Here is a 72,089-nt window from a genome sequence, read left to right as displayed (position 1 = left end):
AACTGATCCATCTTTCTTTCTTTCTAACTAATCTTTCTTTCATTCTTTCTAACCAATCTTTCTTTCTAATTAATCTTTCTTTCATTCTTTCTAACTAATCTTTCTTTCATTATTTCTAATTAATCTTTCTTTCATTCTTTCTAACTAATCTTTCTTTCATTCTTTCTAACTAATCTTTCTTTCTTTCTTTCTAACGAATCTTTCTTTCTTTCTTTTTAACTAATCTTTCTTTCTAACTAATCTATCTATTTTTCTCTCTTTCTTTCTAACTAATCTTTCTTTCTTTCTAACAAATCTCTCTTTCTTTCTTTCTTTCTTTCTTTCTTTCTAACCAATCTTTCTTTCTTTCTTTCTAACTAATCTTTCTTTCATTCTTTCTAACTAATCTTTCTTTCTTTCTAACTAATCCATCTTTCTTTCTTTCTAACTAATCTTTCTTTCTTTCTAACTAATCTATCTTTCTTTCTTTTTAACTAATCTTTCTTTCTTTCTAACCAATCTATCTTTCTTTCTAACAAATCACTCTTTCTTTCTTTCTTTCTTTCTAACTAATCTATCTTTCTTTCTTTCTAACTAATCTATCTTTTATTCTTTCTAACTAATCTATCTTTCTTTCTAACTAATCTCTCTTTCTTTCTTTCTAACTAATCTATCTTTCTTTCTAACCAATCTATCTATCTATCTGTCTTTCTTTCTTTCTAACAAATCACTCTTTCTTTCTTTCTTTCTTTCTTTCTTTCTAACTAATCTATCTTTCTTTCTTTCTAACAAATCACTCTTTCTTTCTTTCTTTCTTTCTTTCTTTCTAACTAATCTATCTTTCTTTCTTTCTAACTAATCTATCTTTCTTTCTGACCAATCTATCTATCTTTCTTTCTTTCTTTCTAACAAATCACTCTTTCTTTCTAACTAATCTATCTTTCTTTCTAACTAATCTATCTTTTTTTCTTTCTAACTAATCTATCTTTCTTTCTAACTAATCTCTTTCTTTCTTTCTTTCTTTCTTTCTTTCTTTCTTTCTAACTAATCCATCTTTCTTTCTTTCTAACTAATCCATCTTTCTTTTTCTTTCTTTCTTTCTTTCTTTCTTTCTTTCTTTCTTTCTTTCTAACTAATCTATCTTTTTTTCTTTCTAACTAATCTATCGTTCTTTCTAACTAATCTCTTTCTTTCTTTCTTTCTAACTAATCCATCTTTCTTTTTCTTTCTTTCATTCTGTCTTTCTTTCTAACTAATCTATCTTTCTTTCTTTCTAACTAATCTATCTTTCTTTCTAACCAATCTATCTATCTTTCTTTCTTTCTAACAAATCACTCTTTCTTTCTTTCTTTCTTTCTTTCTTTCTTTCTTTCTAAAGTAGATAATCTAAAGTATGGCCTACCATCTGGCCGAGTTTCAAGTCTCTAGGCCTTATGGTTTGGGCTGCACGATGCGTTTTAGGGCAAATTTTTTTTTCAAATAGCAAATACAATAGGTTTTCAGCACTAAAGTGCTTGAACACCTAATAAGAGTGAGACCTTTTTGACAGTTATAGCGCCACCTATGGTCCGATCTCCATGAAACTTTGCATGCTTCTTCACCATGTTATGACACATATGCTCATCAATTTTTGTGAAGTTCTGAGTTTTTATTTATGATTTATAGGCTTTTGAGTGTATTTTGCCCCGCGCCTTTTTCTAAATGACCCTGTTACAGCCACCCAATTGCAAAATTTCAACTTTTTTTTCGATAATTATTGATCTAGAGAGTCCAGAGAATTGTCCTAGACTGGTCTGGTTCCGATCGGGCGAAAAACCAGGGACTAGTTCGCAAAAGTAGGTTTTGGACAAAATTGGACGTAAACATTTATTGAAAATCTAAATTGAAATCTGAGACATACATCTTGTTCGTCTTGAGCCAAGGATCACAGTGGTGTAAAAAGCATGAGGCCAGGGCCAACGGTCTAGGAGTTATTAGCAATTTAGTACTTTTGGTTGCTGTAGCGCCACCTATGGGCCAATCGAGGTCATACTCTGATAGGTTCTCCCCAAAAGTATGGCCTACCATCTGGCCGAGTTTCAAGTTTCTAGGCCTTACGGTTTGGGCTGCACGATGCGTTTTAGGGCATTTTTTTTTTTCAAATAGCAAATACAATAGGTTTTCAGCACTAAAGTTCTTGAACACCTAATAAAAACAGGGTGCATGTCCAATCTCAGATTTGGATATCTGGATCAGTAAAGACCAGATGAATCTACCAAGCTCACTCAAGCTTCGTTTCGTCCGCGCTTCACGAAAATTATCCTATAGCGGTTCCTTTAACCTTAGGGATTTGACGTGGTCACAAAACATATTATATTTTTGTGCTAACGAAGCATGGTTGTCATCATTAAGGAAGATCTTATTGTCAGGCCATCATGCCATTCCTGAGACGTTAAGGGACAGAACCAAACCATGTGGGAATATGTACCCAAATTCTCTTTTACATTTAAGGCAAAATGGCAAATATTTTGAGTCATTCTTAAAAAGTACATAAAGAGTAAAATGTATCTGTGCAGTATTTTACAGACTGTATTTTGTGCCTTATTACACAGCAGTACACACTTTATTTTTCGCATAACATTCAACCATCTCTCATCCTCCTGTACCTGTACATTTTTTGCTGAATTTGAAACTGGCGGAGTATAAACCTTAGAAATAAAATTCCTTGTATTGGGAGAACGCTTCAAAAATAAATCTAACTCTGTACACATATCTTTATCCCGGGGCAAAGGAAGATTTTTCTCAATAAAATTTATAATTTGAAGAAAACAAACTTATTGGAAGGCAACCCAAACTTTTTTTGTAACTGTTGAAATCACAACAAAGAATTCCTATTATATAAGTCTGATATTGAACTGATTCCTGCCTTGGCCCATTGATGAAAAACACTATTTTGAAGACCAGAGAAAAGGCTTTCTGCATAATAATAAAAAATAAACACCAAAACCGATGAATATCCCACCAGATCATTAAAGTACTCTTTAAAAGTGGATTACAGCATATTTTCCGCCAATGGACTTCCTTACAGAAGTTACCTCAGAGTATAATGCAAAAAAATGAACAAACCAACAAATTTTTTAACTGGTGGTGGCGCTATAGAGTTTGTCCTGGACACTCCAAAGTTGGTTAAATTACTTTTCTTAAATACTGGCTCCTCTTGCCATTAATGAGGAGTAGCTGGTATAGGTCCCATGATCTAGATTAGGACAGGGAGGAGCACAGGAAAATGGACAGAACATACATCAACATATTACAAAAACTACAACTCCCAGCAGGTCGTTGGGTTCATTGGCAGCACACACAGTAAATCAATGAATGACACATACACCATAATTGTTAAACACAAATCCATAGGTCCTGGGACGTAACACTTGTCAGCCTTTTATTCTCTGTCTCTGGTTCTTCATATCAACTCGATTGTTGTTTGTTAATGCAGAAACTTCCCTTATTTTTAGGCCCAATTCTCCTTAGTCCCTTATAATTATTTCTCTTGCCAAGGCAAGAGTGCCCATTTTGTCCATACAATAAAAATAATGAAGGAGGTAGTTTACCAGTTAAAATAATGTATTCGGAGCACAATTAGTCGATGTAGCCTTTCCTTGTAAACCCACTAGACAAAAAGTAATATTTCTGAGTTTTAATTACAGAATATTAAATATTATTTTGGCTCCCCTCATTTGGCTCAGTTGTTTTTTTTTCTCTTTGTGAGCATCACACAAGTAGAGTTGTATACTTTTATCTGCCTGAATCAACTTCATTAAAAGGTATTTAGTGCTTCGACACTTTTATATCAGCTATTTTAATTATTGTGGTCTCGAAAGGAGTAAAAAAAGAGGACAGAATTAAGACAGCTGTTTATCATTTAGTATATATATATATTTTCAAGCAATATATTTCTTCATGTTTTCCTACTTACTGAAGTAAGGATAAGGAGGTTTGGGACTGGACAAATGCAAAACAAAGCGTATTGCATTTGTTTTTCTGTCAGTCACCTTAATTGCTTGTATTATTGGCCAGCAATGGTAAACATGCACTAGGTAAGCCTAATCCTAACGTTGCATGCTTTGGCAATATATCTATATATAAACCAATGATTTACTCAACACACAACCTTCATTTCAAAAAGGCATTGACATATTGCCGAGTCATGGTGTTGGTTGCAACCATTTTTATGATTATCACCTGTACTGTGAGTGCTGCACAACCTAAATGTAAAGCTTATGGGACAGATAAACTCCTTCATTTCTCAAAAGAAGGTAATGTCTCTATTGGGGGCATTTTTTCATTCCACCAAAATCCAGTTGGTGTAAATCCAACACTCACAACCAATCCTGGAAACGTCAGGTGTAATGGGTAAGATAGTGACAATATTAATTTCATATTACTCAAAAAAATACTTTTTTACAAAGATTTGTAATTCAATTTAATTTAATGATGGAGTAACACGTAATTACTATGGATTACTTCACTGAAGAAAACCAAGCTATCTTCCCTTTTCAGTCTTGATCCTGGAGAGCTACAGTATGCAATGACTATGATTTTTGCCATTGAGGAAATAAACAACAGCACAGATCTTCTTCCTGGCTTTTTGCTTGGCTACCGTGTCTATGGCTCTTGCCCAAGTATCCCTCTCTCTATGGGAGCATCGTTAGGTCTGATCAACGGACAAATGGAAGCAGAAGAGAGCTGTGTAAGTCCCTCTACTGTGCTAGCTGTGATTGGAGAAACAACATCAACATCCACAATAGACATTGCAAGGACTATGGGTCCATTTAACATCCCTGTGGTAAGTCATAAATATGTGTGTGTGTGTGTATATATATATATATATATATATATATATATATATATATATATATATATAATTATTATTTTTATTGGATTTAGTATAGATTTCTTGAGAGAGATTTCTTGAAATTTGATCAAATTACTGTTCATTTGTTTAAATTTGTGTTTTATTTATTTTATTCTGTTATAATGATGGAATTGTTATTATTGGTCTCCAGGATACAATTACGCGAATCTTTATCCTCGTTTAAACATCGCAAATTGTCCTTTTTACAAGAATGAGTTCATCTAAGCTTTTACATGTGCAAAAAGCACAGTTTTGGGTCTACTGCTTATCTAGTGTCAGACAGTAATCCCTCTAATAATATAAATGTCAATTGTAAACCTTTTTTTTTCTCATTTCAGCTTAGCCATTCGGCAACCTGTGCATGTCTTAGTAACAGACAGCAGTTTCCATCTTTCTTCAGGACTATTCCTAGTGATTATTACCAGAGCAGAGCACTGGCTAAACTAATCAAGTATTTTGGCTGGACCTGGATTGGGGCTGTGAGGAGCAGGGGAGATTACGGCAACAATGGAATGACCACTTTTTTAGAAGCAGCTGAGAAAGAAGGCATTTGTGTCGAATACTCTTTGGCCATTTACAGAACCGATTCAAGAGAGAAGTTTTTGGAAGTCACAAACATAATTATACAATCAACATCTAAAGTCATTGTAGCTTTCGCAGATGGCAATGATTTGGACATCCTCTTAAAAGAGCTTTACTACCAAAATGTAACTGGCTATCAGTGGGTTGGAAGTGAGGGTTGGATCACTTACAGATATGTAGCAACCCCAGTGAACTATGCTGTGGTAGGGGGAGCATTAGGCTTTTCTGTGCCAAAAGCGTACATTCCTGGATTGAGGGAGTTTATTGTGAGTAGCCATCCCTCCTTGAGGTTAGGTAACACAGGATTGGTTGAGCTGTGGGAAAGCGTGTTTGACTGCATTTTAAATCCAAACACACACAAAGCCTCTAAGATATGCAGTGGAGAGGAGTCCCTAGCTAATACAAACACACGTTTCACAGATGTGTCTGATGCTAGTCTTCTAAACAATGTCTACAAGGCAGTGTATGCTATCGCTCATGCAATAGAAGCACTGTTGACTTGCGAGAAAGGGAAGGGGCCATTCCTCAACAAGACATGTGCAGAGAATGGGAAAATACAGCCTTGGCAGGTTTGTTCTTTTGAATTTCTGCTCTGTAATTTTCTGTAATTCAAAACTCATGTTCAAAGACCATGGGTATTATTATACCACTTCTTAACAGGTGCTGCATTATCTGACCCAAGTGAACTTTACAACTAAAAATGGAGAAAAAGTTTACTTTGATGCTCGTGGTGACCCAGTTGCACGTTATACTCTGGTTAACTGGCAGATGAACTATGAAGGAATAATAACATTTGAATCGATTGGCTTATATGACATATCCAAGCCAGAGGGACAACAGATTCAAGTGAAAGATGACACTGATGCAATCTGGGCAGGAAACCAGAAAAATGTAAATAATAGTAATAGTAATCTGTCATAAGCTTTATGCTAAATTTTTTATTAGATTAGTGCACAGTGATTTTATATAGTGCAGACTGTAATTATATATATTTGTGCTTGTGTGTATGTTTTAGGTCCCTAGGTCTGTGTGTAGTGAGACCTGTCTTGCAGGCTCTCGCAGAGCCTTCATGAAAGGAAAACCCATCTGCTGCTTTGACTGCATCAACTGTGCGGACGGAGAGTTTAGCAACACCACAAGTGAGATGAACAAGCCTCTCTCATTAACAGTAATGCTCATCATGTTTCTGTGTGGTCAACCCAAAGACTGAATGGGTTACTTTAAATTATGCTTTACTCTCTTTAATTTGTCTTTGTTTTCAGATGCAGTAACATGCATTCCATGCCCTCTTGAGTACAAATCAAATGGGAACAGAACACGATGTGAACTCAAAAACATTGAATTCCTAACATTTAAAGAAGTAATGGGTAATATTCTAGTGACGTTCTCTCTGTGTGGTGGATGTCTCACAATCACAATTGGGTTGATTTTCTTCTACCACAGACATACACCAATAGTAAGAGCCAACAACTCAGAGCTGAGCTTCCTGCTGCTCATCTCACTAACTTTGTGTTTTCTCTGTTCTCTTACTTTCATTGCGCAGCCCACTGAATGGTCCTGTATGTTGCGTCACACAGTGTTTGGGATCACTTTTGTCCTCTGTATCTCCTGTGTTCTGGGGAAAACAATTGTTGTGTTAATGGCCTTCAAGGCTACACTTCCAGGAAGTAATGTCATGAAATGTTTTGGGCCTCCTCAACAGAGACTCAGTGTTCTTGCCTTTACTCTTATACAAGTGCTTATTTGTGTCCTTTGGTTAACAATATCACCCCCCTTTCCCTACAAAAACACAAGTAATTACAATGACAAAATCATTCTTGAGTGTGATTCAGGTTCAGTTGTTGCTTTCTGGGCTGTACTGGGTTATATTGGCATACTGGCTGTCTTGTGCTTTATTCTGGCTTTTCTGGCTCGCAAGCTGCCTGATAACTTCAATGAAGCCAAATTCATCACATTTAGTATGCTCATATTCTGTGCTGTATGGATCATTTTTATCCCAGCTTATGTTAGTTCTCCTGGAAAATTCACTGTAGCAGTGGAGATATTTGCTATTTTAGCGTCAAGTTATGGCATGTTGTTTTGTATATTCATTCCTAAGTGCTACATCATTTTACTAAAACCAGACATGAACACCAAAAAAATTTTGATGGGTAAAGCTTCTTCAAGGTTTCTCTAATTAAAATTGCTAATTAAAATCTCATAATTATGACTTAGTATCTCATTAAATTTTTGAAGGTTTTTCATAGTAATGACTTAATATGTAAAAGCTGAACTTTTCAACTGAGCGCTGCATTTTTAAAACGCCGTGTCATGCGCGAGACTCTGCTAAAAACACGAGCTTAACGTCCGTCTAATGCGTGTTTGCCTAGAAAAGCAATAAAAAAGCAGCGCAGTGGAATGAAAAAGCGCGTTCTTATGCAAAAACAAAACTGCTTGAAAATATGCTTGTACACAGACTTCCAGATGAAGCGTTCTTTAACAGATTTGGATATAGCCGCTAGGGTGTGCTGTCATTCCTCTATCTATTTGAAATCCATGGATCACCCTTCTGTGTTGCTGCTTGTTAATACACAAAAAAACAAATTAATGTTACAAATAAATAAAAGACTATCTAGTATGGAAGCCCGTCTCATAATTTATCATTAATATTATTCAATTCAAAGCGTGGCGTGTTTGCTGTGTTGCATTTAAACGGCTTTGACCAGCGAATGTCGCTAGTGTGGCACTTGCTTTGCGCATGCGTAGAAGCACGAGAAAATAAGTCATTATTACGAGAACGTTTCTCATTGTTATGAGAAAGTTTCTTACTATTATGAGATGTTATGTCATTATTACGAGGAAGCTTGTTATTATTATGAGAAACTTTCTCAATATAATGAGATACTAAGTCATAATTCTGAGAATTTTTCTCATTATTATGACTTAAAGAATCATATTTTTTTTACTCTCGGTGATATGTGTTGGGTCCCCGCTATGATAACAGTAACTTTCTCAAATGTTTACAGAACAAGCGGGAAACCAGTGTTCATGTATCTTTCTCGATTTCTGTTATATTACATGCTAGAAAGTCTAAGGTCTTTCCAAGCCGTACAGCAAACCAATCTAATCTACTGCCTGTTACATGTCAAACTAAGATTGCTGTGGGTGAAAAATTAATACTGTCAAGTTAGCACTTTAAAACATCCGATCACTTAAATATAAATCACTTTTAGTCAACGACCACAAACAACCTGGATTTTATGCTTCTAAATCAAACTTGGCTAGAAGACAGCTGCAGTACAACAGTCCTCAATGAAACAGCCCCTCCTAGCTTTACTTTTATGAGTGTTTGCCAAGTGGGTAGGAGAGGTGGGGGTGGAGCTGCACTATTTAAAGATGTTTATCAATGTAAGCAAGTATAATTTGTGAATTACACATCTTTCGAGTATCTGGGTATTGTGTTCCTCACATTGTACTTATCATTATTTACAGGCCTCCAAAAACTCTCCAGCTTTTGCTGAGGACTTTACAGAGCTGTTATCAACAATTTCCTCAGAGTCAGAGTTTGACCAATATGGCAAAAAAAAAAATCATAACTGTTTTAAATACTTTTGATCTGACTCAACATGTACACGGACCAGTTTTTTTGTTTTGTTTGTTGAGGAAATACAATTGGAGACAAGACTCGATTGCTCCTGACTGCCTTGCTGCTGCTGAGTTGGTTTGCGTCTGTAAGGCTCGTATATTTTTCTGTTTTGAATCATTATTTACTAGCATTTCCTGTTGTTTATACTGCTAAATATAACTTACTCAACATCACATATTAACTTTACATCGCTAGCTTCAATCTAAATAGTTGCTAGCACAACACGCTGGTAATTCGCTAGCCTGTTAGCGAGCCATCAGTGCGCTCATTTATTTATTTATTTTGCTCGCACCTTTTACCAATCCATCAAACAACTGAGGTGAGTATCAGTCAGTCAAACAAACACTGTGAGTCATGTCATCTTCTCCTCTTATTGTCACTTGCACTTCATGTAAAATGTATAGCATAGCCTTCTCCCGACAGCACAGGATTTACATGTGGTAAATGCAGGGTGATAGTTAGGCTGACGGAGAATATTTCAGAACTAGAGACACGCATCCAAAGTTTAATTGAGGTTATTTGTAAGATTGCAAGGGCTTTAGAGACTACTTTGGATTCGATTAGCTTAGAGAACACTGAACGGTTCTGGCTGTAGTAGAGCCTGTGCAGCAGGGGAATTTGGTGACGGTGAGACAGTGTAGTCGCGGGAAAAAACACCGCTCTTCCGTTCCGATTACAACATCAAACAGATTCTCCCTACTCAGTGAAACACCCACTGAGAATCCTGTTGAATGTGCCCTAGTTATTAGCGATTCTATTACAAGAAACGTGAAAATAGAGACACCAGCCACCATAGTCACATGTGTGCTGGCTAATGCTAATCGGATATTCTCTAAGATTATTATTCATGTCAGCACTAATGATGTTCGACTTCGTCAGTCGGAGATCACTAAAATTAAAATTAAAGAGGTGTGTGAACTCGCAAGCACAATGTCAGTAACTGTAATTTGCTTGGGCCCCCTTCCTGTTCGAAGGAGTGATGAGATAGTTAGTAGACTGTCCCTCACTCAATGACTGGCTGTCTAAGTGATGTCCACAAAATAATATAGAATTCATAGACAATTGGAAAAGTTTTTGGGGCAGACCTGACCTGTTGAAAAGAGAAGGTATTCATCCCTCCTGGGATGGTGCTGTTCTTCTCTCTAGTAATATGGCACATAGTCTTAGAGTTCAAACATGACAATCTGGGGCTCAGGTCAGGAAGCAGACAAACTGGCTAAACCGACCGTCTGCTAGCTGTTTCACTTCACTGAGGTCAGATAAATCCCATCATATAGAGATTCTTTCACCTAGATATCATCACATAGAGACTGTGTCTGTTCCCCGAATTAGGAAATACAAAAAAAATTCAAACCCATCTAAGGGTACAAATTTAATTGATGTTCAACAAATAAAAAACAGAAATAATACAAATGAACAAATTATAAAGCTAGGGTTGCTGAATCTTCAATCCCTCACTTCAAAAGCACTTATCGTTAATGATATGATCACAGACTATAACCTAGATGTGCTGTGTTTGACAGAAACCTGGCTAAAACCCAAACAATTACATTACTTTAAATGAGTCCACCCCCCAAGATTACGGTTATAAATATGAACCTCATATGAAAGGCAAAGGGGGAGGTGTTTCTGTAATTTATAGTAATATTTTCAGAATTACTAGTCAAGTCTAGTTTCAAATATAATTAGTTTGAAGTGTTGGTGCTGTAACACTATCTAGTGTAAATGATAAATCACATTTGAGATTAGTGCTGGCTACTGTATACACCAGGGCACCACACAGAGTTTATCAAATAATTTGCTGAGTTTCTATCAGAGTTAGTACTGGCTGCAGATAAAGTCCTAATTGTTTGTGATTTTAATATACATGTAGATAACGAAAAAGATGCATTTGGATTGGCATTTAAAAACATTCTTAACTCTATTGGAGTTATACAACACATGTCAGGACCAACTCATTGTCGTAATCATACTCTAGATTTAAGATTATCACATGGAATCAATGTTGATGCCTTTGAAATTCTGCAGCAGAGCGAAGATATCTCAGATCACTATCTAGTCTTGTGTAAACTTCATTCAGCCAAGGCTGCAATGCCGACTCCATGTTACAAATATGTTAGACCTATCACTTCTGCCACTAAAGATTGCTTTATAAATAATCTTCCTGATCAGTTTCATCATCTCAGCATCCCAGATAGCTCAGAAGAACTCGATATTGCGACAGAAACTTTTAACTCTCTCTTTTCCAGCACTTTAGACACCGTTGCTCCTTTGCTCTTAAAGAAGATTAAATAAAATATTCCAACGCCATGGTACAATGAGCAAACTCAGGCCCTTAAGAGAGCAGCCAGAAAAATGGAGCAAAACTGGAAGAAAACAGAAGTAGAGGGATTTCGCATTTCATGGAAAGAGAGCACGACTGCATACAGAGAGGCCTTAAACTGCTATATCTGCTTATTTTTCAACCCTATTAGAAGAAAATAAACAAAAACCTAGGCATTTATTTGAAACAGTGGCTAAACTAATGAAAAATAAAGCTTCAAGTCCAGCTGTTTCCAAGCAGCACAGCAGTAATGATTTTATGAACTTCTTACTTACAAGATTGATAATATCAGGGAGAAAATTATAACTATGCAACCGTCTACTACAGTATCGCATCAGACAGTGCAGTGTAGTTTCACCGGTGAAAAATTAGATTCATTCATTGCTATAGGAGAGGGTGAATTTTATAAACTTGTTAAATCATCTAAATCGACAACATGTATGTTAAACCCTATACCGACTTAACTAATTAAAGAGATGCTTCCAGAGGTCATAGATCCTCTTCTTAAAATCATTAATTCATCTTTGTCATTAGGATACGTACCAAAAATTTTTAAGCTGGCTATGATTAAACCACTTGTTAAAAAAACGCAACTTGATCCTACAGAATTAGTCAATTACAGGCCGATCTTGAATCTACCTTTTCTGTCAAAGATACTAGAAAGGGCAGTATCTTCACAACTATGTTCCTGTTGAGAAAGAAATGGTATCTGTGAGAATTTTCTATCAGGATTTAGACCGTATCATAGTACTGAGACAGCTCTCATTAGAGTCACAAATGATTTGCTCTTATCATCCGATCATGGTTGTATCTCTCTATTAGTGCTACTCGATCTTAGTGCTGCATTTGACACTATCGACCACAACATTCTTTTAAATAGACTCGAAAATTATGTTGACATACTTATCTGACAGTTATCAGTTTGTGGAAGTAAATGAAGAGATGTCTTGTCGGTCAAAGGTTCAGTATGGTGTACCACAAGGCTCAGTACTAGGACCGTTGCTGTTCACTCTGTACATTCTACCCTTAGGAGATATCATTAGGAAGCATGGGATTAGTTTTCACTGTTATGCTGATGATACTCAGCTCTATAGTTCTTCACGCCCTGACGAAACTTACCAATCCAAAAAACTGGATGACTAGTAATTTCCTATTACTTAATTCTGAAAAAATGGAGATTCTAATTATTGCACTTTTATCCCTCTGGGGTCTAAGGTGTTTTTGAGGTCCTTGAGATGTTTTGACATGCCCTGACATTTGTGTTTTTTTCAGTTGCTTATGATCTGATGATCAAATGATCTGAAAATCATCCTGCCTAATCATTCACATAAAACAATACATTGATTGAAATTTTGTAAGACACTTTTTGTTTGGAAAGGCGATATGCGTGGGGGCGTGATTCACACCTGAGAAGACAATGCCTGCATAATGAGCTGCATAATGAGCCTTTCACACAGGTGTATCACTGAGCCACAAGAAAGAATCCAAGGACAAAAAAAAAAATATCTATATATATATCTATCACAAAATGCGATATCCACCAGCCCAGTTTCTTTACAGAGTGCGATATAATGGTTAGGCTATAGAACGTTCAGGATGTCATGCGAGCTCAGGATGTCACGCAAGGAGAGAGTCACCGCCGGTGAAGTGCTCCTAGTTTGCTCAGTGATTTAACGATAATATCAAAACAAAAAAACATATTTTTAAAAAGAGGATTCAATAGGCTAACAAAAAAACGTTTACCATTTAATTGTTTATACTGTAGGCGAGCTGTCAGTCACGTAGGCTACGTTACTGATCAACAGCTGTCTGTCAGTCAGAGAATCAAAGCTTCAGAGTCAAGCTAACGTTATGGATTTCGATGACGGATTGGAGCCGGTCATTCCAGCTGCTGTTGGGAGAAAGAGGAAGGCATCTAAAGAAAATCATCAAAGGGACAAGACCAAACGGGCAAGGCATTCAGGGGAGGGAAAACATCCAAAGATGAATCAGTCCCTCCAGGATTTTGCGAGGTCGTGATCGCAACTATTAACGCACCTTCAACAAATCCCCGTGAATTCAGTGCGCCTTGCAATTTTGACCAATCACCGCAACTTTTCTGCAACTTTGACCAATCATCGCGGTCTCCTGCAAAGCGTCATCATACGTCATCAAACTCACTTCTTTGTTTTGTTAAGAAGAATCAGCAGACATGTGTGCTGCCAACGTCTCACATTTACCTACAAAAATAACAGCAAGAGAGAGTGAGAGAGAGAGAGGGAGAGAGAGAGAGGCGCGGGCGCGATCGGACTGTGTGTGTGAGAGAGAGACGGATCGAATTGTGTGTGTGTGTGTGTGTGTGAGAGAGAGAAGGGGGGGGCGCGATCGAACTGTGTGTGTGTGTGTGTTGTGTGTGTGAGAGAGAGAGAGAAAGAGAAAGAGAGAGAGAGACGGATCGAACTGTGTGTGTGAGTGTGTGTGTGTGTGTGTGTAGGTGCAGGCGCGATCGAACAGTAGAAACATAAAAACATACTCCGTCATTTTGTTCATACAGGACATCATTCAAACTGCAAAGTGTTTACTTATATTTGTGTACACTCGCAATAAAACACAGCATTGTGCTTTTGTCACACTCTAAACTCTTGTCAAACTGTAACCTACAACTGTCTACCCCCCCCCCCCCCCCACACACACACACACACAAACAAAACATTGATTCACTAAGGTGGATATATAGCGTTTTGCAAAATAAAATAAAAAATAAAAAATGTTATGTTGTGTATGTTCTGGCCAAAACTAACTCAGAATCGTATTATTATTAATCAATCTTTGTATATACTATTCCATATATTTATGGTGTATTGTTTTTTTAACCAATTTAAGATGTTTGACAATGTTAAGATAAATATGTTGCATTTTGGCATGGTTTTTGACTTATTTATGAACTATTTATGGACATAAAATTAAATAAAAAATATCCTGGATTTTAAGAATATTGTGTCCCTGGCCTTCACTGAGCTCAAGTAATAGTTTAATGTACAAAAAATGTGAATGAACTTGACTGTTGATGTCTTAAATAATAATGTCAAATAACTAAAATTTCTCAAAATGGATATATCTCCTTTTGCAACGAAACTCTTCATACATTAGGGCCGGGACTCGATTAAAAAAATGTATCTAATTAATTAGAGGCTTTGTAATTAATTAATCGAAATTAATCGCATTTTAATTGCATAAATATTTGACCTGAGAACAGTGAGAAGTAATTTTTTTCTCATTGATTTTTAGTACACCATTGAATAATGACTGAATAAATAAGCTTAAGCAACAAAATATTGTTTATTTTTGTTCAACCAAGTCCAGCAGACCAGTGCAATTTTTGCCATTAAGTGTAGCAATAGCATATTTAGAAATATAGTACATTTCAGAAATTCAGGTAGCCTATAGGTCCACGCTAGCTGCTCTATGTTTTGCATTGAGGTATCGATACTTGAGGCCCGATGTGCTGCGGTGATATGCGAATTCCTTGTTGCATAACTTGCACACAACCATGATCTTATCGACGCTTCCAACCACGGGGCCAACCAAAGCGGTCTCGTCAGCTTTTTCGTTCATGTTCACTGTGGTTTGTTGTTGTCTGAAGTCATGAACGCTAGTTGGTGCTCCAGTATAATCGGTCCGCCAAAACTCATCCAGTGGGAAACGTTCAGCGGTGCGGAAAAATTGTGAAAATTTTTTAACGCGTTTAATCTTAATTAACGCGTTAAAGTCCCGGCCCTAATATATACATATATACGTAGGCGTAATTTGCGGGTGGGACGGGTGGGACATGTCCCCACCACTTTTTGCCGGGGTCGATTGTGTCCCCACCACTTTTGAAACATCTCGCGGCATGGATGTACCAATACGAATAAATAAAAAATCTCCAGTTAACTCTAGTAGAACATTCATTTCCTTCGTTTGTTAAATAAGAGGCAAGAAATGTGTTGTTTTTGAAATCAAGTGACCAAAGTGTTCGTTGCCGCTGCTATCAGTGGCGCGGATACAGTGTTCTGTTGTGACTCGCGCACAGTCTTCACACGGACACGCGCTTCAATCCGTTGCGGAGAGACTCTTTATTCGTTATGGGGAAATCACAAAACATAATGCACAAAAAACGTGTCCCTGCTTGATATACAACCACTAATAAACAATCGGTTTTGATGAGAAAAAAAACGATACTACTTAGTGCGGATTAGAACCCAGAACCTCTGACACGCTTGGCAAAAGTTCTGCCACTGGACCATTAAAGTACATAAAGATAACATTTGGATCTATGTATTTATTCACGTAAAAATACTCGCCACTTACAACATATATTAGATATCATTAAATGACAAATTCAACACAATGTACTATCGTATACTATACATACCCCCCCAACACCACACACACACACACACATCTGTCTCACCCACTTTTTAAAACAAAGTTACGCCACACACACATATATATATATATATACATGCTACAAAATGGGTTCACAGTTGGAAACATCTCGAAATTTTTTTTTATTTTTGCTTGCAAATTGTATACTATCCAAGGTAAACATTTCTAGTAATTGTGTAGTTAATTCTCATACTGTATTTTCAGAAAGTTTTGGATATGTATCCTCTCCCCAAATTTGTCATTAATAAAACACAAAAATAGTTTGAAGAGAAGGCTTATATTGACATTTTAAGATTTTGTTTACATCTACCTTGTAAATATATTCTTTGCTATTTTATTAAAAAGGTTACAATTACAACAACAATTAAAATTGTAACAATATTTCAAGTGTAATCTTTCTGTGTAAAAACTAAAGTATACATTTTATCATATGGATTTCAAAGTTAAGGATTCATTAGTTTGAATAAAGCCTACATTGGAACAAACACTAACATCTTATGCTTTCTGTACACCTAAAGACTTTGAAAAGATTTAGAAAAGACTTTATAAGATTATCAGCTCACATCTAAAGACTTGGGTTCACAGTTTTTAGTCTCAGACTAAAGACTTGCGATAATATCAAACATGTTTGATATGAAAGACTAGAGAAAGACTGGCATAAATCGGGTCGCCGACTGCAGATTATCACCTCACATTTAACGATCGAGACGAAGGGAGCGCGCCGAGACTCCAGTAAGATTCCTAAAGACTGCCTGTCTTTAGTCTGGGACTGTGAAAATCCTTTGGTGTACGCCCGGCAGACAAATCATAATATATTTAACATATGAGCAGAAAATTGGTGAACAAAAGCTTATTTGTTTAACAGGCTGTACAAGACGAGAGACATGCGGATCCATATGCAGGGCTTTATGCCAAAACATGGTCGTTATACAGGCAAGGTCAATAAACAGCAAACTGGAATGGCAGAGGTATGACACAGAGTGATCCTTAAGGCAAGCGTGGGTTGACGATCGGCGAACAGTATCCAACAGGGGCAAGGCAAAGAGAGATAATCCAGGGAAGCAGCAATAGTTCAAACGAGGCACAAACGAGTCCAAAGGGCTAGGCGAAGGGTAATCCAGGAACCACGGCCGAGAATCAGAACACAGGAAAACACAATAGGCAAGACTAAGAACACTGGATGGGCTCTGTAGAGTAGCAAAAACTAGGGCAGCGCTAAACGCAATACAATACTCAGCAACAGGGAGAAAAACTCCAAGGCTAATGAAGAGTGTAAGATAGTTCATAGGCGTGAGCATGATTAGTGGAATCAGCTGTGTGTGTCGTCAATGCAATGAATGATGGGGATTGTAGTGAAGTGCAAGAATCCATGCTGTGAGTGGGTGGCCTCTGGTGGTGACCAACCGGAAGTGCAAGAACAAGATTCGTGGCAATTTGATGTGGCAGTAGTCTATTTTACAGTAAAAAGTTTATAGTCTATCCAAACCTAGTCAACGAAATGTTGTCTTTCATATTTCGTCTGTAAAATAGGCATATCATTTGTTGTTTTTATGATAGGCTATACTAGGGCATATAAATGTTAATTTGTAGTTTAATACGTTGCTAATACAAAGACATTTTATTTATACATATTTCAGTCGATTTTTACTCATCCCAGTATAGCAATATAGTTTGGTAAAAGCTGTTCATTCATTCACACACAGACGCGATTCATATTTAAACAGTCTTTTTGCGAGCTGTAGTAAACAACAGCGCGCATCTGTGCCATTCATTCACACACATACACGCGATTCATATTTAAACAGTTTTTTGCGGTTTACAAACACTATCCATGTCGCGACTAGAACAAAGTAAATGTAATTCGTTACTGTACTTAAGTAGCTTTTTTGTATTCAAGTATTTAAATTTGGGGAGACTTTTACTTTAACTCCACTACATTTCAAAGTCAAATATCTTACGTTTTACTCTACTACATTTTCAAAATCAGTCGTAACTTTTTAGTTACTAGTGGATAAAAACGTAACTGGTCAAACGAGCCAGCAATCACAGTACAGCGCACGCGTTTTTTTTTTTTTTACTTGAATTGGCGCTATCTACTAAGTGCGAACCAGAGCCGTTATAATGAGAGTTGCGAACATAGACGGTTGCGACACAGTAGCTGTGTCCGAAACCGCTCACTCGTTCACTCATTCACTAATCCCTATATAGTGTATGGCATTTGAGTGCACTATATCTGCAAGGAGTGAACAAAATGAAGTGAGTGAATTCGGACGCTGACGTTTACACTGTGCGTCGGAGAGCTGGAGCTGTCGAAGAAAATGCTTCGTCACACGTAAGTTACTCCTTTTATCTTACGTTACATACTTTATAAAACAATATTAACAACAATAACAACCATAGTAATCTCACCGCCGCGCGATCACGGGATTCGTGTAGCTCTCAATAGTTCCAAACAAATCGCGTTGCCAATGATTTTAAGCGGGGCAGAGAGCAGAATGTAGCCTATTTGTGTGTGTTTGTGTGTGTGCGCGTGTATATATATATATATATATATATATATATATATGCCGTTGTGCAGGTTTATGTGAACGTATCATAACTAGGATGTTAATAATTATGACCATAGACGCTCGAGAAAAATATATACAGTAAATACTGTAAATGCAGTATACCTTATGGGAACAGTCCCCTTCCCTCCAAAATGAAACACACAAAATATGTATTCAATTCAAATATATAGGCCTATATATATATATATGGCTGTTCAGCAATGTATCTGTGCAACCTCCTCATTAAACTAGGAGTTCCCTTTCAAGGGAACTCAACACTGCGTCGAGAATCAACACTTTGGGGACGCTCCCTTAGCGTGCGCCTCTGACGTAAGAATGAAACTAATCCAATCCTGATTGGTGTTGCGTCGTGACGTAACATGTGACGGCATAACCGGATGCATAAAAGTGATGCTGACACACACACACATCAGCTTTCGCTCTTCAGCAAGTGCTCTCTGTGAAACTGTCTGTCTTATTTGGTTTTGTTTGTCTGTGCAAAGCTCTATATTATGGCGAGTGAACAATACACTAAGTGTGTGCACCCCTGCCCAACACTATATGCAGTGTTGGGAAGGATACTTTCAAAATGTATTCCGTTACAGAATACAGAATACATGCCCAAAAATTTATTTTGTAACGTATTCCGTTACATTACTCAATCTGAGTATTGTATTCTGAATACTTGGATTACTTCTACATTGAATTGCATTATATAAGTGTAGGAATGCGGCCATCAAATCCTGCTTACTAAACAGGCCTAATTTGGTGTGTTTTTCTGTTCCAAATGGCTGAATGTGCTAGGCCCAAGTCTCCCTGAAAGTTTAATATATTATAATTTGCTGTAGAGGAACAAAGACTATAAGGGTATGTTTATGCAAAATATGTTTTGCTTGGTTAAAAAAAAGAGAAGAATTGTCCAAATTTACCTTTTTAGTTTCTTTATTTACTGTGAAAATAGACAAATAAAATATTCTGTGTCTGTACAGAATTTGCCATTATATAAAAAAAAGAAAAGAAAAAAAAAACACTGAGCAACTAAGCACATAGGTGTTGCAACTTATCACCTTTAAACAAAAGCACCAGAAATATTTTTTCTTTTTTTAAACTACGCCACCAAATATAATTTTACCCACATGACACCATGTTATATTGAAAAACCAACATTACCTCTTGGTAATGTACCAACAAAGGCTAGCAGCAAAAACCTAGCCAAAATGTCAAAGTTGAACATAACATAGGGTGAAAAACTTTTTTGGCTAACATTTGCATGTAAGGTGTTGATTTTATATGAATGTCAGGTGAAAAAAAGACATTTTGTTAAGAATCATGACACTGTCAATTTACATGCATTGCCTGTTAATACCTGTGAACCTAAAGACCAATATGTTTTGAGCCATCTACCTACATGTCAACACTCCAGTAGGGTCGGTTGTATCGCAGCAGGAGAGCCTGCTCAAAGTTCTTATCTGTCATTTTGTTACGATGTGGAGTGAAAATAAGTCCTCCCTGGCTAAAAAGCCGCTCGACAGGAGCACTTGATGGCAGAGTAGTATTGTACTTTAAGAAGAGGGATCTGATCAGTGGATACATCTTCAATGAAGCCAATGACTTGTCTGGATCCTGGAGATACCTCTGCACCTCTTCCTCCGCTGATGAACTTGTCACCTGTGTTGTCTCAAAAGTGAAGAAGTTGTCATCTTCTGGATTACCTCCAACTGCAGCATTTACAGTGCTGCCGGCATCCTCAGAAGGCTCTGTATGAAGAAGACGAGTCTCTTGGACCATTGCTGTTTTCATGGCTCCCCTCTCTTCATCAGCAAGCCACCACAGTCGAAACTTTGGGATGGTGGAAGCTGCCATCCTTGCCTCATGGGAGGCCAACACCTGCCCAAATCGAGTGTCAATGGCTTTTATAACAGCTGAGAGGATGTGGGTTGAGAACTGCACTTGGGTCAACTTTTCAGCTAACTTGGCTTTTAGGCTGACAATGGTGGGAACTATGTATCCAAAGTAACAGTTCTTTTCTCCCTGATTGAGTAGGCAAGAGGTTTCAGAATGGCTATGTACTCTTTTAGAAACATTGTCTCTTGAGGATGCAGTTTGGCCACTTTCAGCTGGTCACAGATTCCATTGAGCTGACTCTCAGTGAGACTCATCAACTTCTCGATTGCATGATACTCTGAGCTCCACCTAGTCACTGAAGGTACCAAACATCTCATTTGGGCAATTTCTTCAATTGCTTCAGCAGCACCTGATGAGCGATGAGCCTTATTCCAGATTGCCGCACATTTAGACATTGCACTTCTGTATAATTTTCGAGAAACACCCTGTGAGGCAGCTTTGTCAAGATCAGTCGTGGCAACAAGATTCAAAGTATGCGCGGCACATCGATGGTGAGGTGGCAAAAAAAAGTTTAGCTCTTCTTCCTCTTGCTCCTCCTGAAGGACTGCAGAGACATCAGCAAACTGCACATCATCTGTGCTATCCATCTCATCATCCATTTCACACCCTCCATATTCAGTGAACGCCTTAACGAAATTGCTACCATTGTCAGTGACTGTGGCACTGACTTTGCCTTGGATCTGGAATTCTGCATGAATCTGACTAACTTTGGCAGCAATGACATCATAGGTGTGGCGGCCCCTTATCCTTTCACATGCCAAAGCAACAGACTTTCGATCTAATGTCTCTGGCTCAATCCAATGACAGGTGATTCCCATGAAACTCCTATGATGAGCCGTCCATATATCTGCTGTTGTGCACACGGTTTGAACATCCTGAAGTGTTTCAGTAAGTGCCTCCTTCATATTTTGAGATCCCCTTTCAATGCGCTGCATCAATGTTTTTCTGCACATTGGTGTCCTACCCCCACTAATTCCTGCAATCATCTCACGGAATGAGGCATTCTCCACTAATGAAAAGGGCTGCACATCTGCAATTATGAACTCAAGAACCAAGGAGTTTACTTTCCTTTGTGTGATTGCTGAGGTGCTGAGTGTTGCTTGTTTGAGAGGAGGTGGGGTGGGCATGGCACTTTGTTCACCACCATCATCTGATGCCATTTCTGCTCTTTGCAAGACACTGGAATGCTTCCTCTGAAATAAAGAAAGACAGAAAGAGCACAAATTAATAACACTGTAATTATTTTAGCATTATCCTGAACCCATTTTGCTAGCCAAGTGATATGAGTATGCTATAACAACAGAAGCATGTATATTACATGCATGCAACTAAAACCATGTGGAAGCATTTAAACACGTTAAGTATATCTTGACAAATGCATTAACGACCTTGCAACTAGGCTATATTATAATTTCCATTCACCTTTTTGCCCGCAACAATAGAATAATGACAGACAAATTATAAATTAAAAAAAGTTTAGCTTTTAACACCTTTTACATGACACAGTTTCTTTTCTTGGCCATTGGTTAAAAGAAAAGAAAAAAATGTACAGAAAAAACTGTTTCAGTAAAAAAAGAAAAAAGAATTCAGTGCTTCTGATGTTCTCTTGTATAGGCCTACTTTCCTTATTTGGGCTTCTAGGTCTCTATCAAACCAATCACTTGTTTAGCGTTCATGTAAACACTACATTCAGTTTCATCGATCTGAATGAATTCAGTCCGATTGAAACAAAAGGTGTGCATAAACATAATGAATGGCGACTGTAGAAAGCAAAAGCCGAATCCCCGACATTTTGGGCGATCTAGAAATGGGCGGCCGGACGCATTTATTTAGGTCCAAAAAGAAGACATATCCGGGAAAAAGAGGACATATGGTCACACTAATGTTAGCTTCAAACGGGGCTAGTCAGTCTTTCAACGGCTCTGGGGCTAGTAAATCAGCACATAGGAGAATATGTGAAGTAAGTGAAGTCGCACGTCAACTAAGCAGGTAGCTACCGGATATAACTATAAAATAGCAAGGTGACCAGTAAAACTACAGCAGACGACTAACGTTAATTAAAATAATTTAAAAAAATAATTAAATAAACTTACTTTAAGATGTTTCGTCAGGTTGGAGGTGGAGTCTTTGGATGCTGAAAGGAGGTTAGTTGCTGGCAAGCAGAGGTTGCACTGCACAGTTATATTTCGTCCCCCTCCCTTCTCTTTCTTTAACGTGAAGTGCTGTTTAAATTTCCAAGATAGAAATGCATTCTTGCTCTGCTGTTGTTCCGCCTCCATCTCTACCTCTAGCTCCCGCTGCTCCTCTTCCAACTCCATTGAATGATCACGCACGCAAGCGGCAAACCGCGCATTTTTATTGTTTTCATGTTGGGGCTTCTGGGAAAGAGTTGCCTTAATTTATTTAGAGAGTGAATAAACTTGTGAAACAGAGAAGTATCGTCATGTAATCCATTGATTTCAACAATGTAACTGTATTCTAAATACCAACTATTTAAATTGTAACTGTAACGGAATACAGTTACTCATAATTCGTATTCTGAATACGTAACGCCGGTACATGTATTCCGTTACTCCCCAACACTGATTATATGCCACGGGTGGGGACACGCATCAGCTATGTGTGTGTGTATTGTTTAGGGGCGCAGCACGCACTGTCAGCTCTCGAGAGGGCTGCCTGTGCACACTGTGAAGCACTTCCTATTAGAGTGCTGCGCTCCCGCTTGGCTATATTATTTCCTGATGATGGCCAGGCTCGCGATCCCCGCGATTCGGGTCCCGCGTCCATTGAGGCGGCGCGACGGCTTAGATCGTGGAGATCGCAGAAGGATCTCGCGGATGAGAACGAGACTGCTGAGGCACCTTTTATCTCATCATCCGCAGATTCTATGACAATCGTTCACGACGCAGAAGCCCACGATGCGGCTTCTTCTGCCCGTGACGAGTGCCCAGTGCTCGAGCTATCTGTTTATAAGGAAGTAGATGTGCTCAGCATCGGGAACGAGCAACATGAGTCACTATCGCCGGCTTATGTTTCTGCTTATGTAGAGCTCTTGGAGGTTGTGATGCGTGCTGTGGCCAGACTAAATAAATAAATAAATAAATATATATATATATATATATATATAATATATCAGCTGGCCACAAAATAAGCAGGATGATCCCCGTCAAAATGAACTAGACGAGAGATTCCTGAAGCACCGTTCATAACCTCAGAGCCCGGGGCTTACTGTTTTTCCCAGATCTTTATAAAATACATATATATATATATATGTAGATCCTGGGAAAAACCCCACTCTTTACGTATCTCACCACACTCGCATGTTTATGTTTCTGCTTATGTAGAGCTCGTGGAGGTTGTGATGCGTTCTGTGGCCAGACTAAATAAATAAATAAATATATATATATATATAAAATATATCAGCTGGCCACAAAATAAGCAGGATGGTCCCCGTCAAAATGAACTAGACGAGAGATTCCTGCAGCACCGTTCGCAACCTAAGAGCCGGGGCTTACTGTTTTTCCCAGATCTTTATAAAAAATATATATGTAGATCCTGGGAAACAACCCACTCTTTACATATCTCACCACATTCATTATATGTTTATTCGAATGTGGTGGCTGCGAGAGAGGCGGGTTATGGCAAGATGCCGCAGATTGTGGAAGCTTTAGCGAGCTATCGTTCTCCTGATGCGGCATCTTCGCTTTAAGCCCCGGCGCTACACAACAAACCCTGCAGGGACACATCTGCACTGGTTGGCCGGGCTTATATGGTGGCTGGTCAGGCTGGATCCTCCTTCAGGCGAAGAAGGCTTCGGGAAAGAGGTCCTTAACCCTCTGGGGTCCAAAGTGTTTTTGGGGTTCTGGAGGTGTTCTGACATGCTCTAACATTTGAGCTTTTTTCAGTTATTTATAAACATGTTAATGGCAAAGGTGTAAATTCACTCTATATAGCACAAACAGGGCTACCATAATATGTTAGCAAGATGTATGTACATGTTTGTATTTTTGAGAGAATATTGTTTATGCATGGTTATTGAAAAAACTAAAACTTAAAGTCTCTGAAATAAGGCCACAAAACACATACTAAATATGTGTCCACAAGACTTTTGACTAATGGATGTTCTCGCCTAGGATTTTTGCTTCAAAATGATCTGAAAATCATCCTTCCAAATCATTCACATAAAACAATACATTGATTTAAATTTAGTAAAACACTTTTTGTTTGGAAAGGCAATATGCGAAATGGGCGTGACTCATGTATAATGGTCTGATTCACACCTGTGAAGATAAAAGACCTGCTTAATGAGCCTGCATAATGAGCTTTTCACAGGTGTGTCACTGAGCCACAAGAAAGAATACAAGGACACAAGAAAAGAAATGTGTATATTAATGCTGCCGCGATTAGTCGACCTAGTCGACGTAATCGACCATGAAAATTAGTCGACGGCAATTATTTTAGTCGACGTTAAATATTGACCGCCTATTTATTTTTGGTCTCCCGTCTCAAACGGCTCACTGTGTGGTCTGCGCGTGCTGAGGGCGCGCGCGCCCTGCTGGTTGTCTACTATTCTCTTTCTTCCCCCTCCCCCCGCCTTCACTGCTTTGATATGAAAAATGGCAGAGGCAGGAGACTCCGAATTAAGTCAGAGAATTGGCACTAGACCAAAAGCTTCGAAAGTATGGGAGTATTTCAGGCCATCTGGTAACAAAAGAGTGGTCTGTTCACTCTGTCGAACTTCACTTGCATATCACGGGAGCACAACAACGATGCACGAGCACCTAAAAAGAAAACACATCGGAGTTAAAGATGCGTCCACAGAAAAGGAAAAGACAACGTAAGTATATGGACATTAATGAAATGACGTGTATTAACGCTTTAAGACGTACAATGACTGAATTTGGATGTTAAACAGGCTACTTAGACTTTGGCAGTAATGTTTATGTTTTAAACTCCGTAATGCACGCAAGTGTAATGTGTATTAGTGTACGCGAGCAGCATAGCTGCGTGCTTGAGCATAGATTCTCTGCCCGAGCCCGAACTTGGGCCGATATTTCCCGTCACTATCCTCGGGCCGTGTCCTTGATCTAGAGACGTGCACTCCCAACGCAAAAGAGTGCGGCACGGGACTAGATTTGATGGAGCGCTTGCGGTAATGCACTCACTCTGTGTATGTATCTGTAAGTATACACACACCGAGTATTTGGAGGTAACGTTACAGAAAAAAAGTATATTTGCGGGCGGGAGCGGGACAAAACATAAATGTTGCGGGCGGGAGAAAGTAGAAAGTAGTTGAGAACGTCAATTATAAAGACCCATGTATTAAAAAATGGTCGGGTTTAAATCGGGCTCGGGCTCATAATTACAGTTAATGTGTCGGGCCGGGCTCGGACACAACGGGCTCGGGCAGGTTCGGGCTTGATTTTTTTGGGCCCGATAGTGCATGCCTGCCTGCTTTCCGCGCGATTCATTATTAAGCAGAGCTAAGCATAGCAGGGTAGTCCAGTCTCAAAGCAGCTTTACAGATAATGCATGCATCTCTACTTTAAAATTCAGAGTGATGTTATCAGTTATGCATTTCAGAAATGTACATATACAAATTTACAGTTAGATAATAATGTATTAATTTAAGGCAGAGCAAATAACCAATTTATGTAATGAATACATACATGTTTGTTAATAGAGGATTAGATTAGGACTAAATATGGTATAGCCAATGGAAATTAGATACTTATGCTTAGATTGTCAATACATAATGCCTTTTAACAGTTTACTTAATGAGCTTCTAACAAAAGTAGGCTGATATATTGATGTGAAGGTTAAGGTGGATGCCCAGACAGGATCTTAGGAATGGGCTCTCTACATCAGTAGGCTAATTGTGTATTTCTCCTCTTTTTGTCAGTTGCAATTTTTTTTAAATAGTCGTTTAGATTAGTCGACTAATCGAAAAATTGGTCGAAAGATTAATCGTTATAAAATTAGTCGTTAGTGGCAGCACTAGTGTATATATACTACAAAATTGGTTCACAGTTGGAAACATCTATAAAAAAATAGTATTTTTCCACTTGTATTTTTGCTTGCAAATTGTATAATATCCAAGGTGAACCTTTCTAGTAATTGTGTAGTTAATTCTCATACTGTATTTTCAGAAAGTTTTGGATATGTATCCTCTCCCCAAATTTGTCACTAATAAAACACAATACAAATAATTTGAAGAGAAGGCTTATATTGACCTTTTAAGATTTTGTTTACATCTACCTTGTAAATATATTATTTGCTATTTTATTAAAAAGGTTACAATTACAGCAACAATTAAAATAACAATATTTCAAGTGTAATATTTCTTTGTAAAAACTAAAGTGTACATTTTATCATACATATTTCAAATTTAAGGATTCATTAGTTTGAATAAAGCCTACATTGGAACAAACACTATAATAGCATCCTAGTTGATGACTTTATTTTTGACAAAACAAACATAGCCTAATATATTTAACATTTGAGCAGAAATTGGTGAACAAAAGCTTATTCAATGTGGCAGTAGTCTATAGTTTAGGCTACAGTAAACAGTTAATAATCTATCCAAAACTAGTCAACGAAATGTTGTCTTTCATATTTCTTCTGTAACATAGGCATATCGTTTGTTGTTTTTATGATAGCCTATATTAGGGCATATAAATATTAATTTGCAGTTTAATATGTTGCTAATACAAAGACATTTAACGTTATTTCAACCTATTTCAGTCGATTTTCACTCATCTCAGTATAGCAATAGGGTTTGGTAAAAACTGTTCAGTTCATTCATTCACACACGCGATTCATATTTAAACAGTCTTTTTGCGGTTTACATACACTATGATATCGCGATTAGAACAATAATAAAAAAACTTACTTCTCAGATGGATATTTCATATTTCTTTGTAAAAACTAAAGTATACATTTTATCATACATATTTCAAAGTTAAGGATTCATTAGTTTGAATAAAGCCTACATTGGAACAAACACTATAATAGCATCCTACTTGATGACTTTATTTTTGACAAAACAAACATAAACTAATATATAACATTTGAGCAGAAATTGGTGAACAAAAGCTTATTCAATGTGGCAGTAGCATATTTTACATTAAACAGTTAATAATCTATCCAAAACTAGTCAACAAAATGTTGTCTTTCATATTTCGTCTGTAACATACCCAGATAGCAAACTGACTCCAGACCGGATCCGCCGCGGAGGTACCACAAGCTCCGGAACGGATCTGCAAAACGGGTCCGGAATGGAGTCCACTTGCACAGCGCAACGTATCCGGAACAGATAATGATTGCGGATCCAGACCAGATCCGCGGCAGACCCTACCCATATCCGCTGATAAAGCAGCTTATCCGCCGCGGATCCGATCTGGACCCGTTTATGAAGCAGCGGATCCGCCGCGGATCCGATCTGGATATGAATTATCTGGCCAAAACTATAGCTACATATATATTTAAAATCTAATGGTGGACGAACATTAGATAGACTGGATTGCTCTATAAAAGCTTGAATAGTTATTAATGTATCTGCCTTTATTAATATGAATAAAACATGAAATCATTAAGCATTAATAATTTTTAGCCAGTAACAATTAAAAATAGGCTAATACAGACTATAAATGTATTTACTATTTTTTTTATAGTTTTATTCATGTACAAATTGAATAGACATTACAGAAAAAATGAAATCAACCATGAATTGTACCAGGAACATCATTTTATTTAGTGAAAAACATTACACTAAAATGATAAAGTGTTTTTTTCACTACTGTTGGGTCAAGGTTTGCTGACAGGGGGGACGGCTCCTTGAGCTTCCCCTATCTGATGCCAGGTTGAACCACCGGATTACATGTTTTGTAATGTCGTCATCGGTGGCGGCACGGGAGACATGGCTCTTTCTCACAGCACCTGTAATACACAAGCAGATTTTCATTAAATGTCATGAAATCACATTGAAGCTACCAGGTTGTTGTTTTTTAGAGGATAGACAATCTTTTTTTTAACTTAAAATAATGTTTCCAAAATCATTTCAGTGTTAAAGTCGTAACAGGGTGAATGGCACTTCTGCCTCCGCTTTGCGGTCCTATATCTTCTATAACCACACTATGTAAGATTGCCAGATCGGGTCGCATTTCTGTAGTTCGAATAAGACATAAGAAAACGTCTCGGTTACGTATGTAACCCTCGTTCCCTGAGTAGGGAACGGAGACGTTACGTCGGATGACGACGAATGGGGTTTCGCTTAGAAAGCCTATCAACTTCGAGTATTACAAAACGAGCCAATGGCAAAGAAATGCCAAGGGTCTGCGGAATTTGCATGACGTAACTCCGCCCCACCTTGTGGGTATAAAAGGAGGACGCCAGCAACAGGCAAGATATGTTTCTTCGCTGAGGAGCCAAGACTGAGCTCAGGCGATCCCCGCGGTACAGCGGAAAGTGGCAGGCAGACGTAACCCTACTCAGGGAACGAGGGTTACATACGTAACCGAGACGTTCCCTTTCGTTGTCACTCCGAGTTACGTCGGATGACGACGAATGGGGTTACCAGTCTAATCACGCCACCTTCTCAGCTGTCTTCCAGTGCCCTGCGTAATCTGAGATCCCTGTCGTGAGACTGGCACGGACGAAGGACTCCTATTTAGCACAGGAATACCAAGGTACACTGGGGGGCATATCCCAAGTTCAGGGGAATATGCAATTACTGCCAACCCAGAGGGGGGGACTTAGAGAATACACATGTGACCCGAAGGAGACATGGAGAACACTGGGGTGTCATGCCGCAGGTGGAATATTTCAACCCCAGGGTGGCAAGGTGGCTTGCCAAGGGAAAGACACATGCTCAAGAGGCTTACAGTGGAAATACACATGTGGGGGTCGCTCAGGGGAGGGACCATGCACACGGGAGGCACCTAGCCGACGCACAGGGAATAGACACTGGCGCCAACGTCAGGAGTGCTGGAGGAACTCAGGGCTTTCGGGGAAGCTCACCTGAGGAGAATATCGCACGTATCCAGTCCGTGGAGTGGAATGGCGAACAAGCAAAGACACCTGAGCGGGTCCAGTACTAGCTGGTTGAAGCGAGTACATGAGAGGACACTGGCTCCACTCGGAGATTGTAGAATCTGGCGAATGTGTTAGGTGTCGCCCAGCCTGCAGCTCTGCAGATGTCTGTTAGCGAGGCGCCATGCGCTAGAGCCCAAGAGGATGCCACACTCCTGGTGGAGTGGGCAGTCACACCAAGGGGGCACGGTCGACCTTGCTGCTGGTATGCCAAAGCAATGGCGTCCACTATCCAGTGAGACAACCTTTGCTTGGAGAGAGCCTTTCCCTTCAGCTTCCCACCATAACAGACACAGAGCTGGTCTGAGGTCCTGAAACACTGCGTCCTGTCTACATAGGCGCGGAGGGCGCGTACTAGACAGAGCAGTGCCAAGGCTGGGTCTGCCTCCTCCGGGGGCAGCGCTTGCAGGTTCACCACCTGGTCCCGGAAGGGAGTGGTAGGAACCTTGGGCACATATCAAGGCCGGGGTCTCAGGATCACGTGAGAGTAAGCCGGCCCAAATTCCAGGCACGCTTCGTCAACGGAAAATGCATGCAAGTCCCCCACCCTCTTGATGGAGGCCAATGCAACCAGGAGTGCTGTCTTCATAGACAGGAACTTAAGCTCCACTGATTGCAAAGGCTCAAAGGGAGCACTCCGCAGGGCAGTTAGAACCACTGAGAGGTCCCAAGAGGGAACGAGAGGAGGGCGAGGAGGATTCAGTCTCCTCGCTCCTCTCAGGAACCTGATGATCAGGTCGTGCCTTCTGTAAGGAACTCAGCTTTTTGGAAATATTAATAATCAATAATATCTTGTTATTATTAATTATAAATATTTGGGTCAGTTAATCGGATTAACTTGATGTGGCTGAATTAATATTACAATCAATTAATCAGTTCTTCCAACGAACTCTTTTGATTATTAATTTATTCTAAGAAAAGGGTATCTTCCATGGCCACCGAAGAATAATTATTTCTTCGCCTGTACAGTACTTTGAGCCAGTAGCAAAAACCGTGATCGTAAAGTGACTTGTATTGCAAACAAAACAGAACCAAATACATATTATGTACAAGTTTTATTAACTAAATATAGATATTTATATGAATATAAATAAACTAAACAACATACACACATGAATACATAAATAGGTTAGTGATAGGATGAAATTGGAAACCGGAAGAGGGTCTATGAGAAGAACCATCAGAATTTCATTTTCACATTTCATTGAATTGAATACTTGCATTTGTAATGGGAACAATTCTTGAAGTTGTTGAAAATTGAAGTCGTTGATGGTTCCGGAAGTGTCAAGTGGAAGTTGGTTGAGCGTTCTCTTTCTCCAGGAACGCATGGCTGGTTTGGTGTAGGCCTGGGACTCTGTTGAGGCCACGCCGAGCACCCAGGAGAAGTGAGGAAGTCGGAAGGATGGGTGATTGGAGTCGTTGTTGGTTGGAGTCTTTGTTCCTAAACTCTTGAGATTGTCCTTGGTTCTTTGTGAGAGAGTCATCTCTCTCCTGCCTGAGCCCATATCTGGTTGGAATCGAGGCCTGCTGGGCCCTGGGGCCCCCGTGGAGGGGGAGGGGGTTCCCCAGTAACACCAGAACAGTGTTCCGGCTGGATGAAAGAACTAAGAGAGGGAGGTCACATGTGGAGTGTCTCTAATAAGGCCTGGAGAAGATCCTCCCCTAAGGGTTGAACTCGACCAATCAGAAAGGGGACATGTCTGAGAGGGAAAGTGGCTCTTAGTTGATTTACGGATCTTTGTCCCATAATATGATTATACCTTCATTAATGCTAAAATAGCTATAACACATCCACACTGCATTCTAGAAGAAGGTGATGTACATCAAAGTGTGAGTCATTAAATGAGGATTATTTAGGTAGGAGGCATTATACAGGTGAGGTTACATTGATCGTTAGTTGGTTGAATACCAGGATACATACCATAATATATACCTAATAGTACACGAGACAGTAAACCATTTACACTGTTTCTTTCACAGTTTTATGCATGTTCATTTATAGATCAGTTAGTCTATGATTAACGCAGCAAGGTCTCTTTTAAAGAGGGTTTCTGTTTCATAGTCTCTCTCTTGAGTATGTGGCCACATTCCTCGGAGGTCGTAAAATCTCCTTATCATGCCCTGTAACATGACACTGTTTCTTTCACTTGTGTTTGTTCATTTGGGCTGTGTGAGGAGTTTCATAAACCTTTGTATATAATGAATAAATAGTATGTGTCTGATTGGTCCATACCCTACACTTCCAACAGACTTACCTTCGACTGGGTCATGGTGTGCGGCAATAGCGGCAACATAGACTTTCAGGGTGGAGGGAGACAGCCTTCGCTCCAGCCTATCTTGAAGGAAGGAAAGCACGACACTAATCGAACATTTCCGGGGGTCTTCTCGGTGAGAAGAGCACCAGTTGACGAAGAGGTTCCACTTCAACGCGTAGACGTGTCTCGTGGACGACGCTCTAGCGGAAGTGATGGTAGCCGCCACCGTAGGTGGAAGGGTACTCAAACCTGCTTCGTCCCATCCAGGAGCCACACGTGGAGGTTCCAAAGATCGGGACGAGGGTGCCATAGGGTGCCCCGTCCCTGAGAAAGGAGGTCCTTCCTCAGGGGAATCGGCCAGGGAGGTGCTGTCGCGAGGAGTACTAGTTCGGAGAACCAGGTCCGGGCGGGCCAGTATGGCGCGACCAGAATGACTTGCTCCTCGTCCTCCCTGACCTTGCGCAGGGTCTGCGCAAGAAGGCTCACTGGGGGAAACGCATATTTGCGGCCCCGCGGCCAGCTGTGCGCCAGTGTATCCGTGCCGCGGGTGCCCTCGGTCAGGGAATAATACAGGGCGTAATGGGTCGAGTCGTGAGAGGCAAACAGATCTATCTGTGCGTCCCCGAACTGGTCCCAAATCAGCTGAACCGACTGGGGATGGAGTCACCAATCTCCCGGGAGGGGCTGAAGCCGTGAGAGCTCGTCGGCTGCACAGTTCAGGGTTCCGGGGATGTAAATGGCATGAAGCGACCTCAGATGCTTCTGATTCCATATGAGGAGGTGGCGGGCGAGTTGCGACATACGGCGGGAGCGTAGACCACCTTGATGGTTGATGTACGCTACAGTGGCGGTATTGTCTGAACGGACTAGTACGTGTTGGTTCTTGAGCACGGCCCGGAAGCGGCGCAAAGCAAGACGTACGGCCAGCAACTCGAGGCAATTGATGTGCCAGAGGCGGCGGGGTCCTGTCCAGGAGCCCACGGCAGCACGTCCATTGCACATGGCACCCCAGCCCGTGGAGGAGGCATCTGTCGTTACAACAACATGCCGCGAAGCTCGTTCCAGGGGCACTCCGGCCCGTAGAAAACTGAGGTCCGACCATGGGGTGAAGGTCTGACGGCAAGACGGAGTAACTGTTACTCGGAAGGTGTCGTGTTGCCATGCCCACCTCGGGACTCGGTCGCGAAGCCAAAGCTGAAGCGGTCTCATATGAAGCAATCCGAGCGGCGTTGCCACGGCTGCAGATGCCATATGCCCCAGGAGCCTCTGAAAGAGTTTCAGTGGAACCGTACTCTTGCCCTCGTACTGTCTCAGGCAAGTCAGCAGTGACTGCGCGCGCTCACTCGTAAGCTGCGCGGACATGGCGACCGAGTCGATGTCCATACCGAGAAAAGAGATCCTCTGCACGGGGCAAAGTTTGCTCTTTTCCCAGTTGACCCGAAGGCCCAGACGAGCTAGGTGCCGGAGCACTAGGTCCCTGTGTTCGCATACCTGGTCTCGAGAGTAAGCTAGGATCAGCCAGTCGCCGATGTAGTTCAGGATGTGAACCCCGTGTTCCCGAAGGGGAACAAGGGCTGCCTCGACGACCTTCGTGAAGACGCGAGGAGACAGGGCTAGCCCGAAAGGGAGAACCGCGTACAGGTATGCCTGCCCCTCGAAGGCAAACCGAAGGAACGGTCTGTGTCGAGGGAGAATGGAGACATGAAAGTAGGCGTCCTTCAGGTCGATAGCTGCAAACCAATCCTGGGGCCGCACACATCCGAGAATGTGTTTGGCAGTGAGCATCTTGAACGGCACCCTGTGAAGGGAACGGTTCAGCGCACACAGGTCCAGGATTGGCCGTAACCCACCGGTTTTCTTCGGGACAATGAAGTACGGGCTGTAGAAGCCGGTCCTCATCTCGGCCGGAGGGACGGTCTCGATCGCACCCTTCGCCAGCAGGGTGGCGATCTCTGCTCTCATGATAGGGGCGTTGCCACCGACCAAAGTGGAGCGGACTCCCCTGAAGCGGGGAGGAGACCGCGCGAACTGAATCGCGTAGCCGAGCCTGATCGTCCGTGCGACCCAGCGGGACAGGAGGGGGAGCTTTAGCCAGGCTCCCAAAAACTGTACCAGCGGGGTCATACGGACCACAGACTTCCCACCGATGGTGCAGCAGGGCGGAATGACTGGCCCGGACGTGGACGGCATAGCGGCCCGGTGTGGGGGCACAGTCATTAACCGCGCCCTGACAGAGGAGACCAGGGAAGGAAGAACGTTCCACGGGGGTCTGCTCTGCCAGGGGGCTGGCGACAGAGGCGGAAGGGAGCGCCACGGTCCGGGGACGGCGCGCACTGCCAACCGGCTCTGGGACAGAGGGGGACGAGGGGTGCACGGCTCGGAGGCGGCGCACCGTGTCGTCCGAGAACTCTGTGTGCTCAGGGATGGGAATGTTACTTCTTTCTTTAACCACATTAGGGTGATGCCCACCCGTGGGTGAGCAGGGGGCAGTGGAGAACAAAAGATTCTCCCCCGGCCCTCCACCGGGGGAAGGAGTGGTCCTGCTACCATCTCCTGAGAAGTAATTTTCAGCATCCCTGAGCAGCCCGTCTCAGGAGCGCCGCTTGGCCCGGCGTTTAGCGGGGGCGGGGCTGGAGAGGGCTGGGGCGCCTTCTTACGGCTTCCTCCGCGACCGGGCCTGGGTGGAGGCTGCTGCTTGGGCCGGGCGGGAGGGGCGGGAGCCGCAGGAGGGCGCCCTCGGCGGCGAACAGACTGAGGGATCTGCCCGGTCGGCTGGGTGGAGGCAGCAGCGGGCCGTCGGGGCAGAATGTGCCTAATGGCCTCAGTCTGTTTCTGGGCGGTGGAGAACTGTTGGGCGAAGTCCTCCACCGCACCGCCGAATAGGCCGGCCTGGGACATGGGGGAGTCGAGCAGGCGAGAGCGCTCAGCGTCCCGCATGTCAGCCAGGTTCAGCCACAAGTGTCTCTCCTGGACCACAGCTGTGGACATCACCAGACCCAGGGAGCGTGCGGTCACCTTCGTCGCCCGGAGGGCGAGGTCGGTGGCGGCGCGCAGCTCATCGAAGAGCCCTGGGTCCGTCCTACCCTCGTGCATGTCCCTTAGCATCTGCGCCTGATAGACCTTCAGAGTGGCCATGGCATGCAAAGAGGCAGCCGCCTGTCCCGCCGCTCTGTAGGACTTCGCCACTAGGGTAGACGAGAACCTACAGGCCTTGGATGGGTGCTTAGGCTCGCCGCGAGAAGAAGCACTCTGAGGACACAACTGCATCGCAACAGAGCGCTCAACCGGGGGGAGCCCAGTGTACCCACGGGCGGCTGCCCCATCGAGGGGAGGAAAGGCGGATGAAATCAGCGAGCGGTCGCGGGAAGACATGGGAGTCTTCCAGGACTTCGAGATTTCATCATGCACGTCCGGGAAGAAAGGTATTGGGGCAGGCTGAGGACGGGAAGCCGCAGCTGCACCCAAAAACCAATCGTCCAGCCGCGAGCGCTCAGGACAGGGTGGAGGGTTCCACTCCAAACCAATGCTCGCGGCCGCCCGGGAAAGCATGGCCGTCATCTCTGGATCGGACTGAGCCACAGCCGTATTCACACCCGAGGGTGGCAGCTGTGACGAGTCGTCACTTCCAGACGAATCAGACCCGCCTAGTGATGCTGGGATTGACATCGCATCTTCCTCTGGAGCGCCAAAGGACACCCGCGGGACCTCAAACGACGGTCCCGCGAGGATCCCCTGAACGCTCGCGGGTTGCAACACTGGAGAAGGTGCTGTGGGGCACGGACACATAGTCGGCGCTTTGTTCCACACAGTCACCCTCAGATCACCCTGGCCACCAGCCGAAGTAGAGCTTCTCGAGGAGGCGCTAGATCGGGGTGTGGATGAGGGGACTCTCACTCTTGCGAGATCCTTGAGTCTCGATCTAAGTGTTGCGATGGTCATGTTCCCACAGAAAGAACATGACTCATCCACGAGCGCTGCTTTAGCGTGATCAAAGCCCAAACACACCAAGCAGCGCTCGTGTCCATCAGAGTCAGACACCAGTCGACCGCAACCAGAAGTGCACGGGCGAGGCATCTTTAAAAAGACGTGCCGCGTGCAAGCTCTTTTTGTGAGAGTAACTCAGTGCTGAAGCGCCCGCGGAGAACACACTCGCTGGCAAACCACGCTCAGATAAGCAGGAAGTGTGCACTCGCCGGGAGATCGCCGTCACACCAACACTGGAGAGCTGCTCGTCTCGTAAGAAGCTGACAATCAGAGATAGCTTAAGGAGTGAAGAATTACACTTGGCTCCGAAGCGAAAACATATCTGCCTGTTGCTGGCGTCCTCCTTTTATACCCACGAGGTGGGGCGGAGTTACGTCATGCAAATTCCGCAGACCCATGGCATTTCTTTGCCATTGGCTCGTTTTGTAATACTCGAAGTTGATAGGCTTTCTAAGCGAAACCCCATTCGTCGTCATCCGACGTAACTCGGAGTGACAACGAAAGGGAACTACTAATTTGACTTGCTTTACATCAAGCGTTACAATAGTCATTATTTAGTTTTTCTTTGTTTCTGATGTTCCAATACATCATACTTTCATGAAATCATGAAACATACTCTACATTTACTTACACAGGAGTAACTTCTTTGACTCCATCTGGTTGAATGACTTTTTCCCATTCATGCCCTTCCAGTTGATCCTCCTCCCAACATCGTCATGGAACATGCGGGAAAGGATGTTCCATGTGACACGTTTCGTGTCATGGCCCCCAATAGTTGCCAGGGAGGAAATCTAAAATGTAACAAAAATCTGTTATTTATTAAAGGCATAAGAATAAGACTTTCTGATTGACTGGAAGACCATTCAAAACATTGATAAAATGGCTGATAAAAATATTTTGCTTAAAACATTCAAAATAATTAACTATAACAAAATCCCAAGGTCATTCACATCCCAAGGTCATTTTAAAGTGCCCCTATTATGGCTTTTAAATGTTTCCTTACATGCAATGTGTAAAATGCATAGCTGTTTGTTAAATGTAAACCTTCTACAAAGTTGTAAATGCATGATAAATAAAGTAATTTTCTCACAAAATAAAGAATCGACTCTGAACAAAATTAGGAAATATCAACATACTTTAACAGTAAAACACTATCTAATGTAAACTTATCTTAATGAGATTGGGAAAAACAACTCACCACACTAAACTTCAGTTGATTATTTTCAGGATTTTTGAGCCATTCCTCAAAATTCTCAACCTCTGTCATGGATGTTAATGGAAACACAACTGGGTTTTCAGGCATTTCCATGTCTTGGCCTGGTGGATTCAACTTGCTCGTCAAGTAATTTACTTTAGTTATAAGTTGCTCTTGTTGATGCTTTATTAGTTCCAGCAGGCTTAATATGTGGACTTCTGCAGCTGTAAAAAAAGAAAGAAAAAAGTTTGTAATATATAAATAAATTTCATTCTGCATTGGTCAACTCATTAAGGCACAATTCACCGAACAGATGAGATATACATACTGTATATTTTTTTAATAGATTCCTTAAATAATTGAATTTAGGATTCTAATCACATATAAGCATTGATCAGAGAACACAAACAGAAGCTCAACTAAATGATTGATTAAGTGATTATCTTACAGCATGTCAAAAAATGTAAGTTTTCATTGAATAAAAACTAGATTAAAATGCCCATAAGTTCAGTTGACTAAAAAAAGAACTAAACAAAAACAGGATAAGTTTGACTAAATATGATAAAAGTTAAATAGTAAATTTGACACAGGACTAAGTGGATGGCTGCCCATCTCCCAACTGTCACTGCCTTAATCAGGGTCTCTCCTGGCTTTCACAAATCATACGTGTACCTTGCTGATGAAAACCCTTCAATCATATGCATAAAAATAAAAAAGCTGACAAAATAAACTCTATTTGAGTCTTGTATCTAATGACGTATTGCTCACTAGAGCAGGCAATACTGTCTGATCCACATCTTCCCCCCCGCCAGGTAGGTCTGTAGACCCTGCTTGCAGAAGGGGTTTGCTCTTCTGCTGGTCTCTGTGAACAGTGAGGCGGTGAAATGGGTGGAGGTGGTGAAATAGGTGGAGGTGGAGAAATGGGTGGAGGTGGAGCAGCTGTGCCGCTACTTAGGATAAAAGGTGGTGGTGCGATAACAGGAGCTAATGGTTGGGTTAAAAGTTTGCCTCTATTTTTATGAGCATCTTCCTCCCCGCTCTCATCAGAGTCTCCCAAGAAATGACTATAAATTAGGGTGGAAAAAAACAAGCAGTATACATCTTATTAATTACTCTTATTAATAATAAATGTAAAGCCTTCCTGTAGCTCAAACAGTAGAGTGTTGGCGCTTGCAATGCTAAGGTCATGGGTTCGATTCGCAGGAAAAGCAAGATCTGATAGGAATGCAAATGGGTACCTTGAAATGCAATGTAAGTTGCTTTGGATAAAAACGTCTGTCATAAACATTTTCATTGGCCTAAGAACTTAAAGCTCCAGTAGGTAGCTTTTGTAAACAAATATTTGTTAAAACTGTCATTATGTCCTGAAAGTAGAATATGAGACAGATAATGTGTGAAAAAATCAAGCTCCTCTGGCTCCTCCCAGTGGTCCTATTGCCATTTGCAGAAATACACCGTTCCCGGTCAGAAACAACCAATCAGAGCCAGGAGGAATGTCTTAGCAGTGTCAATCACGCTCGTGTACGCGCTGATCACCCCTCTTCTGCACAGCGCGAGCGCGTACCGTCGTTCGTGACTCTTCTGTTCGAACTCGTTCATCCAAATTAACAAATCTTTTTTCGAGTCATTTCGTTCATTCAACGAACGAAATGACTCGAAAAAAGATTAGTTCATTTTGAACGAGTCTTTTTCGGAGTCATTTCGTTCATTCAACGAACAAAATGACTTGAAAAAAGATTTGTTCATTTTGATGAACAAGTTCAAACAGGAGAGTCACAAACTTGCATCACAGAACAGAGCAAGGCGAGCATTTGTGCTTATAAAACTAAGTTTTTCATTTATTTTTAAAATGGCCGATCGTTTCGCTAGATAAGACCCTTATTCATCGTCTGGTATCGTTTAAAGCCCTTTGAAGCTGCACTGAAACTGTAATTTGTTCCTTGAAACCTTGGTCCTGTGTCCCATTGAAGTCCATTATATGGAGAAAAATCCTGGAATGTTTTCATCAAAAACCTTAATTTCTTTTCGACTAAAGAAAGAAAGACATGGACATCTTGGATTACATGGGGGTGAGTAAATTATCAGCAAAAGTGTTTTTAAAAGTGAACTAATCCTTTAACGTTATCTTACTAGCTATTTATAACTTATAGAAAGAGTGCAACGTTATAAAGTTACATGTATTGCAAAATACATAATGATTTGAGGACCAAGTTTGTAGTCAAAGTATGGGCAGGCCATAGTCAATGTAAAGCATATTGTTGATGTTTCGTCCCTATTATTGAATGTTCCATAACTGTTTATAATCCGCCGTCATCGGTGGTCCTGCTTACTAGCCTGCGCGTTCACGGCAGGCTCCGCTGTGGGGGAGGAGCTGTGGAGGGAGGGCTGTAGCGCAGCAGAGAGCAAGGGGGTTGGACCTGTAAGTTGTGCTTGTTCAAATTTTCAGGCTAAGTCAACATTTTCTCAAAACTACCTACTGCAGCTTTAAGTTGTAAATCAGTGAAATTGGTTGAGAATGGTTTCTCTGAGAAACCAGAAAACATACTGTCCATTTAACTCTATTTAAGCTGGCTTTACGTGTGGTGGTTGTCGGGTTCATCATATCATAAAACTAAATTATGTTTTTGAGAAAATATAGAGGCCAAAAAGTTAATGTAAAATATAAAGGATAATATACGTATACTAACATCGGCTTTGGCCTTCTTTTTGGCCGAATCTCCTCCTCTTCCTCTTCAGACTGTAGATCTGATGTGTTGCACTTTAGAGCTTTCTTCAAAAGTTGTCGTGCCACAAAGTAGTCATCTAAAAATTAAATAGCCTACATGTTAAACTTCAGTGGACCTTCAAATTAATAGAGTAAAAAAGAACAGAACTATAGACAACAGAACATTATGAGACAATGTAATTAAAAGGGTTTTCTCATATAACATATTGCCAAAATACTTTGATATTTGCTTACAAAAGCCATTTAGGTTATTTAAAATGAAAATACCACATGATTTAATAACTCTGGCATCATATTTTTTCCAGTCAGGTCCAGGTTCCTCAGAATTTTTCACTGCCCTGTTCACTCTCTCATCATTTTTGTAGTTTGGCCAGTAGGTAACTCCATCACTGTACCAATTTTGTGGCACTACTGCTACGGTTTTGTTTAGCAGGAACTCAATTAAGTGAAACATCCTTAAACGAGAAGTAACAAACAGCACCAGAGAAATTTAACTTCCTGTTTCAAGAACAGGTCAGTACATCTACCTTGGGTTATTTCACCAAGTGCATGGTGTAATTGCATATGGGTCACTTTTAAATGAAAGAAGCTGGTCCAAAAAATTCAGATATGGTCAACAAATCAGAATTGGGCATCAAGACCTGCAGTGTAAATGTGGCCTTATTGAACTCAATTGAATCAACAATGAACTGTCAACTTACTGTGAAGTTGCTTTGAAACAATATGTATTGTATAAAGTGCTATATAAACAAACATGACTTTGAACACATTGAACAAGCAACTTACAGTAAAGTACTTACAGTTAATTGTTATCCAGCTTCGGACTGCAGTGTTTGTGATGATGCATGGTAATGTCATTTTTTGTCATTGTATCTGGTCCTAATTCTATATAAACACCTGTCATCAAAACTAATGTGCAACCGCATCCATTCTTACAGCTAATATGAGAACACAAGAGCTAAAACTAAAAGTACCATTCTCCCCAGAAAAAAATAACTAAGCTAAGAATGAATAATCTGAAAATGCCTTTACCTTTTAACTGGTAATTATAAAAAAGGAAAAACTGATAAGCCTCTTTAACCTTAAAGTTTTAGTTCACCCAATAATAAAAAATAAAATAAAATAATAAAAATTGAGAGTGAGTAAATTATCTTAAAATATTAGTAATTCTTGGGTGAACTAAACCTTTTACCTTTGGAGATATTCCTAAAATGTATGAAATAAGGGTATGGCCACAAAACCATCCCTATGAGGTAAAACAACACATTTTTGGACAAGCTCTGAAGCTTTAACACACTTGTTCAGAAATCCAATGTTTCTGACATAGGCCTAGTATGGATATTCAGATAGTCAGAATTGAATGGGTAAGTGAAGAACAAAGACTTCTCTGAAAATTCTTTGTACACTACGTACACTCCATCACTGCATTCCACAATGTTATGTATCATACAAATCTCTTTTCCAATAACAAAGACATTATTCCCGGTTGAAACTTTAACAGTCCACTTGTCACAGGCCATCTCACCATACTGTGCTTTCACTGACAATCCATCTACAAGTGGCCCAACAAAGTGCTGTTTTTTTAAAAGAGGCACCATTTAAAGGAGTGTTAGTAATTCTCATCTCGGACAGTCGACGGATAATTTGGGCAAGAGGAAAGTCTGGTTTTCTGACAAGCCTTTTTAGTTTGTGTAGGTAACTTTCATAGGGAAATGCAGAAAATGAGTCAAGACAACCATGTCGTTGTACTTCATCTGCCAGATGGACCAAAGCATGTACATTATACACAAGTTGATCTTTACCATATATTTCCCCAAAGTGTGAAACAAAAGATCTAAGCAAGGTGCGAGCATACTGTGTGTGGCAGGATAGTCTAGGACTTACTAAAATAGCAATACCAGAGAAGAGTAGCATGAAATTGTTGTACATATTTTGGTCCAGAAAGGTACTTAATACTACAGGTCCTGTGTACAGCAGAAACTGCCTCAATTCAGTGGCCTTCCAGCGATCTAATTCCCTCAGCGATCTGGGCTTTCGAGCAAACTCCACAGGAATATAGGGACGCATTTCTACCAGTTTAGCGGACATTCTTTCAATTCTGTTTGCAGGTACTCTGAAATTCAGCGGACCGCTGAGCCAAATGTTCAACAAACGCCTAACCACACCTAAACAAACCAAATGCATATAATCTAGAGGGAATTGTGAAACCATGCCAACACTACTGCCATAAAATGGATGTGGGCCCTCATGATGATGCACCTCATCAATCATTCTTTCAAATGTATAATCTGTCCTTAGAGCTTAGTCTGTACATGGGTATGTCATGCGTCTGTTAATGTATTTACCAGGCTGAGAACATTTGTCACAACCATGGTAACCATTACGGTTCTTTGTGTTTTTAACAAAGGACCTGGCTGGTGTGTCACAAATGACTGTGTCCAGCTCGAGCTTCAATGGCTTACCCTCTATGTCAAAGCCTTTTTCAAGCTGTTGTAACTCAGTTACAAAATCTTCAAGAAACTCTTTTGCTGAGCTTGGTTTCTTTGATCCACAGAATAAACCGATCACTACTGGTTCTTTCATAGGAACACTCAGTAGCAGTCCAAGAATGGGCCACAGTTGCAGACTAGAGCTCTTGGACAAAGGAAGTCCATCAATGTTAATTTGTAACTTCAAACATAAATTGTCTGCAAGTGTGTGTATGTATTTAGACAGCGTAATTCTAAGTGATGTTAGAATACCAAAATAGTGGTACTGTCCCCCAGCTCTTTCTATGATAGAGTACTTTGTCTTAGTCCTAAGGAGAGTTCTAGCATCCTTTGGAAGATCAGGATGGCAAATGCGAAGAATGCACAATAGTGCTGTAAAAGCAACCAAAGAAATTCTAAAGTGTATGCCCCAGTTGGAAATGCTGTCAGAGAGTGAAAATGTCTCAGACAGTTCATTATCTGAATGTTCTGAATCAGATGTCTGAATCGGCCTATCAAAGCTGCCAACCACGAAACCCTCCTGTATGTCTGCATCTACCTCCATGCCACCTTCCTCCTCACTAAAGACTAGTCCAGTTTCAGTTGGATTGTCTGTACTGTCTTCAAAAAATGTGCTATTGACATATACACGTTCCCTATCTGTTGTTATTTGAAAGTCAGTCAAATTTGTGCAGTCATCCCTAATTTGTCTAAGTCGTTTATCTACGTCTACATGGGTCCTCCGTCTTAAGGTGGAGCTGGAGACAGGTACAGTTTTTCTATTCATTTTGTCTAAAAGAAACGTTACAGAAACACAAAATACAGATTGCAACAGCGAGTTGTGGAAAATAACTAAATTTGTAGAGTTTTTTCAAAAATAATTATACAGCAGGCATCGACAATAAGTAACCAAACCAGTACAGTGTTAAATGCTGTAGTGGAGACCAGTGTCAGTATTTGACAAAATATCTGGCTAAGTCAAGTTGGAAAAGTATTAAATCTTACTTTACTCAGATATTCGGAGATGAAACAGTAGATCAGACTGGTAGCACTTGAACGAACTGTAAGCTGAGCTGAAACAGAACACACACACACACACACACACACACACACACACACACACACACACACACACACACACACACACACACACACACACACACACACACACACACACACACACACACACACACACACACGCAGTCTCTTAATAAAATATGAAATAATTATCTGAAACAACATTACATGGGGAGGTGGTTGAAAATATATTTGTCATGATGTAAACCAAAATGAACTCAAACTAACCAAACCAGTACAGTGTTAAATGCTGTAGTGGGGACCAGTGTCAGTATTTGACAAAATATCTGGCTAAATCAAATTGGAAAAGTATTAAATCTTACTTTACTCAGATATTCGGAGATGAAACAGTAGATCAGACTGGTAGCAGCTAGCACTTGAACGAACTGTAAGCTGAAACAGAACACACACACACACACACACACACACACACACACACACACACACACACACACACACACACACACACACACACACACACACACACACACGTACAGTATTATATATGAATTATGTATATTACATGGGGTGATGGAACTGTCAAAATGAAACAAAAATCGACACAAACTATAACTTTATACTAGACATTCTGTGAAAAAGGTATTAGGTAACGTCAGGCCTAACATGATAATTTCTCGCCTGACATTTTACTGGAAAGGGGAGAAAATAATGTGCTCAGGGTTTGATAAAAATACGGACAGCAAACGTTAAATCACATTAAATCACCTCACCTCCCAGAGAGAAATAATTCCATCCAAAAAAAAGCTTTTTACCCAGTTATTGATTACCAAAAACATTTTACTCAAATCTCCGCTAAATCTAATGACCATTTGCTAACGGTAACTAAGTTATGGTTTTACACAATCATTTCAGAAATAAAATCATGTTGTACACGTACAGTATGAACGGTAATGTTACACTGTACAAATAAAGCATATTTAAACTATTCTTACCGTGTTCCGTGTTTGCCGACTCGAACAGCTGTTGTAGGTTTTTCACAGTGCGGGATTCAGTGATAACGGTGACAGTTGAAATAGGCGCGTTTGGTCAGCGGGTCCGCCCAGCGTCTGTAGCGAGCCCGCGACTTGACAGTGCGCTGTCAGGAGGCGGGGCATATTCTGTGCGAATGACCGAATTGAGTCTGAAAGAACAGCGGACCTAGCGGCTTGAGGGCGGATCCGCCCCGGAGTCTATTGCTATCAGGGTAGGCATATCGTTTGTTGTTTTTATGAGCCTATATTAGGGCATAAATATTAATTTGCAGTTTAATACGTTGCTAATACAAAGATATTTTAACGTTATTTCAACATATTTCAGTCGATTTTCACTCATCTCAGTATAGCATGGTTTGGTAAAAACTGTTCAGTTCATTCATTCACACACGGACGCGATTCATATTTAAACAGTCTTTTTGCGGTTTACATACACTATGATATCGCGATTAGAACAATAATAATAAAGAACTTACTTATCAGATGGATCTGTTGCTCCTCGGAATGAAAAAAAACAGCACATGTTCTGAGGTAAATGTCCCAGGATTACTCCTCACACAGCCTCGCAAGAAGAAATAGTAGGCTACATTAATCTGATGATTACATTTGTTGTGTTATCGCGTTTATGAGGGGCGTTGACACTTTGCATGTGTTGCTTCAGATCATTTGCGTTTGAATACCGCGCGTTCTCCGTGGGCGTGTCAGATTAGCAGAATAATGAGCTAAGAGAACGATAATGAGATCGGCTGACACCTCTCTCTTTTTTAATAGATTACATAAACAGAGAATATTTATTTTAGTTTTGAATTAGATATTTTAAAAGTACAAACTTAAATTATTATAAAGATATATTGCTCGTGCTTGTGTGAATAGTATTCGCTGAGCTTTGTTTAAGTTTAGAGACGTGCACCAGAAAAAAATTTAACGGAGACAGAGAGGCAGAAAGCACACCCTGTTTATTTTCTTCATTTTACAAAAGCACACGGTTTTGATGTTAATGTGAGTGTACACAAAAAAAGAAGACCCTCTATAGTTTATAATCATGTATTGATTTTATTTATATGACCAAAAATGACGGAGTATTTTAAGTCTATGTTGCTGCTATGTGGAAAAAAAACAGCAAAAGTTATAGATTTTGTAGAAGAATGGCAACGCCTTCCGAATATATCTATATGGGTCCTGTACATTATAAAATATTATAAAATATGGGTACCGATTGCAGTTCGGTCACCGACCTCCCTAGTTTGCTGGGGTGGTACCGACTGCAGTGGTTCCAGAACAGGCTCAGGTTATGGAACAAGAGGTACAGACTCTACTGGAATTAAGGGGCCATAGAATGTGTTCCCCTACCAGACAGGGAGTCCTGGTTTTACAGCCGGTACTTTATAGTTCCAAAGAAGGATGGCGGACTGAGGCCAATTTTAGATCTAGGGCTTTTGAATCGTTCTTTGAGGAGATTCAGGTTCAAAATGCTTATATCCCCATTATCGTGAACCAAATCAGATCCGAGAACTGGTATGTCACGATGGATCTAAAAGACGCTTATTTTCATGTCTCCATCCTTCCATGTCACAGGAGGTTCCTGAGGTCGCTTTCGGGGGCGAAGCATACCAATATCGGGTTGTTCCGTTCGGCCTAGCACTTTCTCCCCGCACGTTCACAAAGTGTATGGATGCGGCTCTGGCTCCACTGAGGCTTCAGGGCATCCGTATACTGAATTACATCGACGACTGGCTCATATTGGCCCAGTCTCGAGAAATGGCAGTTCGGCATCGAGATGTCGTCCTTGGCCACATTCAGAACCGGAGGTTGAGGCTCAACACTAAGAAAAATGTGTTGGACCCAGCTCAGAAGACTACTCTTCTGTGCGTGGTATAGAATTCGGTTACGATGCGGGCACGTATGTCTGCCGCTCGTATCGAATCCATCCTGGCCATGGTGTCCGGGATAAAGCTCGGCCAGGCCATCACTGTAAAGCAATTTCAAAGACTGCTGGGCCTCATAACAGCGGCATCCAACATAATTCCTTTGGGCCTGTTTCACATGTGGCCCCTTCAGTGGTGGCTCAAAGCCAAGGGTCTTTTCCCCAAGGGGAATCCGTTCTGTATAATTAAGGTTACGCGCAGATGCCTTGGTTCCCTATTAATATGGATGAAACCTTGGTTCTTGTCCCAAGGGCCAGTGTTAGGGGCGTCATGTCGCCGGGAAACTGTTTCGACAGACGCTTCCCTCGCTGGCTGGGGCGCGGTCTCGGACGGCCGCTTTGCCAGGGGTCTGTGGCAGGACCATCATCATTCTTGGCATATAAATTGCCTAGAGATGTTGGCTGTGTTCAGGGCTCTGAGGAGCTTCCTCACAGACATCAAAGGTTACCACGTCTCAGTGGTAGCTAATCTAAACCGATAAAGAAACTCAGATCGCATCCTCTATCCAGATTGGCGCATCAGATCATTTTATGGTCCCAAGGGAAAATATTATCTATAAGAGCAATATATGTCCCGGGGGTTCTGAATCAGGGAGCAGACATCCTGTAGAGGCAGGGGCTGAGGCCCGGGGAATGGAGACTCCATCCAGAGGTGGTGGAGTTCATATGGCAGAGGTTTGGACCAGTGGAAGTGGATCTGTTTGCGTCTCGACAGTTTCACTCCGGGGCAGGCCTGTTTTCGGTGCGTGGCCTAGTGGGCATTCGTTCCCCAAAGTGTGATTCTCGACGCAGTGTTGAGTTCCCTCGAAAGGGAACGTCTCGGGTTATTACTATAACCCTTGTTCCCTGAGAAGGGAACGAGACACTGCATCGTCCTGCCATGCCCCTCGAGGCCTTAGAGCGTCTTGCTTCACTGCGGAGCTGATGTGTGTGTGTGTCAGCGTCACTTTTATGCATCCGGTTATGCCGTCACATGTTACGTCACGACGCAACACCAATCAAGGCAAGGCAAGGCAAGGCAAGTTTATTTATATAGCACATTTCATACACAATGGTAATTCAAAGTGCTTTACATAGAAGAAATTAAAATAATCAAAAGAAATCAGAATAATTAAAACAGTTTAGAATAAAAGATAAAATACAGAAATAATCAAATGAAATCAGAAAAATTAAAACATAAAATAAAATAGCAGGATTGGATTAGTTTCATTCTTACTTCAGAGGCGCACGCTAAGGGAGCGTCTCCAAAGTGTCGATTCTCGACGCAGTGTCTCGTTCCCTTCTCAGGGAACAAGGGTTATAGTCATAACCCGAGACGTTTTTCCAGTTATTACTTTGTTTTTGTCAAAACGTCATACTCAATAAAAAGCTAATTATTTATTATTTATTTGGTCTAATATGTATTTAGAGTTTTTAAATCATTATCTGGCATTCTTAGTACACATATATGCGGTTAAATGTTGAATATTCACTTTTGTTCATTTTTTATACTGTTTCACGTGTACTCCCTTAAAAATTATACCATCATACAATGTTTACTTTAAGCCTAAAGACAAAAAAGTATATATTTTTTTATTTAACAAACATATTTTTGTATTAAAAGAGACTATTACTTTAATAACTCAACAGCACTGAAGAAACATATTGTAAGCATATTCATTTAAAACAAATAAAACTCCCTCTGACGGTAGTGACTTTAGAACTGACGGTGGTGACACTAATATGACGGTGGTGACAGTGGCCTCATTACAACATACAATTCTAAAATGTATTCCACTCAAGTCAATGGCTTCTTGCTTAACATGACTTCCTAAAATACATAAACTCAAAGTTGAGTGTAATGACTGAATCATGCCATTTTCATTTGGCTTTAGTCATTGGAGATGCATAGCCTACAAGGGATATTGTATACTATGTGCTATGTAGGTAGGTAGTAGGTGCACTATGTGCATCCAGAGTGACGTAAGCCAAATTAACATATCATAATAGTGAATTGAGAGAGAGGGAAGGCACACCTCATCCCTTAGGGTTGGACGATAGGCCGATGGTATAGTTCATCAATGGTTATATCGCAGAAAGGTCCAGTCTAATTATTTAGAATCATTTAATTATTTCCGATTGGCCGAGAGACGTCCTATGACGCACTTTGAGTGAGGACATCCATGCACATCCTCACTCGACCATAGAATCTTCACTGCTCACAGCTGATAATCACTCCACCTTCCTTTTCAAACTGCGCAATGTGAACATTCCAAGTTCAAAGACAATGAAGTTGCAGAGCAACCAAGCTGGTTGTTTGGAACAAATTTTTAGTGCAGGGGAAAATCTAAATCAATGTTATAAAAAACAATGTAATCGCTTTAAACGTGTTCAGATGCAAGTGGAACTGCTGTATAGAAGCAATATAGCGCTCGTATTCATGAAGATGTTCATGGATATCCTTATGGATATTGATTAATAGTAGCATGCAGTGTAGGTCTGTATGGAAGAAACATAGGGGGAATTACATAAATAAAAATATAAAAGAGGTTAATGACACATTACAGGTCATATTGGTATTTATTGTGATCAACAATTATATTCTAGCCTTCGTTGATGTAGTGTCCTGTAATGCTGGTGATGTAGAAATGGAGGAGGCTGGATCCAAATGCAGTGTGGCATTATTAACAAACTATAAACTCAGACAGGAACAGGTTACAAGGACTCGGGAACAGGTTACCAGGAATCACCAACGTTAGCACACATACATTCATGCAACAACTCACCAGGACAGGGCAGAAACACAGGGCTTAAATAATGAAGTACAAATGAGCTAACAGGATAACCAGGGGGCGTGGAGAACGAGAAACACCTGGGATCACTAATAAACAAGACAGGGAACCACTGAACATGACAAAACAAGACAAGACACAAAACCCACATTACGACATAACCCCCCCCTTAAGGGCGGCTCCTGACGCCCAATAACACCAAAAAAGTCCAGGAGGGCGGTCTTGGGGGGGGATGGGGGGCCAGGCCCATACAGGGGAACCGGACCTGGACCTAGGCAAGGCGGGCCTGGGCCGTGGAGCGTGGGCAGACCTGACAGACCAGGAGACCACGGCGGAGCTGGATGCGGGCGTGGCCACGGCGGAGCTGGATGCGGGCGTGGCCACGGCGGAGCTGGATGCGGGCGTGGCCACGGCGGAGCTGGATGCGGGCGTGGCCACGGCGGAGCTGGATGCGGGCGTGGCCACGGCGGAGCTGGATGACGGCGTGGCCACGGCGGAGCTGGATGACGGCGTGGCCACGGCGGAGCTGTCGGACCCTCGGGCGTCCAGGGCGGAGCTGTCGGACCCTCGGGCGTCCAGGGCGGAGCCGGACGAGGCGAAGGCCAGGGTGGTGAAGCCCCTGCAGACGACCGTGGCGGCGCAGCCCTCATGGTCTCCTCACCGGACCCTTGGCCCCCCCCAAAAAATACTTGGGAAAATCCACGGGTTCAGGAAAGGCCTTCCGGAGCTTGAAGGGCGCAGGCAGGGCGAGGCGCAGAGGCGGGGCCGGCAGGGCGAGAAGTCTGGGTACGCTCACTGGAGCCTGACGAGCCGAGCGAGTCCTCCTTCTCCTTCTGCGACGGCGCTTCACTGGACTTGACTCAGTAGACTCACTTGACTCAGTAGACTCACTTGACTCAGTAGACTCACTTGACTCACTTGACTCACTTGACTCACTTGACTCACTTGACTCACTTGACTCGGCGGCACTTGACTCACTTGACTCGGCGGCACTTGACTCACTTGACTCGGCGGCACTTGACTCACTTGACTCGGCGGCACTTGACTCACTTCACTCGGCGGCACTTGACTCACTTGACTCGGCGGCACTTGACTCGGCAGTTGACTCACTTGACTCGGCACTTGACTCACTTGACTCGGCACTTGACTCACTTGACTCGGCACTTGACTCACTTGACTCGGTGCTTGACTCACTTGACTCGGTGCTTGACTCAGTACTTGACTCAGGGCTAGATTCACTTGACTCAGGGCTAGATTCACTTGACTCAGGGCTAGATTCACTTGACTCAGGGCTAGATTCACTTGACTCAGTACTTGACTCGGGATTCGGCGAAACCTCCGCGGTCTCCGGATTGGCAAATCCAACAGGACCAGTGCGGAATACGGGCTCGAGTGGGCATACGTGAGTCGCGGGTTTGGCAAAGCTGCAGTGAGGAGCTGGCTCGGCCGGATAGGACGGGAACGTGGATATGGGACTGTCCACGAAGCAAGCCTCAGCAATGTACCGGTCCAGAGTCCAATCGGTAATGTCACTCGGCATCCATCGAGCGATCCGGTAATCCAGCCCGTTCCGAAACAGGCCTATGAGCTGGATTTCATCGAGCGTTCCTAGATGGCAAATGGAGAGGAAGTCGTTAGCGTAGCTTTGGACGGACTGGTTCTCTTGAAACATTACCGAGAGATATTTTCTCAGGGCCCGGTTGTTGACGACTATAGCAGAGACTGCTGGAGCGACTGCTGGATCCATGTTGAGGTGAGTTGTTCTGTAGTGTCCTGTAATGCTGGTGATGTAGAAATGGAGGAGGCTGGATCCAAATGCAGTGTGGCTTTATTAACAAACTATAAACTCAGACAGGAACAGGTTACCAGGAATCACCAACGTTAGCATACATACATTCATGCAACAACTCACCAGGACAGGGCAGAAACACGGGGCTTAAATAATGAAGTACAAATGAGCTAACAGGATAACCAGGGGGCGTGGAGAACGAGAAACACCTGGGATCACTAATAAACAAGACAGGGAACCACTGAACATGACAAAACAAGACAAGACACAAAACCCACATTACGACAGTTGAGGACCATTTGGAGGTTTTTGTCACCACCGTCAGACAGAAAACTTGACGGTGGTGACGTCTGACGGTGGTGACAAAAAGCTACTCTTTTACATGATATGCATAAGTTGTTCACATTAGCCATCTTGTTTCCTCTCTGTTGCTAGCAACTACAGACCTCTTCTTAAAAAGTATACATTTATGTCATAATCTAATCTAATATTTTTTATACAAAAGATACGGTGTTGACATGTTATAGTTGTGACAGTAGCAGTGTCCAAAAATATGAACAAGTTTAAGAGAAAATAGAAAACTTATAAGAGCTTGAGGATCTTGAAGCATGCAGTAGAGCTGAAGGTTTGAAAATGGGGTCCTCAGGGGTGTAGTTGCCTGATTTTATTGCTTTTTATAAATATCTGACGGTGGTGTCTAATATGTGGGACACATTTTGAGCAACCACGAAATAATAGTAAATATTGTTCAAAACTGTTTGTAGTTTTTAATACATTTTACAATGTACTCTTTCATGTGGTAAAGATATGTGACCCCGCCTGTGAACCCCCGGCTAAAGTCGCAGAATCTAATTATGAGAAACAGAGCGTTAAAGTAGTCATAGCCATAAAAATGACAAAAATAGGTCATGTGTGTTTATTGCTGTAAATGATAGATTATACCAAGGGTTTTGAGATACAATACTCACATTTTTATTTATAACATGATAAATACTAAAATTAATGATTTTATTGACAATACGTTATACTTTTGCGCAAAAAAAAAAAATACTGGACGTGGGCTTTCTTTTTTTTTTCTTTTTTTTTTTTTGGACGTGGGCTTTCTATACAATCGTCTCTGGATTTATTTTTCGGCGCAACAACACCTGCTGATTCTTATATCATTCAGTTCAGGAACTACTTTTCTACTTATTTCTATTAGAAAGAGTGTACAGACCATATTATCAATTCGCACGAGCGGCAATCAGGTCAACGCAATGAAAAAAAAATGCGACTTAAACCGGGTTCAGATGTCTGAGGAGATTGTTTCGTGTCATCGCCAAACATTTAAGAACAGCTTAATTGTTTTGTAGCTCAGTATTCTGCCAATAATATTAATCTTATTTTAAGGACATTTTAGGCCTGCTCAGTGTCAATAATATAATTTGTTTGCTGGATGGTAATTTACTGCGTTGTTTTGACATCTGACATGGCAGCACCGAAGCATGAGCAGGAACGTAAAATAGCTAATTGCTAACAGCTTGTTAGATATTAATCTCGGTGGAATTGCACCAAATTATGATTTAACCGGTTTAATAGCGGATTATTTTCTGGAGGATGATGGTGATGATGAACAGGACACATTCTTTGACGACACTGAGGAGGAATTTGATGGTAAGTTTTTGTCATTATTATTTTTTTTATGCTGAATATGTAACATAGGCCTACTGTCAGTGTTAAGCCAATGTAATGCTGACACAGAATTCATCCTGTGATGCAAAAATAGTGGATTTAAATGTTTATTACATTTCTTGATTGGGATTGAGTCAGTTTAAATTAATTACGTTTATGACATGATGTTTATTTGTTTGATTACACTCTGAATTGAAGCCATGGCCATATCCATACCTGTTTCTTGTCCCTATGCCCTCCCCTCAATTAATCAGATCCAGTCTGATATCTTCATATAAAATGCTTCATTATCCATTTTAAATGTGGATTTAAAATGGATAACCCCCCTCCCCTCTCCCCCTGCATGTTTAGGTCTCCATTTAAGTCTCTTGCTTTGAATTGAAACAATTCTCCTTGTTTTTTCAGGCAGTGACCAACATGATGATGAGGACGAGCCTGATTTGGTGATTGAACCCCAAACTATTAGTCTGATATTATATTTTAATTATAATAATAATAATAAGTTTTATTTATATAGCGCCTTTCCAGAGCTCAAGGACGCTTTACATTAGACAAGCAACGATAAAGGCAGAGTACAAAGACAGCAGGCAAACAGTAGGTAGATAGTACAGAAAATGAGAAATTAGAAGAAAAAAAAAGAAAAAAGAAAAAAAACATTCCAGTACAACTTAAGAGTTATGACATTCAGCAAATAAATGAGTTTTGAACATGGATTTGAATTCAGAGAGAGTGTTAACAGGACAGAGTGATCGGGGTAGAGAGTTCCATATTTTGGGTGCTACAACACTGAATGATCTGCCCCCCATCGAAACAAGGCGATGCCGAGGGGCGACGAGAAGGCTAGAGTCGGAGGATCGTAGAGAGCGAGTCGGTGCGTAGGGGTGAAGCAGATTACTGAGATATGGGGGGAGCCAAGCCGTGCAGAGATTTAAAAGTGAGAAGGAGAATTTTTAATTTAATATGGTAAGCCACAGGAAGCCAGTGAAGATCATGCAAAATTGGAGTGATATGTGCAGAACGCTTGGTGTGGGTGAGTATTTTGGCAGCAGAGTTTTGAATGTATTGCAGTTTGGAAATGGAGCTAGCAGGAAGGCCAAAAAAAGTGCATTGCAGTAATCGAGACGTGATGTGATAAATGCATGGATGACAGTTTCAGCGTCTGAGATACTGATGAAGGGACGGAGCTGAGCGATGCGGCGTAGATGAAAGAATGCTGATTTAGTGATAGAATTAATGTGAGAATGGAAAGATAGAGAGGAGTCAAATATTACACCATGACTTTTAACAGTACTAGATGGTTTGATGTGAGAGCCAGCGAACTCACAGGTGAAGTTAGTAGGAATTTTGTTAGTGAGTGACGGAGGTCCGGTAAAAATAATCTCAGTTTTATCCATGTTAAATTTTAAAAAATTTGAATTAAGCCAATCTTTTATTTCATGCACACAAGCAGAGATTTTGTCAGTTGTGATAGATAGAGTCGATGTACAGGTAGTATATAATTGAATGTCGTCAGTGTAAAAATGATAATTAAAACCATGATGGCGGAGGATCTGACCAAGAGGTATTATATAAATTATGAATAGTAATGGCCCTAAAACGGATCCCTGTGGGACACCTTGCTTCAGGGGGACAGTAGATGAACAAAAATCTTGAACTGAAATGTAGAACTGTCTATCAGAGAGATAGGAAGAAAACCAAGAAAGAGCAGCACCAGAAATACCCACATCCAAAAGGCGAGAAATGAGTAGTTGATGGGAGACAGTATCGAAGGCAGAGCAGAGGTCCAGCAGCAGGAGCATAGACAGAGAACCAGAGTCACCAGAGAGAAGCAGATCATTGAGTACCTTAACTAGTGCAGTTTCAGTACTATGTAGAGGGCGGAAACCAGATTGAAGAGGATCAAAAAGATTATTTTCGACTAGGAGCTGGGAGGCAACAGTACTTTCTAGTAATTTAGCGTTAGTAATTTTGAGTGGCAGAGGGAATGAAGCAGAGGTAAGAGATGCATTGATGAAGTGAGAAATAGGTGCAGAGATAACTGAATGGCAGAGTTTCAGAAGAGGAGTAGGAGCAGGGTCAAGACGACAAGATGAAGGGTTGGATTTGTTATGAATGAACTACAGAGTTCATCAGAAGCTAGAGTAACAGGAGTTGGAGGTTTGGTGAGTTTGTTTATTGTGTTAAATAATGCTTTTGGTCTGTTACTTGATTTATTAATTGTGGCAGATACAAAACTAGAACGATCCAAGTTCAGGGCCGATTTGTAATGTTTAAGATGTTCAATAAAAGCTAAATAGTGAACAGTCAGGCCAGTTTTTCTGTAGTGCGCTCAAGCCGTCTACCAGTGGTCTTTAAGATACGGAGTTCGGAGTGTACCAAGGAGAAGAATGTGTGGAAGGGACACTTCTGGTCTTAACAGGAGCGTGCTTATCTAAGGGTGTATTCACACCAGGAAAGTCCGATAGTTCACTTGCTTTGGTCCGGACCAAATAAAAAAATTGTTTGTTTTTTTTGGTACGGTTCGCTTTCACACTGCTCTTTTTGCAAGTGAACCAAAATTTGTAAACAAAACCACACGTGTGTCGTGCCGACGTGGTGTCATTGGTTGTTGCGTTAAATCTTACCCAGATACAATAGTGCTATTTTCTGATTGGCTAACAACACCAGAGGAGACGCGCTTGATTCCTGCCGGTTCCACAGTGAGAGCGGCTCGGCCAGAGTTTTGGGCGCTGCGGCATATTAAATATATTACAAATAGTTTTTCAGCGTGAGAAATACAATGTGTGGCGGGAGAGCGTGACAAAAGACTGAAATGAGTGACTGTCACGCTCAATGTGTGACATTTGAGAGCCCTGTCACTCATTCATTCATTCATTCCATTCCAATGATGCACACACGACGCACAGAAAGACGCGCAACAGTATCGTGTGGCCAGACAGCGCGCCGGAATGGAATGTAGTAGGCTACAACAGATCACTTTCCCATAACGCAACTCCGACTACGGAAGCCTGTTAACTCAAAGGCGCAGTGCTTTCTTGCAATTGGGTCGGTTCATGTTCACACCGTAAACGAACCGTACCAGAGTTCGTTTGGAACCGTACCGAGACCACCTCTTCAGCTGGGTTTCGGTTCGGTTGTTTGGTCCGCACCCGATTTCGATTGCTGTATTCACACCTGCCCAAAAGGTCCGCACCAAGGGGGTAAACGAACTAGAGTTCGATTCAATCGAACCAAACAAGGCAGGTGTGAATACACCCTAAGATATCCGAGATTATGGAGTGATTGTTAGATAATGTCAGGGAGGGAGAAGAGATATCAAAGACATCAGATAGATTAGAAGAAGCAATGGAGGTACAAAATAATTCAGTATCAACAGCTTTGAGATTGCGTAGGATATAACAGTTGTTGAACATTTCTTAAGCATAGGCAAGCTGAAACTAAAATCAAGAAATTTATGATCAGAAATACCAGTGTCAGTAGAAGAGATGGTAGAGATATTGGCTCTTGATGTACAGATCAAATCAAGGGTATGACCACGCGTATGAGTTGGAAAATTTACATGCTGAGTAAGATTAAAACATTCGAAGATAGAAAATAACTGATTGGTGTTAGAGCAGACAACATCAACATGAATATTAAAGTCACCAAGCAGTAGAATGGGAAATGACAATGAGCAGGCGAGGGTCAACAGTACACTGAGTTCAGAGATGAGGTTGGACAGGACCTTAGGAGGTCGATAGAGCAGGATAATTATAATGTATAATTATTTTCACTGATATTTCATTTTGCTAATAAAGTTATACAAATCATTCAACTGAATTGACATGGTAATTGCTGCTACTGTCAAGCTCTTCTGGTACCCCCTGAAGGAATACAACTTTGTCAAATGTTTAATTTAGTTTCATATATAAACTGAGAAAGTTCTGTAACTTGAATTCAGCATTCAGCTGTGGAGCACGAAACTCCTGTCTTATTCTGTGTCTCTATATACAGCTGTCAGACGGGTTTGCTTTCTATTGTAAGTTAAATGAAACATGTTAATGAAACGTCCTGGTTGCGTATGCAACCCACCGTTCACTGAAGGAGGGAATGGAGGACGTAGTCGACGGTCAACTGAATTGGGGTCTCGCTAGAGAGCCTGTCTTCTTCGAGTACTATTGAACGAGCCAATGTAATTGGCGTGCGTGATTCGCATCACACACTCCGCCCCCGCGGCGCGGGTATAAATACGGAAGTGGATGCATGCACTAGTTGCTTTTCGTGGGGGGGGGGCCGAGAGTAACCCGGGGTCAGCGGTGGTCCAGCGCTAGTGGCAAGGGGACTACGTCCTCCGTTCCCTCCTTCAGGGAACGGTGGGTTGCATACGCAACCAGGACGTTCCCTTTCAGTCGAGAACGTCAGACGTAGTCGACGGTCGACTGAATTGGGATCACCCTTTGAACACGCCACTAACGCTGCCACCTTCCAGTGCCTAAACCAAAGCCTCCTGATGCCCCCGCAAACTTAAGGCGGGGAAGGACAGGGCTTAGGCCAGGGAAGTCACTGCTGTTCCTACAGGACCACTGGGAAAGCGTTCCCCGTACATTGGAAGGAAGGGACGCTGCGGAAGCCACATCCAACCCAGAGGGAGGTAACGTGGAGAATACACATATGAACTGGGCGGAAACCGGGCAGTCTAACATATGGAATGTCACTGGGGTGGCTCCAGCCTAAGACAGGGGGAGACACACCGGACAGTGACGGCAGAGAGACTCTGCCGAGGGAAGACACGGGCTCACCGCAGGGAGCCGTATCGTGGAAGAATACACATATGGGGTCACCGAAGGGACCGCAACATATGGACCCAGCCTAACACAGGTTCCACACTGCTTACGAGTGGTAGGCCTAACACCAGACGTTCCGCACGTCCGACGTCGGAGGGGTGTGGAGGAACTCAACAGGGTTCAATTTTAAGGGAACTCAACTGGAGTAGGAAGGCGCACGTATCCAGTCCATAGGAGGGGAATGTCGCAGCAAGCCGACACTTGAACCGGGCTCACGGTGAAACTGGCTTCATGAGAAGGGAGCCCACGGGAAGCAGCGGTTCAACTAGGTGTCGTCCAGCCCCCAACTCTAGAATCTGTTTTAGCAAAGCATATCGTCAACGCCCAGCGGGGCACTTTACACTCATCATAGAGGAGCTCAACACCTAAGTGGACATGTTGCATCTCGGATCTTTGCCGAAATGAAGGCAAGCACTAAGTGCAACTTTGCATGGAAACAGCCTTCCCTCTCTGCTGAATTCCAACAGATATTTGAAGAGCTGGTCTGAGGTCTATGACTTGCATTCTGTACACGTCCAAGCGAACGGACAGAGAAGCCAGGGCTGGATCTGCCTCCTCCAGGGCAGCGCTTGCAGGCTCACCACCTGCTCCTATTACGGGAGAGGTAGGAACCTTGGGCACAATCCGAGCCGGGGTCTCAGCTTGTGAGAGTTAGCCGGCCCAGACTCCAGGCACAATATGTTGACCGAAAGCGAGCAAGTCCCTACCCTCTAGTAGAGACCACGCGAGCAGGAGAACTGATATAACAGATTTTTTAACTCACTGCCTGCAGTGGCTCAGGGGCGGTCTCTGCAGTGCAGTCGCACCAGGGACAAGGCCCAAGAGGATAAAGAGGGACACAAGGATTTACAAGACCTTGCTCCTCAGGAACCTGACGATCAGAACGTGCTTCTGCATACTTCTGCAACACGATGAGCGTCGTTTAAACACCGAGGCAACATCATTTTGAGGGTGAAGGAAAACAGCCTACTGCAACCCATTTTGCAGGAAAGAGAGCACTGAAGTGATCGAAAGCTTTCAGGATCTCCTCTGGAGAGAAGACGCACTCAACGACTAGGTTCCACTTCTAAAGGCGTAAGCACGCTACCCAATTCTAGGGGGTGCTCGCAGAAGTGATGGTAACTATCACATGTTCTTGTGATAGCCACCTGAACCTCCGCGTTCAGATGTAAGACCGCCCGGAATCTCCGGGGGAAGAACGCGTGTGCCATCGTGCCCCGTCCCCGAAAGAGTTTTCAGGGGAAGTCAGGAAGCTGTTGATGGGAACCAGGTCTAGTTGGGCCAATAAGGGGCAACTATGAAGACCTGTTCCTCTCCTGACTTGGCACGTAGGTGCAAGCGACGGGCGCAAAAGACAGGAGCATTGCTCAACACAACATGTGAAGATCACTGGGATTCGGGAGCATTTTCTGCTCAGCACTTGGGTGTGACAAGTTCACTGAGCTTCAGGAGCATTCCTGCTCAACACCTGAGTGTGATAAACTCACTGAGCTTCAGGAGCATTTCTGCTCAACACTTGAGTGCGAAGAGCTTCACTGAGCACCAGGAGCATTTCTGCTCAGCACTGCGTGTGACGAATTTACTGAGCTACATGTGATGAACTCACTGAGCTACAGGAGCATTGCTGCTCAACACCTGAGTGCGATGAACTTCACTGAGTTTCAGGAGCAATTCTGCTCAACATGAAGAGTGATGATTTCACTGACTTGAGCAGGCGCAAGGCGACCATGAGTCGCAGTCACTTTTAGAAGGCTCACTGGGGTAAAACGCATTTCTGCGGGCCCCTGGGGCAACCCAGGGGATGGAGTCTCCACTTGCCCTGGCTATAACTGTCGTGGGACTAGATGGCGACACGATTGAGTAAGCGGGAGGAGTGGAACAAGGCGCCCTCAGAAGCGTCTGACTCCAAGGAGGAGGTGACGGGTGAGTTGTGACATGCAGGGGAAGCTTGCGCAACGGTCGCAATGTCTAACAACTCGAGGCACAAATGCCCGTTTTGTCGGGGGTCGCCCAGGCCCCCGTTAAAACACGCCCTTTGTACATGGCCCCTCTGTTGAAGAGGGTTTGGCAGCAGACCGGGATGAACTATAGTCACACAGGGTGAGCTGCTCTGCCACGGTCACCTCGGGACTCGATCGTGAAGCTAGCGCTGAAGCGGTCACATATGGAGGAAGCCAAGAGCTGCGACTTCCATATACCCCAGGAGCCTCTGAAAGTTCTTTCAGTGGGACCCTTTCTCACTTCAACACCAGCTGAACACATTCTCATTGGAGAGACGTGTCAGACCGAGTACCTCTCCAAAACTGAAAAAGAGATACTCAGCCCGTGGGCGAGATTACTCTCTTCCAGTTGACCTGAAGACCCAACGGGCTCTGGAGCACTCGAGGGGAAGGACACTGTACTGATACTCCACCCTTAGACGCAACACACAGGATGGCCTGCGGTGCGGGAGGTAGAGATCTGAAGCACATGTCCTTCAGGTCAAAGCTGCAGACCAATCTTGGGCCAAGATGGTCACGACTCACCACCTAGTACCACGAAGAGCGAGTTTGCGACTGGCCTTCGTACCGGCTGGAGGGCGGCTATATCAAATCCTTCGCCAGCAGGATAAGATAAGCACGCACAAGTCAGGAGCACTGCTCAACACTCGGTGTGATGAATATCACTGAATTTTCAGGAGCACGTCTGCTCAACACCTAATGTGATGACTATCAGTGACTTGAGCGGGGTAGCCGAGCCTGAGGTGGGGCAGCAAAATAGAGAGAGTGGTGTAAGTGTGCTGTGCAACACTTACCTGTCTCCACAAGCGGCAGGGGGCGCGTGAGAAGGCGGATGACCGGGTCCTCGAACGCACCAAGCTGCATGCTGGCGACCAAGGGGGAGCTGAGGGGTGTAAGGCTATACAGGGTCACACCCGCCAGGCTGGCCCTCTTGGAACCCAGGAGCAGATGAAATTGCTCTCTCTTTGAAGTGTGGGTACCTCTTGCTCCGCTTTTTTATTTTTTTATTTTTAGGGAGCCAGCGGCGGAACAGACACACACACAAACAAAGGCTCCACCCGGCCCTCACCCGGGGGGAGGGAGTGATCGTGCCACTCCAAGAGCATCTCCTCCATTCCTGGGCGGCCCGCTCCGGAATGCTTTCGCTTTCGCTTGCCACCTGGCTTGGCAGCGCCTGGAGCGGACTGGGCGTCTCTACTGCGGCCGGCTCCATGCTAAGGCCTGGGTCGAGGCTGCTGCGGAGGGCCAGCAGGAGCGGCGGCCGGGGAACGCCCACGGCGACGAGCAGGCGGAGGAGCTGCCACCGGCGGCGGGTGGAGGCAGCAGCTGGCCACCGGGGCAGGATGTGCCGGATGACCTCCGTCTGCGCTTGAGCGGCAGAGAACTGTTGGATGCAGTTCTCCACCGCGTCGCCGACCAGCCCAACCTGGGAAATTGGGGAGACCAGGAACCGAACCTTGTCCGCATCCGCCATACCAACCAGGCTGAGCCAACGAAGGCGCTACTGGACCACGAAGGTGGACATCGTCAGACCGATCACGCACACTACGACACCCGTACCCCTTGGAGGGTGAGGTCGGATGCAGTGCGGTGCTCACCTATGAGCGCACGGTCTGGATTACCCTCGTGCATGCCGTGGGTGCCCTAGCCTGCAGCAACGCCATGGCATGCAAGAGGAAGCGGCTTGCCCACAGGCTTTGTAAGCTCTGCCCGTCGGAACGGACAAAACCTCACAGGCCTTAGGGGGGAGACGAGGATCCCCCCAAAAGGCAGTGGCCGCCGGACACAGGTGCACCTGTGTCGACAGACCGCTCCAATGGAGGGACACCTCGCAACCCTTCACCGTTCCTCCATCAAGGGTAATGAGGGGGAAAAGCTATTCAGGCAGTTTCTGGCAGAGAAAGATGCTGTTCACCACCTGATAAGCTCTCCATGCATTTCGGGAAAGAAAGGCACTGGGGCGGCGAGCTGAGAACCAGCGCGGCCCGCCCCAAGATACCAAACTCCAGATTCCAACCGAGACTGAACGGGACACGGTGGAGGTTCCACTCGAGTCCGGCAGCCTCGGCGGCCCGTTTCAGCATAGCTGATAATTCTGGATCCGGCTCGGGCAACATTGAACTCCCGGAGGGAGACAATGCAGCCGAGTCATCATCTCTAGAAGTCAGCTCACCCTCCGATGCTGCAATCGGCGTCCTGTCCTCCAGGGGAGCCCCGAGTGAAACCGCTGGCCCACCCATTACAGATGGACCAGCAGACAACACAGGAGGCTCCAGTGGTTGCAGTGGAAGGGAGGAGTGAGGAGCCCACAGGGAATGGTTACCGGGTGGGACATCCAACACTATCCTCCGGTCACCCATCCCACACAGCACCTGAGGGTGGGGCATGGTAATGGGGACTCGCTCTCCGCGAACGAAGGCGAGTCTCGCCCTCAACACTGCGACAGTCATGTTCCCACAGTGAAAACACGAGCTGTCCACAAAAGCTGTCTCAGCGTGCTGTAAGCCCAAACACGTGACACAACAGTTGTGACCATCAGAGAGAGACAGGGAACGACCGCACCCAGAAACGCACGGGCGGAATGACATCTTGAAAAAGACGCAAACGCACCCGTGTTGCTCTTTCAGAAAATAGGACCGTCACCAGTGCCGGAGCACACAGGGGAATGACCGCGGCAACACTGAACAGAGAACTGAAACAGTGAAGCACTCACTTTTCCGCCCTCTAACCAGCCATCAACACACACAAACATTTAGAAATTTGTTGCTGTTAAAACAGCAGTTGAGAGCTCAAAGCTCGCGATCACCGCTGCACTCGCGCTGTAGAACACCAGCACTGGGAGAGTCTTCCTGAAGAACACCGACACACTCGCTCGTTGTAGACAACAGCACTCTCAGAGACATCAAACGATCGGCTCCGAAGCGAAAGGCAACTAGTGCGTGCATCCACTTCCGTATTTATACCCGCGCCGCGGGGGCGGAGTGTGTGATGCGAATCACGCACGCCAATTACATTGGCTCGTTCAATAGTACTCGAAGAAGACAGGCTCTCTAGCCAGATCCCAATTCAGTCGACCGTCGACTACGTCTGACGTTCTCGACTGAAAGGGAACTCTTGGAGACTCTCGCTAAGCTTTTGTCTTAGCAAGAGAGAGTCCTGTCACTCCTGTTCTGGAGTCTCAGGGTTTGAATAAGTTTTTGCCTCTCTCTCTTAATACAGGTTACTAAACTGGTATACGAGTTTCCACTATCACAATGTAACCCCTCCCTCTTATAATGTACATATATATATTACAATGTTTGACTCAAGAAGTTAGACGATGTTGGAATGACTGCAGCTACCGACAAGCAATAAAGAACTTCTGCTTGGAAAACTTCCACCGTCTCCTGGTCTGAGCTTCTAACTTTTCTACAAAGAAAAAGATCACTACAGATGGTGCCGTGAGCCGGATAGAATTAACTTCACCTGAATCCAGATTGGAATTCAAGCTCAAAGATCTGACTGCATTCCAGAGAGAATCTTACCTGAATCCAGAACTGAAATCTCCACTCAACAAAGACTGAGTTCCAGAACTGAAATCTCCACTCAACAAAGACTGAGTTCCAGAACTGAAATCTCCACTACTGAGTTCCAGAACTGAAATCTCCACTCAACAAAGACTGAGTTCCAGAACTGAATCCTGAAACTTCAAAGCTCAACAAAGAACAAACTTTTTTTGACTGAGTTCCAGACGGAATCCTTTCCGTATAAACAATGATTTGGTGAGTTTCACTCTATTCAAAGAACCACTGAAGACCAGTACAAATCTCTGCGCCGTCAGAGAACAGTTATCAGACAGCTGCAGTGTTTGGCTAACAAAGTTACCCTTTAAAAGTTTATTTTAAAGATGAAAGTATAGCCTCTACGTTGCTAGAGAAGGTATCCTCTAAAGTTAGGGAAGGTTAACATTACGTGTTAATATTGGTGAACCTCTGTTCAAACAGGGATGTGTTTATCCTCTAAAAGTTAGGAAGGTGAAAGATCCTTTACATTTCCTTTTAGAGAAGATTAGCGTAGCGTGCTAATATTTTGTGTGTTACCCTTTGCTCTGGGCATGGAAGGTTAACTGTGTTATCGAGTGTAGCCTCTTTTGAGCAGAGAAGATTTAGTGTTTTTGTTTGTTTTATCCTCTAAAAGTTAAGAAGGTGAAAGATCCTTTGCATTTTTCTTTTAGGGAAGATTAGCTTAACATGCTAATAGTTTGTGATGTGTTGGTAACAAGGAAGTTTAACAATAGTTGATTTGTGTTAACAAGCGTACCCTCTGTGATCAGAGAAGTTTAGTGTTTGTTTGTGTGGTAACAAAGAAATCCACAAAATGATTAAGAAAAGTGCTAGACTAATCTCCACAACTAAAAAAGGTGGTCTTGCTACTCCTTTGTGGTCAGATAGCGAATTTAAAACACTGTTAGGAGAACAGATGGATCTAATAGTCACTGAAAAAGTTAGACAAGAACTAACACAGAAATATGAGATTCATTCTGATAAGATTTGGTCTGTAGAAGAGTGTAAAAAGGTTCTAGGAGCAAATGTTCGCAAGAACAATGTGGAAGCAATTATCTGTTGTCACAGAGAATTTGGTTTAGCACTAGCTACAGAACAGTCTAAACGCAACTCAGAGCTAGAGAAATAGATCAATGAGCTCCGGGCTAAAGTTTCCTCTTTAACCAAGAAATTGAACCGCAACAAAGCTATAGGAAAAACTGATGTGGAAGAAGTAAGTCAGCCTGATAACAATTATCCTGATTTAAAAGCTTTCTTTGAAACAGATGTAGCCATCCAATCAGTAACTGATAAGCCTGTAGATTCAGTAAAGATATGTGTCACAAAAAGATCTCAGGGAATTGAGGGAACTGAAAGTGTTCCTCCCAACTCTTCTGTTGTCCATAACCAAACTGTTGCCAAAGCACTCGGACCTAGAGACATAGAAAGACTATCCCAAAGCTTACCTTCAGTACGCACTGATGTTTCTGAATTTAGAAGGGCATTGATCAGTAAAATGCGTCTTTACGACATGTCGTTGGCAGAAGTCACACAGCTGATGTCACAAATTCTAACTGAATCTGAATTCAACAGTTTTGAGTCTGCTGTTACTTCTGAACTACAACATGCCAGAAAAGATGAATTGAGAGAGGGAGTTCTGAAAACGTTGAAGAACATTGTTGGACCTAAAATTGACTGGTCGAAGATCAAGAAGAAGGGTGAAACTGTTAGTGAGTACACTCAAAGATTTTGTCAGTCAGCAGCAGCATACAGTGGTATAGCTGACACTTCAGAGAAGGTGCTAGAAGATAATGGTCCCCTAATTCGCACATGATTTGATGGTCTGTTGTCAGAACATAGAAAAGCATTGCCTTTCTTAGACTTAACATGGTCCACTAGAACCATACAAAACAACTTAGACAGTTTGGCTGCATGGGAAAGAGACTCTGATGTCAAGGAAAGAGTAAAAATTCCAGCAGCATCTTTTAAGGTCAACGCAGAGAAGCAACAGAAACGCAAATGTCCTAAGAGAGAGGGCAGTAGTTGTTATTATTGTGGTAAACATGGACATTGGGGAAAAGAGTGTAGGAAAAACAAAAAGAACTTTAAACAAGTTAACAATGTTACTCAGCTCCTATTCAGTCTGCTTGCTACTCTGAAGCAGCCCCTCCCCTCATCATTAAACTGGGGCAGCTGGTTGACGTGTTAACCATGTGGGCTGTGAGTGCTTAATTTCCCCAGTAATTTACAACAGAGATGAAAGACTGATTTTTGTTTAATAGAACAAAAGGAAAGGGACGGTCTCAGCCTTCCTTTGGGGGACACTAGTTAAGTAGACTCACAGCCTTAAATGTTATGCTACAGCACAGGCCCTTCATCAATAATGGTGTTAGGTCAGACTGTAAATGTAAAATGCCCTCATGCAGTGTCCACACTGATGAATGAAGAAAAATAAACTTATGTCACCTCCTCCCATTGGAGAAATTGGTAAGCAACTCTCACAGCCCCGAATATTGTCTTACAGCGTGCACCTGTCACGAACCCATCCTCATGTATGATGTCTGCAATGACTGAGAATTTGTTAGAGGATAAAGGAGAAATGACTCACGATTGTGTTACGCTCACATATACACCTACGAGTGTAGTAAAAGAAACTGCCATAGAGAATTCAGAATTTGAGTTGTTTGTTGACGGTTCAGCTCAAGTAATTGAAGGTAACAGACGAGCAGGTTATGCAGTAACGTCCACCACGGAAGTGTTAGCTTCAGGACGTCTTCCAGATCATTTTTCAGCTCAAGCTGCAGAACTAGTAGCCCTAACAAAAGCATGCACGCTAGCTTCAGGATCAGTTGCTAATATCTATACAGATTCCAGATATGCTTTTGGGGTAATTCATGATTTTGGTGTCATTTGGCAAACCAGACAGTTTCTAACTTCTGCTGGATCCCCCATTAAGCATGCTGAATTAGTGAAAGATCTAATGTTTTCCATGAGATTTCCAAAGAAATTAGCAGTGATCAAAGTGAAAGCACATCTCACAACTAATACTACGAAAGCTAAAGGTAATGCTCTTGCTGATATAGCAGCTAAACAGGCTTGTTTCTATGCAACTGTACAAGTGTGTTCAGATAGTGCAGCACAGAAGACAATTATGCCTCCTGAATCAATAATTGATCTGTACAAAGACGTTCCTCTGTATGAAGCATGGACATGGTTAGACAAAGAGCCACAGTGGATTCATCTGGTTGCTGGACCAAAGGGGGAAAGTATGTCGCTCCCGAATCACTGCTGCCATATTTGGCTCAACAAATACACCGTTTTGGTCACAGTGGTCCAGCAACGATGAATCACAGGTGGAAATCAGTGGTGGAATCCAAAATTCAGAAATGTAGCCACAGAAACAGCCAAGAGGTGTGTTACATGTCAGAAAAATAATGATATACCAGCAGCCACTACACCAGCAGCACATACCCCAGCTCCACCAGGACCAATTCGTCACCTGCAAGTTGATTACATATCATTGCCTCGTTGTAAGGGAAAAACTGATGTTTTGGTAGTTATAGATAAGTTCTCAAGATTGGTAGAAGCTTATCCAACAGGGCGTGCTACAGCTGCACATACTGCTAAATGTCTTGTCACTGATTTCATTCCCAGATGGGGATTACCAGATTGCATTGACTCAGATCAACGTACCCACTTCACAGGACAGATAGTCAAGGAAGTGTCTAGAATGTTGCAGATTAAGTGGAACCTTCACTGCCCATACAGGCCACAAGCATCAGGACAGGTTGAACGATCGAACAGAACAATCAAAACCAGACTAAGCAAAATGCATCAGGAAGGGGTACCATGGGTCGAAGCACTGCCAGCAGTACTGTGTAGTATTAGAGCATCACCTAACAGAACAGTAGGACTGAGCCCTCATGAGATTATTACTGGACGCCCCATGCAGATGCCAGGTGTGATTGATCTTAGAAATGCTGATGTACACATTGCCTCAGATGCCCTGATTGCTTACTGTGAAAACCTAACAAAGGCGGTACAGAGTGCCAGAGGGAGAGTTGAGTCATGTTGGCAGACTCCACCAGAAGGTGGACACACAATCATCCCAGGTCAATGGGTCATGATAAAGTCATTCAGAAACAAGCCGTTAGAACCTAAGTAGCATGGGCCACATCAAGTGATGTTGATTACAGCAGCTGCAGTATTGTGTCAGGGAAGGAAAACCTGGACTCATTGTACACACTGTAAGGTTGTTCCCCCACCAACAGGGATAGGTTAGGACACGGAACCAGTGAGGAGCCCCGGGAAGAACCGAACGCAACAGGCTTCGGTGGTTAACCCTGGGGTGAAGACTTCCCTCATAGGCCCTATCCTAGTCCATCCTTACCTCACTGTTCCTTAGGTGTCAAAGGTTTAAGAAATAGGGAAAGAGGGAAAAACAATAGCAGACTCAGAAAAGTTTACAACCCTAGTGTTTGAACAAATACTGCTCCACTGTCTAGCAGACTCAGAAAAAGTTCACAAACCTAGTGTTTGAACAAATACTGCTCTCCTGTCTTTTGTTTTCTTTCTTACTCTGTGCAGATACCACTGATGACTTCCCGAGACCCATACGCACTGACCTCGTCATCTGCGTATGAAGCCACAAGAAAACCTCAAGAAACAACTTGACCCACTTCCGAGACAACTATCACAAAAGGATAAAGAAAAGAAAAAGAAAAAAATACACAACGCAGAGACTACGAAACCTTCAGTCATCCATCGACATGATCAAGATTGTCCTACTACTACACATCATGAAGATCGCACAAAGTCCGGACTCCAGAAAATAACATATTCTTAGAGCTGATGAATATGTCACAAATGCCTTGTTTGCTGGAAAGAAAGTGTGCATGTCACATCCAAAGATGACTGCATTCCAGGACTCACTTGTGCACAAACATGTTGGTCCAACAAACATTCTTGATCTTTCAGCAAAATTACACCAAGATGACTGAAGATAATTCTTCAGGGTTTAGAAACTTGATTGAACACGAGAAAATCACAGTTCCAACCAGAAAAGACTCACGGACCCTAATTGCATGTTTTGTTTCGTTGTCAACATGCAATTACAGAAAAACAAACACAGAACATGCCTTATGTGCCTGTAACTATCACAAGTTGCAATAATGAATTTTTAATTGTTTAAATTCGTATATAGTGTGGGAGTTATTTAGAACTCCCAAAGGGGGAATTGAAGGAATACAACTTTGTCAAATGTTTAATTTAGTTTCATATATAAACTGAGAAAGTTCTGTAACTTGAATTTAGCATTCAGCTGTGGAGCACGAAACTCCTGTCTTATTCTGTGTCTCTATATACAGCTGTCAGACGGGTTTGCTTTCTATTCTAAGTTAAATGAAACATGTTAATGAAACTCTTGGAGACTCTCGCTAAGCTTTTGTCTTAGCAAGAGAGAGTCCTGTCACTCCTGTTCTGGAGTCTCAGGGTTTGAATAAGTTTTTCCCTCTCTCTTTTAATACAGGTTACTAAACTGGTATACGAGTTTCCACCATCACAATGTAACCCCTCCCTCTTATAATGTATATATATTACAATGTTTGACTCAAGAAGTTAGACGATGTTGGAATGACTGCAGCTACCGACAAGCAATAAAGAACTTCTGCTTGGAAAACTTCCACCGTCTCCTGGTCTGAACTTCTAACTTTTCTACAAAGAAAAAGATCACTACACCCCATTTGTTTCTCGGTTTTTATGCTTTTAGCTTTTTGGACATGCATATCATAATAAATAGGCCTGTTTTACAAAACTTTAAGAATTTTCCCATAAATGTGTCATATATCACTAAAAAGGGGAGAATCTCAGCTTTAATCTGGTATATGGCAGATATGGAGGATAATTATGGATCAAATTTGTTGCAGTTTTAAAAATAAGTTTTTTTCTAAATTGGAATATCTAAAAAACATGATTTTCTGAGCCCGAAATTCAGCAAATCTTTGACATAGCCTTACTCACTCAATATTAAAGATATCAAGGTTATATTTTCACAGAATGTTCTTTACATTATGAAGGATGATTTTATGTAGAAAACAGGGAATCATAAAAAAATGACTTTAGCTGGGTTTTCACAGGCAGGGTCACATATTATTCAATTCAATTATTACTTTTTGTTTTTTTATCAAGATGAAAGGATTATCTCCTGTCCAAGGACAACTGATTTTGTAGGCAATCGGGCAGCATATAATCATTAAATTAATAACAAATGAAAATAAACCTTTAAAAGAACCTTACATATGTGCAAAGGACCCTCTGATTGATTCTTTTTATTCATGAAAATGTTATTAATTTCCAACAGAATTAGCACTTTTCTTAGTGGGACATGTTTGTTTTGCCAAAGTTTCAAGAATCAGTGTAATGTCATTTTGTTCATAGATAGGTGTGCCAAGAGTGACAATTAGTCTTCATGTAGACTGAGTTAAGCAAGAGTCTTGTGATAAATTATAATAGGACATTATAGCCATAAAAAAATCATAGTACTTGGATACTTAAGTACATTTGAAGGCAACTACTTTTGTACTTTTACTCAAGTGAATGTTTTAAGGCAGCACTTCTACTTTTACTCAAGTAAATGGTATATGTACTTCGTCCACCACTGGAATAGGGTAATTTTTTTAACTAGCAGATATCACCATGAAACTTTGCCAGTTGATTACCAACATTACGATGAGAAAAAAAATGTATTACAAGTTTTCTGTAATTTAATGTTTAAATATGAAATGAGACACATATTGGATAAAGCCAGGTTCAAAATTATTTTTTCATTGTGTTCACATATTAGATGGGAAAAAAATTACAGAAGGATTTATGGATATCTACTTTTTTTATCCTGTAAATCAGAATATACTGCCAATAGACTTAAAAAAATGATTTTCGACATGTTTTTTGGAATAAAATGTTATATAAATCAGGATAGGAATAGCATATTTACAAATCCCTCTGTAAATGTCTTCATAGTATAACTATGTACAAGACTGGAAAGTTTGGTGTATATATTACTGTTTAAATTATTTTGATTTCTTTTGATTATTTTAATTTCTTCTATGTAAAGCACTTTGAATTACCATTGTGTATGAAATGTGCTATATAAATAAACTTGCCTTGCCTTGCCTTGCCTAGGTGCTACTGAAGTGGAGATTTCGGACTTGGAGTATGAGAGAAAAGTCATTTTGAGAAAACGGGCTTTAAAGATTTAGCATCAGCCAATGAGATTGCACATTTAGAGTAAAATCCCCCCTTTTACTTTTGCGTTTGGTTGCTGATAAAAAGGAAATGGCCATATTTGAATCCGGCAGTATTGTACAGGAGAGAGAGAGCTTTCTAAGTGTGTGTGTGGTGCAGAGAGATGATTTATAATGAAAACTTTTGATGAATTTATGAGAAATCTACAGACGCAAACAGACAAAGTGTAGTAAAATAAAGAACTAAATGTCTATTTCAGAATTGCTCAAAATTGCCAGTGAAAAAAAAACGATGTTTTTGACTGCCGTGTCTCGCCTTAAAAATAAAAAAAACGTACTATTCTCCTCAGATGGATCCGTTGCTCCTCAAAATGAATTTAAACCAGCACTTCTGAGGTACATTTCCCAGGATTATTCCTCACAGCCTTGCAAGACGACGTAAAGTACTGTAATCTGATTAAACTTGGTGTGTTTTAACGAGTTGAGGTGGGCGTTGACACGTTTGCATGGATCGCCTCAGATCATTTGCATTTGAATAGCGCATGCTCTCCGTGGGCATGATCACATTAAAAGATAATATAAGCTATAATGAGCTGAAATGAGAATGACTGACATCTCTCTCTATTCATATAGATTGCATAAACAGAGATTATTTGTTTTTATGAATTAGATAATTTAAAAGTACACACTTAAATGATTATAAAGATATTTGGCTCATGCCTTGGTGAATAGTATTCAATGAGGTTTGTTTAAGTTTAGAGACGTGCTCCAAAAAAAAGGTTCACGGTGACGGAGAGCCAGAAAGCACACCCTGTTTATTTTATTTTATTTTACAAAAGCACAATGTTTTATTTCGATTGTAAGTGGACACATAAAAAAGAAGACATTTAACAGTTTATTTTTTGATATTTCTTAAGTCTGTATGACCAAACATGACAGAGTATTTTAAGTCTATTTTGCTGCTATGTGAAAAAAATCTAGCCAAATGCGCCGGCACATTTGCCGACCCCAGATGGTTAAAAGGCAATTTGATTCAGAGTGTCTCTTACGCAGTGATGATAGTTTGATAGAAATTTTTGCCACAACACTAGACACTTCATCCAGCTCTTCCGGGGGGACACCGAGGCGTTCCCAGGCCAGCCGGGAGACATAATCCCTCCAGCGTGTCCTAGGTCTTCCCCGGGGTCTCCTCCCAGTGGAACGTGCCTGGAACACCTTCCCTGGGAAGGCGTCCAGGAGGCATCCGGAACAGATGCCCAAGCCACCTCAGCTGGCCCCTCTCCATATGGAGGAGCAGCGGCTCTACTTTGAGCTCCTCCCAAGTGATCGAGCTCCTCACCCTATCTCTAAGGGAGCGCCCTGCCACCCTGCTGAGAAAGGTCATTTTGGTCGCCTGTATCCGGGATCTTATCCTTTCAGTCATGACCCACAGCTCATGACCATAGGTGAGAGTAGGAACGTAGATTGACCGGTAAATCGAGAGCTTCGCCTTGCAGCTCCTTCTTCATCACGACAGACCAGTACATCGACCGCATTACTGCAGAAGTTGCACCGTTCCATCTGTCAATCTCCCGTTCCATCCTTCCCTTGCTCGTGAACAAGACCCCAAGATAATTGAACAACTCCACTTGAGGCAGAAAATCTCCACCAACCTGAAGTGGGCAAGCCACCCTTTTCCGACTGAGAACCATGGCCTCGGATTTGGAGGTGCTCGTTCTCATCTATTGTATAAAGTACCGGTCAAAAGATTGGACAGATTACTATTTTTAATGTTTTTGAAAGAAGTCTCATGCTCATCAAGCCTGAATTTATTTGATCAAAATACAGAATACAAATACAGGTTAACCAAGATGGCGCCGCAAATGGCTGCCTCGGTGTGGAGCTCTCCAGCTATTGTGTTGTTTTTGTTCGTTTGTCCTGTGTTTAGTCATTATTTTCCTATCAGTTTCACCAAAGACGAACTACTGGACATTAGGAAACACACACCAGAAAACTATACAGTTTTTGATTATTCAGATGTTTTGCTGGACATTCTCGTCGGAGGTGCAACGTTGTTATTCAAACGCGCGCTCAGACGCAAACGCGGGAAGCGTGCCGGCGCGCTGGTTAAACTCCGCGAGCGCGGCCTGCGCACTGCACTCCCCAGCATTCATCTTGCGAACCTACGATCCATTCCTAACAAAATGGACGAACTACTTCTGCTCACAAGGATTAACAAGGATTTTTCTAACTCTGCTGCTCTGTGCTTCACTGAAACCTGGCTGAGTGAAGCCATACCGGACAACGCAATACATCTGCC

At 42.2% G+C, this 72,089-nt stretch overlaps 2 protein-coding genes and 1 long non-coding RNA gene across 5 annotated transcripts; 1 reads left to right on the top strand and 2 right to left on the bottom strand.

Annotated features, from left to right (window-relative positions):
- Positions 1-4,165: 4,165 nt before the first annotated feature.
- LOC143697153 (extracellular calcium-sensing receptor-like) lies at positions 4,166-7,631 on the top strand. The gene is made up of 6 exons (XM_077194068.1): positions 4,166-4,371; positions 4,519-4,804; positions 5,212-6,024; positions 6,116-6,346; positions 6,471-6,594; positions 6,718-7,631. Exons 1-6 carry the CDS (start codon positions 4,166-4,168, stop codon positions 7,629-7,631), a joined length of 2,574 nt encoding a protein of 857 aa, XP_077050183.1.
- Positions 7,632-28,042: 20,411 nt separating this feature from the next.
- On the bottom strand, positions 28,043-36,986 carry LOC143697151 (uncharacterized). The gene is made up of 3 exons (XM_077194067.1): positions 36,792-36,986; positions 36,225-36,384; positions 28,043-28,202 (listed from the first exon to the last, which is right to left on the bottom strand). The coding sequence occupies exons 1-3, from the start codon at positions 36,900-36,902 to the stop codon at positions 28,060-28,062; spliced, it is 414 nt and encodes a 137-aa protein (XP_077050182.1). The 5' UTR covers positions 36,903-36,986; the 3' UTR covers positions 28,043-28,059.
- Positions 36,987-37,781: 795 nt separating this feature from the next.
- On the bottom strand, positions 37,782-43,467 carry LOC143697152 (uncharacterized). Of its 3 annotated transcripts, none has more exons than XR_013186194.1 (4): positions 43,382-43,467; positions 42,987-43,054; positions 39,476-39,590; positions 37,782-37,852 (listed from the first exon to the last, which is right to left on the bottom strand). It is a non-coding gene; the product is annotated as an uncharacterized LOC143697152 (long non-coding RNA). The 3 variants fall into 3 exon arrangements; XR_013186193.1 differs by having other exon boundaries at positions 43,387-43,426; XR_013186192.1 differs by lacking the exon at positions 43,382-43,467 and having other exon boundaries at positions 42,987-43,100.
- Positions 43,468-72,089: the final 28,622 nt, after the last annotated feature.

Source organism: Siphateles boraxobius, unplaced genomic scaffold, assembly GCF_051911475.1.
Source record: "Siphateles boraxobius isolate OS27281-9 unplaced genomic scaffold, OSU_SipBor_1 31, whole genome shotgun sequence".
NCBI lineage: Eukaryota > Metazoa > Chordata > Actinopteri > Cypriniformes > Leuciscidae > Siphateles > Siphateles boraxobius.
Note: the sequence above shows the minus strand (reverse complement) of the source record. Positions and strands in the feature narration are given on the sequence as shown.

Bases quoted from the DNA above. Each gene is read 5' to 3' on its own strand.
- LOC143697153 (XM_077194068.1), top strand. From the start codon at position 4,166: ATGGTGTTGGTTGCAACCATTTTTATGATTATCACCTGTACTGTGAGT. The intron at 4,372-4,518 runs GTAAGATAGTGA...TTCCCTTTTCAG, and splicing joins GGAAACGTCAGGTGTAATGG to TCTTGATCCTGGAGAGCTAC. The intron at 6,025-6,115 runs GTTTGTTCTTTT...ACTTCTTAACAG, and splicing joins GGAAAATACAGCCTTGGCAG to GTGCTGCATTATCTGACCCA.
- LOC143697151 (XM_077194067.1), bottom strand. From the start codon at position 36,902: ATGGAAATGCCTGAAAACCCAGTTGTGTTTCCATTAACATCCATGACA. The intron at 36,385-36,791 runs GTGAGTTGTTTT...GTTACATTTTAG, and splicing joins ATCAACTGAAGTTTAGTGTG to ATTTCCTCCCTGGCAACTAT. The intron at 28,203-36,224 runs GTAAGTAAATGT...TGTGTATTACAG, and splicing joins GTCAAAGAAGTTACTCCTGT to GTGCTGTGAGAAAGAGCCAT.